A 72,089-nucleotide genomic window follows, 5' to 3' on the forward strand; every position below is an offset into this window, starting at 1 on the left:
GTTCTTTAGGGGGGGCTCCTGACCTCAACAACAACTTTGAAAATAAAATGTCATTTTGTTCTTTAGGGGGGGCTCCTGACCGCTACAAAATAGACAAAACAAAGGAAATTTTCTGCCCCAGTTTCCACTAGGAAGATTTGTGAATCGTTAGCAATATTGTAAACCACTTATATTATATGCAATGGTGAGAGTAAACTAACGACTAGGCTAGGATGTGCGTCTCCTATGAGTAAAACCAAAAACTCTGACTAGCAGACGCGTCTGCTATCCTATAACCTGAATGAACCAAACTTAAGAGGTGCGTCTCCTAAAGATGAATTTAAATGGTCAAAACTAGGAAGTCTGTTTCCTATGGGTGAAACTTCAATGACTCAATCTGGAAGTGCGTCTCCTATGACTGAACTATTGATTTAGGAAATGCGTCTCCTATGGTGAAAAAAAACTTAGGAAGTGCGTCTCCTATGGGTAAAATAAACTTAGGAGGAAGTGCGTCTCCTATGGGTAAAAATAAACTTAAGAGGAAATGCGTCTCCTATGGGTAAAATAAACTTAGGAGGAAGTGCGTCTCCTATGGGTAAAATAAACTTAGGAGGAAGTGCGTCTCCTATTGGTAAAAATAAACTTAGGAGGAAGTGCGTCTTCTATGGGTAAAATAAACTTAGGAGGAAGTGCGTCTCCTATGGGTAAAATAAACTTAGGAGGAAGTGCGTCTCCTATGGGTAAAAATAAACTTAGAAGGAAGTGCGTCTCCTATGGGTAAAAATAAACTTAGGAGGAAGTGCGTCTCCTATGGGTAAAAATAAACTTAGGAGGAAGTGCGTCTCCTATGGGTAAAAATAAACTTAGGAGGAAGTGCGTCTCCTATGGGTAAAAACAAACTTAGGAGGAAGTGCGTCTCCTATGGGTAAAATAAACTTAGGAGGAAGTGCGTCTCCTATGGGTAAAATAAACTTAGGAGGAAGTGCGTCTCCTATGAATGAACTTAAATGAACCAAATAGGAAGTGCGTATCCTAGTGGTAAAATCTCAATTTAGGAAGTGCATCTCCTAAATCAAAAATATAACCCGAAAGACCGAGACTAGGAAGTGCTTTTCCTAGTGGTGATGTGTGATCTTCTCAATAGCCTTTTGCGTAAGCAGAATTGGGGCATTACACCTGAAAATTTCAACCTTCCAAGCTTTGATATGATCATAGCTTCCATCCCTGTTTCAAACAAAGAAAACTTGTGAGTTTAAACATGGTGGTTGGTTGCGTTACTCCTGCTGGGGATGCTGTCAACCATTTTCCTTCTGTCTTGAATTATCTTTCTTCAAAACTACTTCCCTCAAAAACTTGTACTGTCTTCTATGCGAACTGCTAGGGATAACATTTTTCAAAAATATGTTATCTTACTCCTTCAAAGACTACTTCCCTTAAGACTGATGTTTCATTCCTCTGCAAACCGTTTTCTTTTGCAAAGCTGGTCTTCCTCTTTTTTTTCTTTTTCTCTTAAATTTTTTTTTCTTTATTTTTGTTTTTTTATTATTATTATTATTATTTTGTTATCTTCTTCCTTAGAAGACTACCTCCCTTAAAACTCGTGTTATCTTCCTCCTGACATGACTTTCCTTAAAAAAATTTTTTGCCTTCTCCCGAAGAAACTGCTGGGGATACCACTTTCCACCAAACTTGTGTTAGACTTCTCAAAAATTTTCGAAATGAACGAAAAAATTTTGCCCCAGTTTGACAATCTTTCTTGTAGCGCATTTTTCCGTCATCAGTAACATTCCCTGTCCCTGCTTCAAATCAAAGAAAATTTGGTCAGTTTAAAACGTGGTGGTTGGTTGTGATACTCCTGCTGGGGATGCCATCAACCATTCTCCATCTATGTGTTGTCTGACCATCTTGAAGCTTGGCTGATACCTTCCGACCTTCTTGACGAAAACCTTTTAACCATTTTCCCAGTCTCCTTATCTGACCTCATGTATTTTCATGACAGCCGATTTCACTTGAAGATCTTGCATGTTCGTTCATTGATTAACCACTCCTTCCATCGTCTGTGTTACTGAAATACCTTTTCCGGTGCATACCCAATATCTTCTTTTGCGGTACTGCCCGTGAACTGTCATTTCCCCAACTTTTGAGTCTCCTATGAATCTCCCAATTATGTCCATTGCTTTCCGCGTTGTTCTTGCTTGATTTTCCTTTGGCCTTGGCCTTATAACCCTCGATTTCCACGGGGGATATCCTTTTTGACACCGGTCCATCCTTTTGTCAATCTCGTCATCGAATATACCCTCGGTTCAATCCCTCTGACCCTCTTTTTGTTGCACTGTCCCTGAATTGATATGGACCAATCTTGGGTATTTTGCGCGAACCTCAAAGCACGTTGACTATTACCAGCTCATTGCGCTTGTTCTTTCCTGACTTATACCACTTTGATGTACTAGTCAGATCTCGTCTTGCATAATTGGATAGCTGATGGCAAATTTTGAAATCATTTCTCGCTTGTTCTAACCAAAGAGACTCAAGAAGAGGAAATGACAACGGTAAAAGGAACAGAGTAAAAGGCAAAAGAAAGAGATGACTACTAACAAGAAAATTACAAAGTAAAACCTATCAGATGTGGATATCAACTCTATTGTCCATGACATGCACACGTGGCCTATCCTCCGTCGTTAATCACCTTTCACAATCTTCGTCTGGTGCTTTCCTGTATGATTCTCAATCTTTATTCGACTTGTAGTGCCCGAAGTATTCTCAATATCAAGCCTCTCTCATTTTGTTTTTTCTCTCAACTTATAGCCGCCTCAAGGTGCCTGTGAAGGTTTTTACCGATAAAACTCTCCCATTTTATTACTTTTCTGTCGGGGATCAGAGTGTTATTCTCGACTTCCATTTGCATGACTTGGCATCTTTCGAAGACTAGTCAAAAGGTCTTTATTTGGACCGTAATGTGGGGTTTTGTATAGGGCTAGAAAGAAAGGGTACTAACGGCTCAAAATGAATCAATTTGTGTTCAAAATTTACAACCTTCGGAACCGGATTTCTTTACCTCAGACACAACTTTTGCCCCAGTTTCTGCTTGGGGATTTTTGATTTTTTGTTACACTATGTTACACCCACACTATGCACACTATGCACACTATGACCGAGCCGTGAAGCGCCTACGTATCCTCTTTGAGGAATCAGGTCAAACGTAGTTCCCAATTCCTTTTCTTTTTTTTCTTTTTTTCATTTACTTAATATTTCCTTTTATTTTCTTTCTTTTTTCTCATTTCTCCTTTCTCTTTTGTTGTTTTGTTGTTTCTGTTGTTTTCTCTTCCTTTTTTTCTTTCTCTTTTTCTTTTTCTTTTTGTTTATCTTCCATGCTTGTGTTTTCTAATCTTTGCTACTGATTCCGAACGAGGGGTACAAAAGAATACCAATAAGGCTCAAAAGGATTAACGAAGGATAAAGTGTTTAGATAGCAGAACAAAATTCCTTTGTCATTCTAATCTTCAAAATATGCCAAGCACAAACAACCCAATTAAATATTCGCCACATCTTCTGATTGTGCCGGACTTGATAACCATATCCACACGTTCGCCTTTTCATTTGTCATTTTTAAAAGCACCGTTGGGCAATACTCTCACTTGCTTTTATTGTTTTTCTTTATGTTTTGCTTGCCCCAGTTTCACGTGGCTCGGGCTTCAAAGAATCTCAAGTTGTTCTCCTATTTCCCTTAAGTGTCCCGATCATCCACTAATGGCTTTATAATTAACTTTTAAGGTTAGGCCCAAACTTTGCGTGCATGTCATGTCACTAGAATTGACATTTGAACAAGGACAAAAAGGATAAAAAGAACTAAACAAAGAAGATGACTGGAGGTAACAAAAGACCGGAATTTGCATTAGACAAGCGGTGAAACGGTTCGTATAACAAAACAAGCAAAACAACTGGGGTACAACCTTGGAACAAACCTAAAACAATCAGAGACAACCCTAAATAAACCACTATGACAAAATGGAAGGATAAGAGGGTTTGACACAAAACAATGTCCGGATTACAACCCTGCAAATAACCTGGTCAACAGAAATGATAACAAAATGAACCATCAAAACTCCTTCCTGTCCAACCAAGAAAGGAGCGTCTTTCCAATTGCCAAGCTCGGTATCTTAGCCACTGAATTCGACATCAACATTACTGGGACCTCCACCATCTTCCATCTCATTGTTCTTAACAAATTGCTTTTGGGTTTCCTTTGCGGGCTCGTTCTCAAGACCCACCTTTGATAGCACTGAGAATTCTGCAATGCGCGGACCTCCGAGGATCTCAGAAGTCTTCTCATATTCCTTTTCAAAGCAAGTCATATTCGAACACTGCATCTGGATCGAACAAAGCAAGTCATTACCCATAGGCGACGGACTTTGGCTAGTGTTTGTTGCATCTGGATTTTGCATGACAATGTCTCCTGCATCAATAAGCTTCTGAATTGCTTTCTTTAGCTTCCAACACTTCTCTGTGTCATGCCCCGGGGCATCTGAGCAATATGCGCACCTTCGAGAAAAATCAAGCTTCTTTGACAGAGGGTTTGGCATTTTTATCTGAATCGGCTTCAACATGTCCAATTGCTTCAACTTTTGGAACAAACCGGCATATGATCCTCCAAGAGGGGTGAAAGCCTTTTCTTTTTTCAGCAACCTCTCATTCTTAAATGCTTGATTGGGCCGAAAACCTGATCCAGAGGGCTTTCGGTAGGCTTGTGAGGGTGGATAGGCATTTTGCGGAGCTGGGTACTGGGAAAGTGAAGCATGTTTTTGGGAGTCCTGTGGAGAGAAGTAGCGTTGGGGAGGGGAGTAGTGTTGGGAGGATATAGTTGGACGACGAGTGCTGGAGCTACTCGGGTGGCTTGGAAAGTTGTTATAAGTGGTTTGATATGGAGAGTATGGGGGATCATCTGTTATTGTGTTAGGTGCTTGGGTAAGGACAGAGTTCAAGAAGCTAGGCGGTGGCGAGGGTGGTGATTTACCAGTCATCCATGCCTGATACATGTCTGCTACATGCTGTCTAAACATTTTTACCTCTTTTACCAACCCGTAGTCCTGTTCAACCAATCGCTTTCGGGCATTGGTACCAACCCACTCAGTTCTGTTGTTCTCTGCCATTGTTTCTTGCCTTTGTGTTGCAGAGAAGCATTACTTTCAGGACCACAACCAACCACCTTTCTAAAGATTGAAAAGGAACAAAATGGAAGCAACTTGTTAGCGTTAGGGTTTTTAACAGATAAGAAAACACACATTGAGGATGCAATGCAACTAGGCAGTTAACCCTTTCTATCATGCATTTGCTTCAGTTATGTGCGTCATTCCGGCTTCTTATAATTGTGCTCCCTTTTTCTTTTTTCTTTTTTTTTTCTTTTTCTCTCTTTTTTTTCCTTTTTAATGGTGGTCGAATCTTATGTGGATTGCCTACGTATCATGTCCCCGCATGAATCAGACCGGGCGTAGTTCTGCCACATAAAATGTAAACAACAATAAAACATTTTTGGAATCACTTAAAGACGAACAACATACTCGAAATTCAAATGGACCACATTCTCTAATACAAACCTGAGCAAAATAAAATGACAGATTTATTCCCCTATATGCCGACTTTTACCAAACGGCTGTTTTTGCAAACGTGGCCCCTTCCCAATTTCACATGAATTTTGAGGCCGGGAAGATTATTTTTTGACACTTCATAAACTTGTCCGTTCTTTTACGAAAATAGCCTTTTGACAACTGAAAGATACTCTAAGGCTATCTCGGCAAGAACGGTTTAAGACACCGCCGAAGCTGGCTCGGCTTATTTTGACCAAAAGTCTAAACGGTATTCTTGACCACTGACCCTTTTTTATTATTATTTTTCAAATTAAAATAAAAGACCGGGTTTTGCCAACGCGGCCTTTCAGCACCTCAGGGATGAAGATTTTAAGGCTGCATTAGCTAACCGACCAAAATCCTAAAAACATGATCAAAGGTGGCCGTTTATGCAAATTCAGCCTTCCGGCGTCCTTTTTGGGAACATTCGGCTATTTCTGACAAAAACAACATCACCCAACTATGAAAAATTAAAATTTTTGACACATTTTTTTGGGCTATTTTTGCAAAAGGGGAGGCTGGACCCGATGAGGGCTGACTACGTATCTCACATCCTATGAGAATCAAACCGGAGTAGTTCGGGCAGATAAAACAAACTTCTTTTGAAAACAAGACTCTTTTTTATTGGCAAATAAACATATTTTTCATAAACAAAAACTTTTTTTTTCTTCTCGTTTCTCAAAAATTCGACAGAGTTTCGACGCTATTCGGACATTGATGATTTTTTCCAAACAGGCGATTAACTCTCTTTAACCCTTACACTGCTATTTCTCTTTCCTCAAAATCCGGTCAGCATGCAAGTCCGAAACAAATAAATGCACAAGTAGAGGCAAGTTAGATACATCAGGATGGTCTTTTGTCATTTTGGTACTCTTGTCCTAGACAAACCAAACCCCTGTGTTGAGCCTCCAAAGTCACATGCACATGATGCAAACAAACTCTCCTACTAGGGATCCGGCATGAAGCTGAGTTATTCTAGGTTCATAACCTGGGTATTTGTTCTAGACTGTGTACCCGAGCGGACAACTCGAGTCGAGGAGGGGGCTACGTACCGGGGACCTGCGGGATCGTCCGGCTTTGTAACTTGTCCGGCCTCTTTCTTATTTCAAGGTATGACACTAACAGAATAGGGAGTCTTGACCAGCAAGCTCCTCCCCGGAGGTAAGAAGAGAAGGGTTTCGGCACAGTTTATATACAGTTCAGATAATATCAAAGCGATAAAAGCATCATTTGGCACATTAGGCTCAAACATGTAAAAATCAGATAAAGCCAAATATAACAATTTATCTAAGCTCGAATTCTGAACCCTGAACCAGAGGTTCTAGGTTTCGTCCCCAGCAGAGTCGCCAGAGCTGTCACACCTCCTTTTTCGCCCGCGCCCCGCAAGAAGGGGCGCAAAAGGGAGTTTTTTCCAATTAAAGGACAATCGAAACGGGATTTATTTATTTATTTTAGAATCACCACTCGGGATATTTATGGTGTCCCAAGTCACCGGTTTTAAATCCCGAATCGAGGAAAATAATGACTCTGTTTAACAGTCTACGCACCAGAAATCCGGATAAGGAATTTTGTTAACCCGGGAGAAGGTGTTAGGCATTCCCGAGTTTCGTGGTTCTAGCACGGTCGCTCAACTGTCATATTCGGCTTGATTATCTGATTTTATACAATTATGAACCTATGTGCAAATTTGAACTGTCTACCGCTTTGTTATTACTTATTCAAGGAATTGCAACGTCATGAGAATGCATCTCGAATTGCACCACATAAATGTACCCGCAATTTTTGATACGTTCCAAGTTCGTTGAGATTTGGATTTGGGTCACATAAATGTGCACTCGAGTTTAGGAAAATAACATTATTAAATACGCGCCTAAAGACTAACGCGTTGTTATTTTGAGAAAAGTCGTAAAGTTCGCTATGCGTCCTGTCTCGAAATATAAGCATTCGAAATAACTATCCATTGATGGCCCCGCAATTTGTGTATTCTTGTTTGTCGAGGCTTGTCTCATTCATTATTTTTTAAAGGAATTTGCAACATCATGGACATGCATCTCGAACCACGTCACAATCAATGTACCCGTGATTAGCGACACATTTCGACTCCGTTGAGATTTGGATTTGGGTCACATAAATGTGCACCCGAGTTTAGGAAAATAACATTATTAAAGCACGCGCCTAAAGAGACTAACGCGCGGTTGTTTTGGGGAAAAGACCGCGAAGTTCGCTAAGCGGCCGATCCCGAGTTCTAAGTAATTAATACGTATATTTGTGAGGGCCCTGCAGTCTGTGCGTTTTGCTAGGCGAGGCTCATCTCATTTTATTTTAAAAGGGACAGTCCTAAAGTGACTATATTTTTTTATTAAGTTTGTCTCTAAAAGAAAATCTCCAAATTAATTACATGCTTAAAAAGGGGGATGTGACTTATTAGTTATTAGTCTAAGACAAATGCAAATGGAAAATTGTAATCGAGTTTGTACAAAGGGAGATTATTTCATTCCTTATTCTATTAGTTAATAACACTAAAGTTGAGATTATGAATAGAACACGAGATTGACACCCGCTAATATCAAAACAAACCAACCACTCTTTGATTAATTTAAACCAACATTATTAGATGACTTGAACTATTGGAATTGACTATGTGTAATGCAAAGCCATTTTTTTTACTCTTTTTACGACTTGTCGAAGAAATGCGTCAATGCTTAAAAAACCGACATTAGGCTAACATCAATCACTAACATTCGAGAATATTAGTTTACTAACATTATTCACATTTTTGTAGAAATAGATTCAACAGTCCAGTTTACGAATTCCGCAGGCATTTGCATGATATTAATGAATGAGATATCCTAATATACAAATCAGTAGAAAAGCTAGATCCAACTTAAAGCTTCAAATCTTCATGTATATTCATGCTTATGTTTTCGGCTTACAAATGACCAAGGTTACAGCTGTATACCTGGAAATGGCAATACAAGAAGATGAAAGAGCAGTCAGCAACAGTAATAACACGGCAAGACAACAGCAACCCAACAGCAGCAATTCAAACCAGATTCGAGGCCAGGGAAATTTGAAGAAAACCAAACCAGCTCGATAGAGCAAACTCCAAAAGCTTATAAAAGACTAAACCGCAACAAACAACATCACCTCAAACAGACCCAACCACGCGTGTATTAAACCCCAAAGCTAAACTCGTAGACTACTTTGTTTTTGTTTTCTCTTTTTAAACTCTCCAGAACTCTCTTAAGATTTTCAGAAAAATGTTCAACCCCTCTCTAGATTTCCAGAATCCTCCTCTTTTTTTTCTAAGTGACTCTATTTATAACCCAAAACAGGTATGGGCAACATATTTTAATCAATCCCTTTTTCATCTTTTCATACCATTATGTTTTGTTCTCCACACTTGTATGCCTTATTTATCACTATATTAAACAATGCATTATTGCCCATTACCACATGTCTTATCCCACACCATGTGTTAAATAATGTATTATTTTAATATATTAGCGCTTAGTGGACCGAGCACTCAAATTAATCATTTTTTTAAAACTTAAAAATCCCGAAAATGTCCCTGAAAATACTGAAATTACAATTCTACCCCATCAGCTATACCCAATTCATCTAATCAATTTCCAACTAATAATCAAATTCTGCATAATAAACTTGCCAAACAAACTCCTAATCGACAACGTTGATGAATTAACAACAACGTCAGATTCATATCCGAACAAACTTAACGGAACAAACGAGTAGACTTCAATCACTAACTTGAGCATCAATCGACCTCAAAACAGTAGGCAAGTCATCCAAAACGCACACACACATAATTTCAAGGAATATGCAGTAGGAATATCATGCGAAAATGTTCAAAAATGAAACCACATATTTAAACGAAACCTAAGAAAATACAGCAAAAATCCGTGAACGAACTATGGCTGACCTTTATGTTAACGATCCGACGTCAAACAATGTTGAACTTCCGATGAAACACAATTTCGTTCGCAACACTGTTTCGACGCTTGACTAACAGACCCGGACTCCAATGGAACCTCGACGTACTGCCTCGACGTATGACTGAGCACGACCTCGAACCAACCTCAGCTTAAAATTGTCTTGTGTGTGTGTGCAAGTGGTTTCTGGTGGACTGGTTGGTGTTGCGACTGACTAGGGAAGGAGTTGGGGTGAGCAGCTGTGGCTGGGAGATGGAGGGGTCGTTTAGGACGATGGGTGAGGCAGCAGAGTGGAAGCACGCTCACATTCTGTCGATGGGTCGCTTGACACCAAGAGTGAAAGCAAGAAATGCGTGCTCACGGGTCTGACCATCCTTGGAAATACCAGCTTCAAAGCCACCAGTGGTGGAGTCAATAATAAGAACATCACGATCAGCCTGGGAAGTACCAGTGATCATGTTCTTGATAAAGTCCCTATGTCCGGGAGCATCAATCACGGTGCAGTAGTATTTGGTGGTCTCAAACTTCCACAAGGCAATATCAATGGTGATACCACGCTCACGTTCAGCCTTAAGCTTGTCAAGCACCCAGGCATACTTGAATGACCTCTTGTTCATCTCAGCAGCTTCCTTCTCGCACCTCTCAATAACACGCTTGTTAATACCACCAAGCTTGTAGATCAAGTGACCAGTGGTGGTCGACTTTCCAGAGTCAACGTGGCCAATGACCACAATGACTAAAAGACTTTGAGAAAGGGAAATTAAGCTTCGATAGGTCCCTCACGGCGCAGTAGAAGAAAATCACAGGCAAAGTGATGAGGAGGAGGGCAGCCATAGGCATGGGAGCTGGAGATGTTGATGACACTAACGAAGAAGAAGAAGAAGCGGCCATGGCGTTCGTCGCTTGGTTGTTCCGACGAAGATGAAGGAAGCATCCATGGGAGTTTGAGGTGGAAGGGTCATTTGGAGAAGGAGAGGAGAGGGGGCGGGCAGCTCTTTTTTTAGGGTTTGAGGGTTGGGAAATGAAAAAATGAAAATGAAAGAAGGGGAGTGCTTGTTTGGGTTATGGGGTGGACCGGTTCGGGTTGACCCGGTAGGGGTTTGGTTAAGGGGTTATTTGGTTTGGGCCTGGGGTTTAAAATTGAAGAAAAGGCCCAATCCGATTTTCTTCTTCTTTTCTTGCTTCTTTTTTCTTCTTTTATTTTTTCTTAAACTAAAAACTAAACTCTAAAAATCCTAAATTATCCTATAGAACTAAATTGATTTATAAAAGTGCTAATTAACTCTTAATAACAATTAACACACATTTAAGTAGCAATTACGATAAAATCACACAATTGGGACATTAAATGCTAAAAATGCAACGTACATTATTTTTATGATTTTTTGGTCTTGTAAAACAAACTTAATTGCTCTTAATTGTAGAATTAAATCCTAAATGCAAATGCGATATATTTTTGTATTTTTTATTAATTTAACAAATAAACATGCATGGGCAAATACAAATAATTATCCAAAAATACCACGAAAATTTTCAAAATTCGACACAAAGGAAAATTATTTTATTTTGAATTTTTGGGAGTAATTCTCACATAGGGCAAAAATCACGTGCTTATAGGTGTGTAGGTAAAAAGGAGGTGTGACAGCTCTGGCGACTCTGCTGGGGACCGAACCCAGAATCTCTGGTTCAGGGTTCAAGAATTCAAGCTTTTTAATGATTTTTACTTGGCTTCATTTATTGTTAATATTACTGTATTCTGTGAATCTTTTGTTCCAAATGTTATTTGTTTACTGCTTTATTATTGTTCGAATTGTATATAACTGTCTTCTTACGCCACCCATCTGAGTCTTCTGAAAATGGCGCACACGTTCGAGTGGCCCACTTTTTTTGTAGAAGTTATGCCAAATAGAACGAGGCTATGCAAGCGACAAGGCTGGGTAGACTTCAGTGCTCCCGGTACGTCGCCCCCTCTTCGGCCCCAGTTGAATGTCTGCTCGGGTACCCCAAGTCTAGACCAAAACCTCAGGAGTTAAACCTAGAAAAACACAGTTTCATGTCGGATCCATAATAGGAATGTTTGTTTGCATCATGTGCTTTTGACTTAGGGGACTCAACACAGGGGTTGGGTCTGTCTAGGACAGGTGTGCCCGAAATAACAGACCATCCTGATGCATTCTATGTGCTATGTGAACATTTATTTGTTTTGGCTTGCATGCTGACCGGTTAGGGAAAATAAAGCGAAAAAAGGGGAAAACTAAGAGTGATATAGGAAAGGAAATGAAATCTGGTTCTAAACATCCCGGTATTTGAAAAACGTCCTGAAACTCTGCCCAAAATTTTTCAAAAAAAAAGAGTTATTTTAAAAAGAGTCAACACTGTGTTCTTTCAATTGTGTCAAAACTAACCGAACTACGCAGGTCTGGTTCTCACCGGATGTGGGATACGTAGGCAACCTACATAAGGTTCGGCATTATTTTTGAAAAAAAAAAGAAAAGAAAAACAAGAAAAGATGGTCGGTGGTCGAGTGAATGCACTCTTGACTTTTGGTCAAAATAAGCCGATCTAGCTTCGTGTCTTAAACCGTTCTTGCCAAGATAGCCTCAGAGTATTGTTTCAGTTGTCGAAAGGCTATTTCCGTAAAAGAATGGACAAGTTTGTGAGGGGTCATAAAATAATTCCCACCGGCCTCAAAATTCGCATGAAATTGGAAAGGGGCCGCATTTGCAAATACAACCATTTGGCTAAAGTTGGCATATAAGGGAAGAGATTATGGTTCTTTTCTTCTTTTATTTTCTCTTTTTTTCTTTTCTTCTTCAAAATACTGTTTACAAAAGGGTCAACTCGAGTCAACCCTAACCTTAATCTTCCACAGGAACAAATGAATACCATCCAGGAACCGCCAGAAGTGGTCAGGGAATAGGCTTGACTACACTTGCATATGTGGTGGAATGATCTCGACGAAGATGGTTAGAAATGGGTGAAAAAGCACTTGGGTGCTCTTATAGACATCTTTTAAATCAAACCACGGCAAGATCTGGTCAAAGCTTTGGTAACTTTCTGGGATCCTGTCCACAATGTCTTCCGTTTCTCGGATTTTGAGATCACTCCTACTTTGGAGGAGATAGCCGGGTACATTGAATTCGGACGGGACTTGAGGAAGCAACAACTTATATTTCCAAGGGCTCCATCGGTGCACAAGTTCTTTGACATCTTGAATATTAGTAAACAGACAAATAAGGAACGTGTGAGCAACGAGTGTTGTGCTTTCCATTTCTTATACTTCAGTTTCGAGCATTCTGCTGGTTTTGAAACGCATGAAAAGGGTCTAAGCAATAAAAAAACTACAGCCTTTGGCAAGTTCATCGTCGGTTCGCATTTATTGTGGCATTCTTGGGGATCATGGTTTTTCCAAATGAGAAAGGGACGGTGGATATTTGTATGGCTAGAATTTCACAAATCCTTACTACCAAGGGAAATCATACACTTGCCCCGTTGGTGCTGGCAGATATCTATCGAGCATTGACTTTGTGCAAAGCAGGGGCTCAATTTTTTGAAGGTTGCAGTATCATTCTGCAAATATGGTTGATCGAACATCTTCGCCATCATCCCAGATTCATGAGTTACGGTTCGAGCCCAAACAACTTCATCATTAGTTATGAGAAGAGGATAAAAGATTACAACACGCCAGAAGGATTTGAAGCATGGGTTTCTCATTTGAAAGTTCTTGACGCAGGTCAGGTCGAGTGGACTATTGGATGGTTCCCGAGGACAGAAGCCATCTATATGACTGCTACCAAAGGATACCTGAGGATAATGGGCGTAAGGAGTATTTAGCCATTTGCACCGCAGAGGGTCTTGAGGTAATTGGGAAGGTATCAGATTGTGCCTGAAGATGAAGATCTAAGCACCCAAGTCATAGAGTTTCATCCAGTAGCTGCATTGCCTGAGGCTATAGTTTAGCAGGATTGGAATAACTGTCGGTATCTAAAAAATGGCACCCAGGTACCAGATATCGCCAAGGGGGGAAATAGATCCAAATTATGTTGCTTGGTTTGAGAAAATATCTTATGTAAACAACGAGCCAGAGCCCGAGACGCCCGCCAAAAGGCCTCATGTTCAAGCCTTTGATGATAAAATTCAAGAGAGGTTAGCTTGGGGGAGAAGGAAAAGGAATATAAGGCCATCATCCATGGTCTACGAGAAGAATTGAGAAATGTCACCTTCAACAATGATTTGTAGGCACAAGAGGCCGAAGGTGGAAGGAGAAGATTGGTGCGAGAAAATGAGGCCCTCAGAGCTCAGGTTCGACAGTTGAAAATTGAAGCCGAGAACCCAGGCCAAAGTAGGAAAGACGAGAGGCTCATTTACAACCTCACTCAAAAGGTACGTGACTATGAAGATGACCTTCAGAAAGCTGAGTCTGAACTAGCAAAAGCACGGGCAAGGTTGGCTGAAAGCGTCGAAGGGCGTGAAGCTTTCGTTCAACAGATGAAATGAAGATATGAAAGAGGGGTCATAGGTTGGTAAAAGGCAATTGGCAACCTCGAGGGTGAAATGGCTAAACAAGCCAAGAATTTTAAGGCTGAAAGAGAGCATTACGCCTTAATGGCACGGCTAGAAAGGGACTTGCAACAACTCCAAGAGCATAACCAGGCAGCCGAACAAACTTTGGAAGCCAGAACCGAACAAATTGGGCGTTTGTTGTAAGAGAAGGGCGTCATAAGAGAGTGAGTCAGGAGGGTCGCCAACTATATCGCAATGAAGTGCAGTAGCTATAAGGATATGACGAGATCTATGTTCTTCGCTACTGTGATGACTTTTGTTCGCCGGGTAATGGAAAATCTCCACCACTTTCAGGGGGATTTAGCGAGTCGGCCCGCAACAAGGCCGAATGATGCCCCACAGGTCCCGGGGACAATTGAGGCATTGATGTATTCGTGATTCCTTGAGTCTGTATTTTCTTTCCGTTAAAGTCTTCCAGTTGTTTTGGAGTCTGTATTTCTATTATCGGAGTATGTGGGTGGTTGTTGTTTTAGTCTGTATCTCGAGTTTGTTAGTTTCTTTCGAGTCTGTTAGTTTCAGTCTTTGTAATAGCATTTTTATATATGAAAACTGAAAATCCCAAAATGTTTTACTTCACACTTATCCCCAAGAACTATACTTGGTCTGATTCATGCGAGGTCATGATACGTAGGCAATCTCCATAGGATTCGACCGTAACCAAATAAAAGAGAGAAAGAAAGAGAGGAAAAACAAGAGAGAGTAAAAACAAAGAGAGAATGAAAGGAAGGAAAAGAAAAGAAAGAAAATGGGATGTTTGCAATCGAAAGAAAGAAAAGGGATGATGCATGCAACCAATCAAATACATAATAGAGTCAGTTAACTTTTTAGGTGCATTCATGCCCAATGTGCGGTTACCAATATGTTAAAGCCTAATTGCTAACAAGGTTGTTGTTGATGTATTGAGCTCAGGCAGGTGGTTAGTTGACTGGCATTCTGGCAACTCACTCCTACAATATCCGATCGAAAGACAGGCTGAATATTGTCAACTAGGAACCGGAAACAAGTATTGTCGACCCATCAAAAGAGGTGGAAGAAATGGACGTTAATGCAATGAGGGAAGAAATGTATAAGCTAAAACAGTAGATGGCTGAAATGTACCAAGCCTGGGAGAAGGGGCACTCACCACCAGTTTATCCCGCCAACCCTGCTTATATCCCACCATCAGCCCAACCTCCGGAGCCTCCCACTGTGAACTCATCCCAGCCTTTCCCCTCTACCAACAATGCCATGGCGCCACTTCCCAAACTTCTCAAGCTCCACCACCCAAACAAGTCTCATACCCTCCTCCGCCAATTACACATGTTTTGGTGGCACCTCCACCTACTACATTACACCGATCTTCCAGTGAACCCCTGTTCCAAACTCACGAAAACCAATACTATCCCCTTGAACCCACCTTCAAAGTTCCATAACCATATCCTTACACCCCTCATCTTGATATCCCGGCCTAGACCGAGAAGCCGCCCAAAAATCTCGTGCATGAAGAGATGATCAAAAAGGTCAAAAGCTTAGAACAATCTTTCCGAGATATGAGGGGGCTGGGAGGTCAAGTGAGTGTGGCCTATAAGGATTTATGTCTGTTCCCAGATGTTCAGTTGCCAGCAGGGTTCAAAATTCCTAAGTTTGATTTGTACGAAGGGCATGGTGACCCAGTAGCGCAATTAAGAGGATTTAGTAGCATAATGAGAGAAACAGGTGGAAGAAATGAATTGCTGATGGCATATTTCAGCCAAAGTTTCAGTGGATCAGCCTTGGAATGGTACACCAGACAAGATCACAATAGGTGGTACACATGGGACGACTTGGCCCAAGCCTTCGCCTGCCATTTTCAGTACAACCTCGAAATCATCCCAGATCGTCTGTCATTGACAAAGCTTGAGAAGAAGCCTGGTGAGAGCTTCAGGAAATATGGATTCCGTTGGCGAGAGCAGGCAGCGAGGGTTGACCCTCCGATGAAAGAAAGTGAGATGCTTGATTATTTCTTGCAGGCCTTGGAACCTACTTATTTCGGTCACTTGGTGTCAACAGTCGGTAAGTCCTTTAATAAAGTCGTGAAAATGGGAGGCATGGTTGAAGAGGGACTCAAGTCCAACAAGATCATGAGTTATTCAGCGATCAAAGCAACCACTAAGGCCATTCAAAACGGTACTGGGGGTGTGCTCGGGAAGAAAAAGAAAGAGGATGTCGCGACAATCGAGTCGGGAGCTTGGGTCGGATCCAGGAACCTTTCACGTTACCACAACCAGCCTCGACCCTATCCCCTAACTTAACCCCACACTTCGTATAGCCCACCACAACACTACTACCCACCGCCAGGTCCCCATTTTTCCGTCCATCACGCACAAACCTATACCCGACCTCCCGCTCACGCACAATGGCTTGCGCCAGCTCCACAAAACCCATACCAAGCTCCACAAAATAACTATCCACCCCCAAAAGACTACAAAACCCCTCCTGGATCAGGTTTTCGACCCAATCAAGCCTTTAAGAATGAGAGGTTGCAGAAGCAAAAGACTTTCACTCCATTGGGAGAATCGTATGGTAGCCTATTCCACAGAGACAGTTGGGTATGTTGAATTCGATCGAGGCTAAATTGATGAATCCCCCTCCCAGAAATCTTGACCACTCGGTGAGTTATGAGTATTGTTTAGGGGACCCAGGACATGACATAGAGAAATGGTGGAAATTGAAAACAGCCATTCAAGAACTCATTGACACCAATCGGATTGGGTCCAAGCTCCGGAGGCGCCCAATATCAATCAGATTCCCTTGCCGGCCCATCATGAAACAAATATGATTGAGATAGTGCATAAAGGAGGGGAGCCTAAAAAGCCTTCACAAACCGTCATGATGATTCGGGCTAGTGAAGCCAGACCATTTGAAAAGTCAACAAGTGAGAAGTTTGTGATCAAGTTGAACAGGGCAAATACTGAACCCTCTGTGGAGGCCAAGAAGGGGTCCTCAAGTGACATTGCAGGAAAACATGAAAGAGCAATAGTGGTTGTGCCAGGAGTGATGAACAAGCCCGTGGTAATTGTAAAGGGCACCCCCGCAGATCCTGTCATTATCAAACCGGTAACTCAATTACCAATGGGCAACAACAAGGTAGTCCCATGGAATTATGAATGAGTGATCATGACTTACAAAGGGAAAGAGGTTAAAGAGGAAGTGTGTGAGACCCATGGTTTGACTCGATCGGGGAGATGCTTTGCCCCTGAAGAGTTGAGAAAAGCTAAGACCCCAAAAGATAATCCAGTGTTGGTGAAGAAAGCGGTGACTGAGGAAGAAGCAGAGGAATTTCTGAGAAAGATGAAAGTGCAAAACTATTCCATTGTGGAGCAGTTAAGGAAGACACCAGCTCAGATATCGCTCTTGTCATTATTGATCCATTCAGACGATCACTGTCGTGCTTTGATGAAGATCTTGAACGAGGCCCACGTTCCTGACAAAATATCAGTAAACCACTTGGAAAAGATAGCTAACAAGATATTTGAGGTAAAACGAGTCACTTTTTCCGATGATGAGTTGCTCGTTGAGGGTACCGAGCACAATAGAGCCCTCTATCTAACGGTGAAATGCGAAGATTCTGTGGTTACTCGGGTACTGGTTGACAACAGGTCTAGCACGAACATCTGTCTTCTCTCCACATTGAACAAGCTGCAAGTGGAGGATGAAAGAATTCACAAGAACAGTATTTGCGTTCGGGGATTTGACGGTGGAGGGAAGGATTCAGTCAGGGACATAGTGCTTGAGCTCACAATAGGGCCAGTTGAATTTACTATGAAATTCCAGGTGCTCGATGTGGCTGTTTCATACAATCTATTGTTGGGATGACCCTGGATCCATGCGGCCAAAGCAGTCCCGTCTACTTTGTATCAAATGGTCAAGTTTGAATGGGATCGACAGGAAATTGTTGTACATGGAGAAGATAATTTGTGTGTGCCCAACGGTGCCATTGTTCCGCTTATAGAGGTTGACGATGACAAGGGACCATAGGTTTATCAGGTTTTCGACACAGTATCGGTAGAGAAAATTCCAGAAGGAAAGTGCGTTCCAATTCCAAAGATGGTTGTAGCATCAGTTATGGTAGCTGTTGAAATGTTGAAAAATGGTTTCGTACCGGGCAAGGGCTTAGGCGCATCTCTGAAAGGTATTGTGCAGCCACTTTCTCTTCCAAATAATCTGGATACTTTTGGTCTGGGGTTCAAGCCTACCGTTGCAGACGTGAGAAAAGCTAGAAAAATGAAACAAAAAATATGGGCATTGCCAAAGCCAATCCCGCGTCTGTCTAGGTCATTCGTCAGGCCGGGTATCAGAAAGCAATTGTTGTCAAAGGTCCCTGGACCATTGATTGGTGCCGATGGAGACTTGGAGAAGGGGTTCGAAAGGTTATTCGCCGAGGTCAACATGGTTCAGGCTGGGGAAGGGTCTAGTAGGGTAGATGTGCAATTCGTGGGACCACGTGCAAAAGTCAACAACTGGGAAGCTACTCCTCTTCCTACCCGGAGGGAGTCTTGGTAGTGGGTATTGATTTTCTTTTAGTTGTCTGGATTATTCCAGGGTCTGTAATTCAGATATTATGTTCCGTCTAGTTGGATGTGTTAAAACCCTGTTATCGTTAAATTCAATGAAATGCAATTGAACATTTTCCTTCATTTCTTCTAATTTTATTTTTGTTTTCTTCTTTTGTACAGTTATTTTTATGATGATATCAATGACATGACATACATGAGGAATCTTCGGCCCAGTTTTAAAGGCCAATCTAACTCTGAAGTAATAATACAAGAAATTGAGTGTGATGACGAGTTGGAATTTGATGATGATGAGGCCTATGAAGAAATTAGTAAGGAATTAAGTCATTTTGAGGAAAAGCCCAAACCTAACTTGAACGATACAGAAGCAGTTAATCTAGGTGACCAAGATAATGTCCATGAAACTAAAATAAGTGTCCATCTGGAACCTTAACTCAGGGAGGAGATAATTAAAGCAATGTTCGAATACAAAGATGTTTTTGCATGGTCATATGACGACATGTCGGGTCTAAGCACTGATTTAGTGGTTCATAAGTTGCCCACTGACCCGGCATTCCCTCCTCTCAAACAGAAGCTGAGAAAGTTCAAAACGGATACGAGTGTAAAGATTAAAGAAGAGGTCACCAAGCAGTTCGATGCCAAAGTCATTCGGGTCACCCGGTATCCCACCTGGTTAGCCAATGTTGTGCCTGTGTCGAAGAAGGATGGCAAGACCAGGGTGTGTGTTGACTATCGGGATCTCAACAAGGTGAGTCCAAAAGACAATTTCCCATTGCCGAACATCCATATCTTGATTGATAATTGTGCCAAACATGAGATTGGTTCTTTTGTGGATTGTTACGCGGGTTATCATTAGATATTGATAGACGAGGAAGATGTAGAAAAGACGGCATTCATCACGCCGTGGGGAACGTACTGCTATCGGGTCATGCTATTTGGTTTGAAAAATGTTGGGGCGACCTACATGAGGGCAATGACAACAATATTCCATGATATGATACACCGGGAAATCGAGGTATACGTGGATGATGTGATCGTGAAGTCTAGAAAGCAGTCTGACCACGTCAGGGATCTGAAGAAGTTCTTCCGAAGGCTTCGCAGGTACAATCTCAAGCTTAATCCTGCAAAGTGTGCTTTTGGGGTACGGTCTGGAAAGTTGTTGGGGTTCGTAGTCAGCCGCCAGGGCATTGAACTAGATCCATTGAAAGTCAAGGCCATCCGGGAATTACCACCTCCGAGGAACAAGACCGAGGTGATGAGTTTGTTGGGAAGATTGAATTATATCAGCAGGTTCATCGCTCAGCTCACGGCAACCTGTGAGCCAATCTTCAAACTGTTAAATAAAGACACTGCAGTCAAGTGGACAGATGAATGTCAGGAGGCGTTTGATAAGATAAAGGGGTATTTGTCAAATCCACTCGTATTGGTCCTGCCAGAACCAGGGCGACCTTTGATCCTATATCTGACAGTTTTGGACAATTCATTCGTCTGTGTATTGGGCCAACATGACATCACTGGCAGGAAGGAGCAGGCCATATATTATCTCAGCAAGAAATTCTCGCCGTACGAGGTCAAGTACACTCAGTTTGAGATGACGTGTTGTACCCTAACCTGGGTGGCGCAGAAGCTGAAACATTATTTGTCATCTTACACTACCTATCTCATATCTCGCTTGGATCCATTGAAGTATATCTTTCAGAAGCCTATGCCCACAGGGAGGCTTGCAAAGTGGCAGATCCTGCTCACAGAGTTTGACATTGTCTACGTGACTCGAACTGCAAAGAAACCACAGGCCTTGGCGGACCATTTGGCCAAGAACTCGGTTAATGAAGATTATGAAACTTTGAAAACTTATTTCCCTGATGAAGAGGTGATGCACATTGATGAGTTGGAACAAGTCGAGAAACCTGGATGGAAACTTTTCTTTGATGGGGCTGCAAACATGAAGGGCGTGGGGATAGGAGCAGTACTTATTTCTGAAATAGGGTAGCACTACCCTGTTACGGCTCAGCTTTGTTTTTACTGTGCCAACAACATGGCTGAGTACGAGGCATGTATTTTGAGTTTGAGGTTAGCTGTGGATATGGGTGTCCAGGAAGTCTTGGTCTTGGGCGACTCGAACCTCCTGGTGCACCAAATTCAGGGAGAATGGGAAATGTGGGATTTGAAACTCATACCGTACAGACAATGTTTACATGATATTTGTCAACGGTTTCAGTCGATAGAATTCAAGTATATCCCAAGGATCCATAATGAAGTCGTCGATGCTTTGGCTACTCTGGCATCAATGTTACATCATCCAGATAAGGCTTATGTGGACCCTTTGCAGATTCAGGTCCGTGATTAGCATGCTTGCTGTAATATGGTGGAAGAAGAACTGGATGGGGAGCCATGGTTCCATGATATCAAAGAATATATTAGGATGGGGGTATATCCGATACATGCCACTGGTGATTAGAAAAGAACAATTCGACGATTGGCGAGTGGATTTGTTTTTAGTAGAGGGGTATTGTACAAAAGAACTCCAGATCTGGGGTTGCTAAGATGCATAGATGCAAGATAGACCACAGCAATCATGACTGAGGTACACTCCGGAGTTTTTGGACCGCATATGAGTGGGTACGTTCTGGCAAAGAAGATTCTCCGAGAAGGTTATTACTGGCTCACTATGGAGTAGGATTGCATCAGTTTTGTGCGTAAATGTCATCAGTGCCAAGTCCATGGAGATTTGATTCATTCTCCACCATCTGAATTACATACAACGTTTGCACCATGACCTTTTATTGCTTGGGGCATGGATGTCATTGGGCCAATCGAGCCAGCAACATCGAATGGACACAGGATTATTCTGGTAGCCATTGATTATTTCACTAAGTGGGTTAAAGTGAAAATGTTCAAATATGTGACCAAGAAAGCAGTGGTCGACTTTGTGCATTCAAATATCATCTGTCGGTTTGGGATTCCGAAGGTAATCATCACGGACAATGGCGCTAATCTCAACAGTCATCTGATGACGGAGACATGTCAACAGTTTAAGATTATACATCGCAATTCCACCCCATATCGCCCTAAGGCAAATGGAGCAGTCGAGGCAGCCAACAAGAATATAAAGAAGATACTTCGAAAAATGGTGGAAGGTTCTAGACAGTGGAATGAAAAGTTGTCGTTTGCATTGCTGGGTTAACGCACTACTATCCGTACTTCAGTAGGGGCCACTCCTTATTTGTTGGTGTATGGCACGGAGGCGGAGATACCCGCATAAATTGAAATCCCATCCCTTCGGATCGTCACTGAGGCAAAAATTGATGACGTTGAATGGGTCAAAACCCGCTTGGAACAATTAAGTCTGATTGATGAAAAGAGATTGGCAGCAGTGTGTCACGGCCAATTGTACCAACAAAGAATAGCGAGGGCATATAACAAGAAGGTACATCCACGGAAGTTTGAAGTGGGTTAGTTAGTGTTGAGATGTATTTTTCCTCATTAGGTTGAAGCAAAAGAAAAATTTGCCCCAAACTGGCAGGGGCCGTTTGTTGTATCCAGAGTATTGTCCAATGGCGCGTTGTATTTGACAGATATAGAAAGGAAATGTGTAGAAATGACTATCAATTCCGATGCAGTCAAAAGATATTACGTATGATTTCTTCCTTTGATTGTACTTATTTTTAATTGGCAAATTTTGAAGATTAAAATGACGAAGACATTTTGTTCTACTATCTAAACACTTTATCCTTTGTTACCCCCTTTTGAGCCTTATTTATTTTCTTTCATACCTCTCTTTCGGGATCAACGACACAATTCAGAAACGCAAGTGTGAAGGATAAGTAAGTGAAAAGAAAAGAAAGAATGAACAAGAAAGGAAAAGGGAAAAGAAAAATGAAAAGAGAGAAGAAAGAGAAAGAAAATAAAAGAAAAGAAAAAAGAAAAAAGAAAAAAAGGAGAAATAGAAAAGAAAAAAAAAGAAGAACAACAGAAGAAAAAGAGAGAAAGAAAAGAAAGAAAGAAAATAAAATCACAACAACAAAGTAATTTCTACGACATGAACTACGTTCAACCTGATTCCTTTTAAGGATACGTAGGCAGCCTCACGGTTTGTCTCATCAAAACAAAAATTCAAAAATCCCCATGCAAGAAACTGGGGCAGAAGTTGTGGTTGTTGTGAGAAACGTGATTCCGAAAGTTGTAATTTTAACCCATTTGTATTGTTTTGAGACTTTTATACCCTTTCTTTCTAACCCTGTCCAGAAGCCTACATTACGGTCCAATGAAAGGCCTTCTAATCAGTCTTTGAGAAATGCCAAGTCGAGCAGGTAAATGTAATTCATGTCAGGGGAAACACTCTAGTTCAAGTAGGAAAAATAAAAATGAGAGAGTCTTATTGGTGAAAACCTTCACAGGCACCGTAAGGCGACGGGAGTTGAGAGAAATAAAAATGAGAGAGCTTTATTGGTAAAAACCTTTACAGGCATCGTAAGGCGATGGGAGTTGGGAGAAATTAAAATGAGAGAGTCTTATTGGTGAAAACCCTCACGGGCACCGTAAAGCAAAAGTGAGTTGAGAGATGAACGAATGAAAGAGGTCTGCTGGTGAAAACCTTTCAAGGCACCGTAGGATGAACAAGGTCAAGGTTTAGGTAAAGTAATCAGGTCATGGAAATTTTGGGGCAACAAAGTACGGCAACTGAAAGTTGATTGGTTGGACAGATTGAGCCGATTAATCCGAAACGCATGTCATGATAATTGGTACTAGCTGTTCCACTCAGATAAGTTTCCTTTTCTTTTTCCTTTGTAGCAGTCATCTGGTTTTGAATTCTTCTTATCCTTAACCCGCAAAGTCATTGCATTTCATTTTTTTTGGGGATTTATCTAAAGATGTTTCAATGTCAGTCTTGTCCAAATCAAGTGAAAAGGATTTCAAAGCTCACTACCAACTTCCAAAATTGCAAAGCATGGAGTGGTCAAAGCATACTACGGATAACATGATGTAAGATAGGGGTACAAGGAATCACCGGAAGTTTCATCGGTGAAATGGATTGGTAATGTCATGGGAGATGCAAAGGTTCAGATAAAAAGGTCAGAGGTAAAACAACAGCATGAGTATAGAACACTCGGTTCATCAAAGGTCATGGGGTGTGAGAGTCAGTCAGAAAGTCAAAGCGGTTCAGAGCCAGTTCGGAGAAGCCAGTCAGAACAAAACATTGCAGCAGAAAGATCTTTAGCAAGAATGTCATCAGCTAACCACTACTTTAAACTGACAAAATTTTCTTTGATTGAAACAGGGGCAGAAAATTCGTTTGATTCGGAGAAACTCTCCGTAGGGGAAAAGAGTAAGCACCAAAACAGGTTTGACTGTAAACTTTCAGGACCCTCATAGAAAATGGGACATAGATTAAAGTTCAGAAATAACATAGTATAGCATAAATGTATCCCAAAAGAATATAAGTTAGCTTAGAAGTTTGCATGTTTGAGATAGGATTCAATTAGGAGTTTTCAGGACCCTCCTGAATAATGGGACTTAGCTTTAAGATTTCGATTAGATAACAACATTTAGCGTAAACTCTATTGTAGGGTAGTATAATTCAGACATGAAAGTTGTCACCCTTAATAAAAATTTGACAATTTTCAAGACCCTCCTGGATAATTGGATTCTCTTAGATAACAAGATTTAGCAGAAGTCACACCTGTAGAAGATATAACTTAGATTTAAAATTATCGTTTAGTTAAGAGTTATCAGGACCCCCCTGCATAATGGGATATAGCTTTCAAATTTTTAGTAATACTTGGTAATATGATTTAGTTTTACACTCACAGTTGTGCCCAGCCACCAAATTGGGGCAGAAAATTTTTCTTTGTTTTGTCTATTTTGAAGTCAGGAGCCCGCCTGGAGAGCAGGGAATACATTTCAAGTTGAAGTCAAGAGCCCGCCTGGAGAGCAGGAAATACTTTCAAGCGTAGCAGTCAGGAGCCCGCCTGGAGAACAAGGGAGTACAATTTAAGTTTTAGCTTTCAAATTCTTTGTTTTGTCTATGTTGAAGTAAGGAGCCCTCCTGGAGAGCAGGGAATACATTTCATGTTGAAGTCAGGAGCCAGCCTGGAGAGCAGGGAATACATTTCAAGTGGAAGTCAGGAGACCGCCTGGAGAGCAGAGAATACTTTCAAGTTAGGAGTCAGGAGCCCTCCTGGAGAACGAGGGAGTACAATTTAAGTTTTAACTTTCAAATTCTTTGTTTTGTCTATGTTGAAGTTAGGAGCCTGCCTGGAAAGCAGGGAATACATTTCAAGTCAGCAGTCAGGATGCCCATCTGGAGAGTAGGGAATACTTTCAAGCGCAGCAGTCATGAGCCCGCCTTGAGAACAAGGGAGTACAATTTAAATTTTAGCTTTCAAATTCTTTGTGTTGTCTATCTTGAAGTCAGGAGCCCGCCTGGAGAGCAGGGAGAATTTTCGAGTTGAAGTCAGGAGCCCGTCTGGAAAGCAGGGAATACTTTCAAGTCAGCAATCAGGAGCCCGCCTGGAAAGCAAGGAACACATTTCCAGTCAGCAATCAGGAGCCCACCTAGAGAACAAGGGAGTACAATTCAAGTTTTAGCTTTCAAGTTCGTGTTGATATTCGGTAACGTGATTCGTTTTACACTTACACATGGGCCCACATACCCAAACTAGGGTATAAAATTTCTTTGTTTTTGTCTATTTTTGTTGAAGTCAGGAGCCCGCCTGGATAGCATGGGAATACATTCACATTTTGAAGTCAGGAGCCCGCCTGGATAGCATGGGAATACGTATCAAGTTCAGCGGTCAGGCACCCACCTGAAGAAGGGGAAGACATCTCAGATTACAATTCAAGGCGACAACAAGGGGATTCCACCAGGAGAATACCAGGCAACAAGGCAACAAGAACCACAATAGCAAGTTTGAAGATATAGATAGGATTTTGTAATGCATTGATCATAGTCTAGTCTAGCTTCTTTTCATTTTGTCATAGTGTAATAAGGGGGTTCAGTAAGCAGTAGCAGCAGCAACAACAACAGTGAAATCACAGCTCCATGGTAGTCCCAGCTACCAGACATTACTGAACTACACTGACCTGATTTCTTTTTAGCCAAGGATATGTAGGCAACCTCGGAAGCAGGGTGCGGTCAAATCTTTCAAAAATGCTTCCCACGGAGTATTCGAACGGGCAAAAATCGCTCGTATCCGCTCACTTTATCTTTGCATGAAAACTCTCCGTGTTTCCGCGCAAAGAGGGGCAGCTGTGAGCACGTGATTTTTGCCCTATATGAATTACTCCAACAAATTCAAAACAAAATAATTTCTTTCAGTGTTTGCAATTTTGTTGTATTTCGTGGCATTTTCTGTTAATTATTTGCATTTGTCTATACACATTTATTTAATTCATGCAAAATACAAAAAATATGTTGCATCTGCACTTAGGATTTAATTTTATATTTTATATTTTTAGATTAATTAGCAAATGAGTTTGTTTTATAAAAAATGAAAATCACAAAAAATAATTCATTTTGCATTTTACTTTTTAATTTTGAATTGTATAATTTTTCTTTAAATTTAGGATTTAATTAATTATTGTAAATATCATGACGAGTGATTAATCTAATTGGGTAGGTTAATTTACCTTAAAAATAATTATTAATTAATTTAGGATTTATTTTAATTTTGGAAAAAGAAAAGAATTGTGAAATTGAAAAAGGAAAAAGAAAGAAATGAGAAAACCTAAATCTGGGCCAAAATTCCCCAGCCCAAATGAAAATCACCCAATACCCGGCCCAACCCACACGTGACCCGGTCCGGATCCCCCCAAACGAAATGACGTCGTTTCAATAAGTATTGATCTGAGCCGTTGATCTCCCCTTAATCGAACGACTCAGAACTGAAGCCCTGGGAGTATTTAAATGTCCGAAACCTGTTCCCCCCCCTTAAAACCCCTTCTGCTCAACACCCCACCAGAAACACCCGAAACCCTAGATGAGTCGCCCCCAAATCCCCGGACTCCGGTGGCGGCGCCACCTACAAACGCCACCAAAATCACACTACCGAACCACCTTGACCCCCTCATTCTGAATCCTCGCTCCGTTTCCCTCCAATGTTGCCCCAGCTCCTTGAATCTTAGATCAAAAGATGAACCATAGAACCCCAGGTCTCAAATCAAGGTTTCGCCGAAGATTTTAAGGCTCAGTTCGACTTTAATCGCATGTTTTTGACAAAGAACATACGATTAATCTCGGTTTGGGCCGAAAATTGGAGATATCGAAGTGTAAATGTTATTTCTTGTTTGTCCGAGATCTTTAGGTATTCTTCTTTCCCATTTGGTATTCTTGTTTCCTCATCCTCACCTTCTTCTACTCTTTCTCATTTTCTGATTTTTATTATGTTTCTTTATATTTATCATTCTTCTTTATCTTCCATACCTGCATGTTAGATTTAGGATGTGTGTGATTGTGAGTTAGGTCTTGTGTTCAAGTGCGGATAGTCTGAAGTTGCATTGTCCTTTTGGGCCTAACTTCGAGTCTTTAGGATCTCAATTTGAACGTTTGGGTTTTGGGATTTTTCTTAAGTATTGATTGGGTTCACAAGATTAAAAAGCCCAATGAGAGTTGAGCTAGGTTTTCAGTAGACCCATCGAATTGGGTCAGCTTGACCCAATTAGCTTGACCAGTTGACCCGGGTGGTTCTGGGTAGTTTCAAAATCTTTTAAGGGTAGACTAGGGAATTGGACTAAGGGAATCTTGCTATAACAGACTAGCAAGCTTCTAGGAAGCTGGGGAAGGGGTTGGTTCTGATTTTCTGTTTCTTTTATAAGGGTATCTAAGCTATAATAAAAATGAAAAAGGGGGCAAAGTGCAAAACTAAGTCTGCCCTAAGAGCTTGCCTATAAAGGTAGCTTTTCTTGCCTTTCAAGGCAAGACTGAAGAGCTGAAAAGAAGAAAAACTCAGGAAAAAAAATACAAAAAAAAATGCCAGAAATTTTACTGTTTCATTGAATTTCAGTGAGTGTGGATTCCTTTTCAACTTCTGAAACTGCTTTTACTCATCCGAGTGTGAAAGAGATTGAACTGGGTTGCCAAAGTTGGGTCTAAAGTTTTGTTGGGCTGCCGAGTGTTTGAGTTTTTTTGTATTGAGTTGATGTACATCATTTCTGGGGTTGGGACTGGTTCTACTGGCTGTTTCAGTGCTGATTCTTGTTGCTGCTCCTGTTGATTTTTCATTTTGTCTTTGTTTATTCCCAGGTACACATCTATGCACTCTATTCGAATGTAAAGCTTGATGTGGGAAATCAAAAATGGAATCTGGAGCTTTGAGTTGTATTCATGTTTGTCTACTTTGTTTTGCTGGAAATTTCCCTTGTTGCCTCTCAACTGTGAACGATGGGATCAACCTTTAATCTCCGAATGTCATACGACATGGTAGCCTAGTCTAAATGTTTACCTTAGCATAAGTTCTTTATATGCTGTCATTTTACTATTCAGATGTCTCGAGATGGACTGGTTTAGATACTGTTGACTCAAGATTGTTTATTTCACGGACTATTAGATCTGATTGAAATTTTGTATTTACATTTAACTTGCCTGAGTTTTGTAGCGCAGTTTCTGGTACAGTTTTAGAACTCGAGCAAGTTGTTTGCTCCCGAAGAACTGTGATTCAGACTATGAGTTTACAGTTCGACGAGTACCAAATCTGGTAAACTGTGGTAGAATTTATAGTTTGGGACTTAAATTTTCACTATGCCATTTGGTCCAATATGGTTACTGCATTTTGTGGCAGAAATGGGTTTAGCAAAGCACATCATTACTAGAAGTTGAATTCTGGATTAAAAATTGTGGATGCAGATTTAGCATGTAACAAAGGGTAAATGTGGGTTTGTATTGGCTTGTAAATAGACGCAAATTTGAGCCAGCAGTTTGGACGTGTGTTCGTTCATGTATGACTATCCTTATGGAATTATTTAAAGGAATTGGGCCGGTTGGACCGCATGGGACAACTTACTAGGAAAGGGCCTTCATATTTGTATTGCTTCCCCCCTCTTAAAGGTCAAAAGGTTATGAGTAAGGTCATTGTTAGATGTTGGCTTCAGGGATTCGATCCTAAAGCCCTTGTCTGCAGCTAGTGTTGCCAAACTATTTGGGCCTTTGGGCCTGAATATTATTGGAATTTCTTCAGTCAGAAGAGTTTCCTCACGTTGAGACGGGTTTGTTTTCCCATAAGTCTGGGCCTGTTTAATTCGGGCTCTTCCATCAATAAAATGGCTCAATGAAGCCTTGTTGATTGGAAGGGATTTCTCAAGTACTTTAGTTTAAATAATTAGGGTCTTGAAATAGAAATTTGAGGCAAGCCATAGTTAGACACTTCGTAACAAATGGCTCTTGTGTTAATTTCATCATGTAGAGGTAAAATAATAAATATTCGTAGAGAAACCTTTAAGGCCGTTTAAAATATTATCGTGATTGTGGACACGTCCGCGTGACATGGTTACGATTTCTTTAAAATAAAATCGGAGTATACGTTCGCGTAACTTCGGCTAAACTTGCTTAATAAACAAAGCGTTATTAATTATGGACACGTTCGCGTGACATGATTTTTGACGTGCCAAAGGAAAAGAGTATACGTACGCATAACTCAATTCTTTAACTATGAATAATCAAGTAATTTAAAAGAGGTTAATAGATAAAAGCACATAGGATCTAAACTCAGTAATTAAACAATTGTAATAGGCCAAGTATGATCAAAGCGACCGTGCTAGAACCACGAAACTCAGGAATGCCTAACACCTTCTCCCGGGTTAATAGAATTCCTTACTCGAATTTCTGGTTCGCGGACTGTAGTACAGGGTCAATCTTCTCCTCGATTCGGGATTTAAACCGGTGACTTGGGACACCCTAAATTATCCCATGTGGAAACTCTGAATCTTTAAATAAACTAATCCCGTTTCGATTGTCCTTTAATTGGAAAAACTCCCTTGTATTTATACCCTTCACGGGTGTAGGTAAAAAGGAGGTGTGACACCTGGTGCCGAAACCATGGCATGAGAACCCTGATGTTGAGAACTGCTCGAGGCTCCAGGGCAAGATCTAGCAATATGCCTCGGATCGCCACAAGTATAGCAAGACTTCGGCTGCTGAGACTGTTGACCCTAAAATTGACCCTGACGGCCTGAATAATCACCCTAAAAACTCTGGAGTGGAGGTGCACTGATAGGAGCTGGTGGTGCACTATAGGGTAGCTGATCAGAATACTGCATTTGAGAACCACGACCACTTGAGGCACCGTGAGAAGCCTGAAGTGCTGAATAAAACGGCCTGGGAGGATGTCCCCTACCAAAAGAAGCCCTGCCTCTAGACGAGGCACCACTGAATCTGCCAGAATGACGAGGCCTCTTGTCAGACCCTTGACCACTTCCCTGAGCTAGAACCATCTTAACCCACCTGACCACATTTGCCGCATCTTGAAAAGAAATCTCGCTCCTTGTCTCCTTAGCCATCTGCAATCTAATAGGCTGAGCGAGTCCATCAATAAACCTCCTCACCCTCTTTCTCTCTTGGTGGGGAGTATAAGAAGAGCATGACAGGACAAATCAATAAACCTCATCTCGTATTGTGTGACAGTCATAGAACCCTGTTGAAGACGCTCGAACCGCATGCGGTACTCCTCTCTCTGAGTGACAGGAAGGAACTTCTCGAGAAATAGCTGCGAAAATTGGTCCCAAGTGAGAGCTGATGACCCAGCTAGTCTGGCCGAATAATAATCTCTCTACCATTTCTTGGCGGAACCTGGCAGACGGAAAGCAGCAAAGTCGAACCCATTGGTCTCCATTATCCCTATGTTCTATAGAACCTGACAGCTGTCCAAATAGTCATGGGGATCATCTAAAGATGCACCACCAAAGGTAGTACTGAAAGCTTGGTAAACCTGTCCATATCTTCACAAAGCATCAGATGACATAGTTGATCCATCACTGGCCTGATCTACAACACCCGGTGGAACTTTCCCAACTGGCTGAGCTGCTAAAGTATAAAATTGGGGAGCCATCTGCTCTGGAGTGCGAGTAGCGGGAGTCTATGCTCATCCTCCAGCTTGAGAGACGGCTGGTGCTACAGGAAGTATGTCTGCATGAGTGACACTCTCCATAAGGCCCACTAGATGGACCAGAGCATCCTGGAGTACCGGGGTAGCGATGAACCCCTCTGGAACCTGAGTTGTCCCCGCTGGAACGGTCTGGGCCGGAACCTTATCATCAAACTCTACCTAAGTCTCCGCCGCTGGTTCTGCTGCTCTGGGCTGATCTCTACCCCTGCCTCGGCCTCTAGCACAACCTCGTCCTCTTCCCCTCATAGGAGCTGCTGCTAGGGGCTCGGGCTGCTGATCAACTGATGAAGCGGTACATATTCTCGCCATCTGTGAAAGGACAGAGTAGAAGTTCAATTAGCATTGAGAATTTAAATCGCACGACAGAGAAGAATAGATGTAAAGTTATTCTTAAACTCTGTAGCCTCTGGGGGGATAAGCACAGACATCTCTGTACCGATCCCTCAGACTTTACTAAGCTTGTCCGTGAATTGTGAGACCTAAGCAACCTAGAGCTCTGATACCAACTTGTCATGACCCGAATTTTTCCACCGGCGGGACCGTGATGGAGCTTAACATTGTACTCGCTAGGCAAGCTAACGTTACATAATATTTTACCTTTTTCCTTTATCTTTTAACAATTTAAAAGTTAATAGAAGTAAATCAGCGGAATAAATTCAGAAGAACAAAATTTAATAGATTATCTTAATACAAATAACGAAACCGTAATAAAACTCCACCCAGAACTGGTGTCACGACTCACGGACAGTCTACGAATATTACAAACAATGGTCTGAACAAAGAAATATACATCTGTCTCGAAAATAGATAAAACATAAAAGAAATAGGATAGAAGGGAACGCCGGAGCCTGTGGACGCCTACATGACTACCTTAGGTCTCCAATAGACTGAAGGCAGCCACCCAAACTCCACTCACAAGGTCCGGCACCGAGACTGTTTGATATTGGATACCCAAGACTGTCGGTGCCGGACCTTGTGAGTAGAGTTTGGGTGGTTGTCTTTAGTCCATTGGAGACCCAAGGTAGTCCTGTAGGCGTCCGCAGGCCCTAGCGTCCCCTTCTATCCTATTTCTTTTCTGTTTTATCTACTTTCGAGATAGATGTATATTTCTTTGTTCAGACCATTGTTTGCAGTATTTAAAGACTGTCCGTGAGTCGTGACACCAGTTCTGGGTGGATTTTTATTACGGTTTCGTTATTTGTATTAAGATAATCTGTTAAATTTTGTTCTTCCGCATTTATTCCGCTGATTTACTTCTGTTAACTTGTAAATTGTTAAAAGATAAAGAAAAAAGGTAAAATATTCTGTAACGTTAGCTTGCCTAGCGAGTACAATGTTAGGTGTCATCACGATCCCGAAGGTGGAAAAATTCGGGTCGTGACAAAAATAGAGACAGTAATTAACTGTAAATCTGACTTGAATGAGAGAATATATACAGTGAGACAGAGGAGGAACTCCTTAGTTGCTAATATAGGAAACATTTCCTTGTCATATCCTTATCTCGTATATGTTGCAGATGATCTGAAGAATTTTTCAAATATATCGCAAAACAATATCAGAAGTCGAATAGTAATATAGCATAGTAGTACTTGTAAATTTAATTAAATACAAGTGCACTAAAAATAAACTAAGTTGTAACGAATACAAAAAGAAAGGTTTGAGGAAGAAGATAAAAGAAAGAGCAAAAAATAGCATAACGTTCAAGAGAAAAAAAAGAAGTTGAATCGTACGTAAACTCAACCTTCAAACTTGTATTATTAAAATACTGGAGTAGCAATCTTTCTATCATAAGCCCACTTTCGGTTGTCCCAAAATAAAATTTTAGAAAAAAGTACTTCAGTCAATATATACTACCTAAGAGTTGACATTGAACTCGAATTTAAAACAAAAACTCAAATAAACTAGTATATGTATAAAAAATAAAATGTTATCAAATGTGAACTGAAATATTAAAAGGAAAAACTGTTGAACGGAGTACGAAGTTGGAAAACGTAGTAACTAATGCATCATGATCTGAAGTCAAGACGACCAATGACGGTGATCCAATTTCCACAATTACCTTGACATTAAATTTAGACCTGTCAAATGGGCGGGGTCGACCCATGAACCGGTCCACATAACCCATTAAAATTGACCCTTTAATCGGCGAGGACCCACAAAACTCTAATCGGATCAATCCATTAATTTAAGGGGTCTGGGCCGGACTATAATATTTTGACCCACTGAACCGGATCAGATCTGAATCGATAGTTGATCCACAGGTCAATCGGCCCGGACCAGCTCATATATATATATATATATTCAGACAAGTGGTAAAAAATTAAATCCAAATATTTAAAAAAAGAATATAGTTCAAGACACTATGAGGCATCTTGTCGAAATAGTCGAACTCAATATGTTTTGGACTATTAGTTATAGAAATAGTTGAATTCCATATGTTTCTTAAGTTTTAATGTTAATAAGTATGGTTTTTCTTTTACGGACCCGGGTTAAGGGATTACGGGTTACGGACCGAGATTGGATCAACATATTTTGATTAATGGATCAAATCCGGACCGGCCCCTATAGGAAAGTGAACCGAACCAGCCCAGTTAAAGACACATGGGCCAAGAGTCAACGGATTTGGGTCGAGGTCGGGTCAACCCATTTAACAGGTCTAACACTAATCCAAAAGCTTTTGATAATCTTTCGATTTATTTAATTTAACTAATAACTAAAGAGAAGAAAGGTACAATTAAAAAGTTAAAGTTAACCAACTCTAGACGAAGACTTTAAAGTTTAAAGTACTTTAACCATGGACCGAGACCTCCCATGACCAATCAGAACCTTAAATTTAGCCCACTAATATCAGTTGGTTTGGGTTCATTGAACCTCGACTATAATCAGGTCTTTTACGTACATTACGTATGGAACTTTTATTTTCTACATGTGTTAATAATTTTCGAGATTCATTAATTGTTTCTATTGTAGATTCTATAATATGTTCACATCAACTTTAACTATTTTTTGAACGGTAAAATCTTGTAGTAGAAATACTGCGGAGGAGACTCAAAACAGCAGCACCAATTGTAGTACAAGATGAAAAATAGTCTTAAAATAGTACTTTATTGCTTTAAAGAATATTCTGCTTAATATTAATTTAATAAACTGCGTTTAATTGTGTTGAATTTCTCATCTAAAAACTACTGCTATACTTCTAGTTTGTTTGTATTATTACTATGTTGTTTCATAATGTATCGTATTGTATTATATTGTTTGATGAATACAATATTTGGATAGATTGTATCGTTCGTCGTTGTTTCATGATGTCACACACTAACAATACAAAGAATAAACTTAAAAGATTATTAAGATTGGATACGAAGTATAATTATTATATTAAAAAATAAGGTAAAAGATAAAATATAATTATTTAATGAGTAATAAGAAAGGTCAAGATGAGAGAAAAAAGGCAAGAAAACAACGTCACTACACCAAATCTGTCGTTCCATAAAGTGATACTTTTCGTTGTTACGTAACAATGAATTTAACAATACGATACAATAAAAATTAAGTAACAATCAAAACTAATATTATATTTAAAGTAATAATAGGATAAAAAAAACCATCATCCAAACAAGTTGTTCACCGGCAACGGGCAAAGCATAGCAGAATAAATATAGTCAATGCAGCGGCCATAGTCCACAGAGTTTGAAAACCCGTGCACCGAAAACACAATTTTGACACGCTTCCTTTGTTTATACTTCTGATTTATTTTTAGCACAAAATATAAAACTGATCATCGATTGAAATTAATTGCATATGTGAAAGAAAAATTATATAAAATATGTAAAAAAAATATACATTTTACTAATATATATTTTTTTGAATCGGGTAAAAACATACATTTCTCTTTTATCTATCTTCTTCTTTATGGACTATGGTACTCTCATAGTGGGGCAGCACTATATGTTGTTTGTTGACATCTTTCAACTTAAAATATATATATAATCACAAAAAGAAATTAAAAAAAAAAACATAACTTTATATTAAATTCATACTCATCATTATCATTAAATAAAATACACTTATGATATAACACTTATATCTCCTTATTTAATTCCGAGTTAATACATCTCTGTTGAGGAAAAGGAGTTGCAAATTAAAGTCTTTTAAATTTGCTTCTGCGCTTATATCCAAACATCTAACGTTCTTTCTTTTCTTGATTTCTTCTTTTGCATGTTTTTCATTAATTACTATTGTATTTTACCAACACGTCAAGTCGTCAATCAATGTATGTAGAATTAATCCTATTTAGATTCTGCGACTTTTCTACTTATTTATCGAGTCTATATCCACCAGTACAAAAAAAAAAAAAAAAAAAAGAGTCTATATCCACTACCTATATCTAATCATCACTGCATTTTATCAAAAATAGTAATTTTCGTATATAGTTCCATTTTGTTTTCTAAACTTTTTTATAAGTATAAATTTACTTTCCATACCAAACACGGGTCAGCAAGTTTCAATGTCAAAACTATTGAGCATCATGCATACAAGAAAAAATGTTAAAGTTCCAATATAATTACAAATAAATAAGCTACTCTTTGATTTATTCAATATATATATGCCAAGAAATTGTCTTGCAGTGCAATTGTATAATAATAAATATCATGTGGAGCACTGTCTAAATTAGAATTTGTCAAAAAGGATCCAATACTAATTACTGATGAACAAAAAAATGAACCCTACATTATATTTCTGAAATGTGGCCATAAACTACTGATAAAAGGATTAGATTCTAGAACTAGACTGAGAGCCTCTCGTTCACTAATTTCCTAAGTAAACATCCAACTGTCTTTTCTAGAACCTTCAATTTTCCGTTTTAATCCCACAGTCGGATTTGCATTTGCCACCACACGGAGGTAACCGAATAATAAGCACTAGCTTGTAGTACTCAGTTGCTTTTGTCCATCTTGCGACCTACGGGTTCACATGAACTTAGTTGTTTTTGTCCAAATACTGTAAATATATTTGAAAAGATCACTAAATATTTGTAAATATTTAAATGTAAATCTAGTTACTATTAAAAGTTTACTCGAAATCATTACAGGAACTCATAGACATTAAATCTTGAATCCGCCTCTCGATAAGGTCTACATACGTCGGACCTCACTTGGGAGATTACACTTGGTTTGGTTTGTGTTATTGTTGTTGAAAGCTATATATATATATACATGGGCAAAGCCATATGTCTGAAAGGGTGGTCATTCGTCAGAAAATAACATTGAGTATATATGTAAAATATTAGATTTTATAGGTATATAACATATATTAAATACTCTTTGTTGGATTTGTTTTTACTTCTTTCAAGTTTGAACACCCTTGAAAAATTTTCTGAGTTCGCTGCTATATATATATATATATATATAAAATATTAGGTTTTATAGGTATATAACATATATTGAATACTCTTTGTTGGATTTTTTTTACTTCTTTCAAGTTTGAACACCCTTGAAAAAATTTCTGAGTTCGCTGCTATATATATATATATATATATATATATATATATATATATATATATATAATATTAGGTTTTATAGGTATATAACATATATTGAATACTCTTTGTTGGATTTTTTTTACTTCTTTCAAGTTTGAACACCCTTGAAAAAATTTCTGAGTTCGCTGCTATATATATATATATATATATAAGCTAATTAATTCATTTAAGTTTCTGCAACTTTCTAATTTAGTTCACTCTTGGTACCTGGAAAATGCTAGTACTTGTCAAAGAAATTTGGCCATGAAGCCATGATATCATGATTCCCTCTTTTGTTAGACCGCTTCTTTTCGTTCTTCCAAATGGGTTTGACTTTACTTCTTTAGAAAGAAATAAGTGCGAGGGAGTCAAGATTTCAAATTTATGATTTCGCAATTTTAATTGTTTTAAGTTATTGAGTTCTAAATAAATAATTTATACATATTTAATGAACTTTTTAAGATAAATATAGAATTCGAATCAAAGCTATTGAATTCGATCGAATCCGCTCTCGATACGCTAGCTCCGCCCCTGAGTGTGACCTAGCAATTAACCTCGTAACGTGGTTGCTATTTGGACCATGGTATTTTTGAATTTGTATTTGAGCAACTTGGCACAACCGCTAGAAAATCTCAATCCCATTAATTGATAGAAGCTTCGGGATATCGGGAGTAGAAGGAGAATTTGAAGACAATAACATATTAAAGAATGGGTGAATATTTGTTATTAAGATGTTGATCTTTTCATGACTGATTTTGTCTTCCAATTTACTATGTCAATGTGGTCTTAGATGTCAGCACAATAATATTGTTTTTTGGGATTTTTTTCGTTCCTATATAATATTTAAAATTTTATTACGAAAAATGTTTAAGTTTTTGTATTTACAAGACCTAAACACGTCTTAACTACAAAATATATATAATCCACCTTAAAAGACTCTCAATCCATTATTAGTGTCTTCAATCAAGGGATTTAGTTATACTTTTTTTCTTTTTTATCTCCTCTCTCCCCTCTTCTCTATGGATCGAACTTATATTTTTTCTCTCCTCTTTAGCTAAGTAGTCTGCAATCTTATTCCCTTCTCTAAGTACATGAACAAACTTGAAATTTTCAATCTTGGTAATATCCCAAATCTGCTCCCAAACATGTGTAAATTTTTTATTTGACAATTTTTAAAGTCAACATTTAGGTCACTAGAATATCGAGATAAAGGTTTTAAATTGCGTCATACGATTATACGAGGCAAATAAGACGAATTTTTACAAATCACTATAATTTAGTGGCTATTAACTTCCTATAGCTATCATATACATATTTACTTCCTACAACTAATATTTCGTCGATATCCAGTTGTATTCGTCGTATTTGTGCGATTGTATCTATGAATGCAATTGGAGAGGAGTCCAACCGCAGAAAGAGGAATCAATTAGACGAATTAATCCAAACATGCCTCATTATTTTTTACGGTGTAGATCGTTTTTTTAATTACTCGATTATATTCGATATATTCACGCTTCTATATTCATAAATAGAGTTGTACAATTCACCTAATCAATAGGGAGTACAGCTGTATAATAATGGACATAGCAATCAATTAGCATGTATCACTCCTAAATAATCTTAATCCAATCAATTCAAACACGTCTTATTATAATGCCATAATTAGAAGACTTTTTCAGACGTAAGAAAATAGAGCATTGCATTCAGCGTCAAAGCTCTAATTTTGGGTCCTCCATTCCATATTTATTTAATTTATTTAAAATTTTGTATTTCAATACTTGAACAGATCTATACATTGATTGTATGTATATGTATATATATATGTATTTCCATTGGTAACATACTACTATGCTTAACTACAATATCATAAAGTGGATACAGGACATGCATAAATACAATAAGTATTTAAAGTGACAATTTTGAAATAGAGATTATTTTGTTTATAGAGTCGCCACTTGGAATTGATTTTTGGATGTTCCAAGTCACCTTTTATTTGAATCTCTATTCAAAGGAAGATTTGACTCTTTATATCGGCCCGCGAAAACAAAGTTCGGTTAAGGAATTATGTTGACCGTGGAGAAGGTGTAAGGCATTCCCCGAGTCCCGTGGTTCTAACACGGTCGCTTTATCGACTTAAAACTTGGCTTGAATTAATTTTGGACAAACCGTGATTATATGATTTTCATATTTTACCTATCCGCTTCTATTTCTTGATTATTTAGAATTATTACAAAAAATGATTTGGATAAATTATGTTGCCATAACCACGCTACGCAAGCGAATGCGTGATCGAATAACAACATTGATTAACTATTATAATTGCGCCTCGCAAGCGAATCCGAAATTATGACAATTAAATTATTTGTAGTACTTTTGAGAAATTTGAAAATAAAAATTAATTCTTGAAAATTATTAGTCAACTCTCTTGCTACGCAAGCAAATCCGCGATTTCAGCAAAGGATTAGCTAAATTAAAAATTAACTAAAACTAATAGGTATGGTATGAGATTATTAAATTAATTTATTGAGTATTAAACATCACGCTACGCATGTGATTCTGTGAATGAAAAAGTTAAAGCTCGCCTAACATTTGCCTACCAATGATTATTTTATTAGACTATTGAATTAAGCAAGCATTGCTAGTGAGAAAAGAAAGCGCTGATTTTAATTATTGCAAAAAAAAATATGGCCAGTACTTGAAATTACTTGGCAGATGACCGTCTTGAAAGGATATGGGCCAACTTAGTCAAATTATTGGGCCTCGCAAGGTTTCAGGTTGTTGGCCTAGAAATTAATTATTTTTGAATTAATCCTTGTGGCCCAAATATGTTCGGATGGATTAATCACTGGCCCATATCCTTTATTCATTTTCTTTAAAATTATTTGGCTCCTAATTAGTTCACAGATTTAGGCCTACATATCACAATGACTGGAAAGTACAATAATAACATAAACACTTAATCATAAAAAAGGAAAAATAAAAGGAACTACACATGAGATGGACTTTCTTTGCGGTATTATCACATTATCGCATCTTAAGCTACTTTAGCGTGGAGTACCCCATTTTAATTATATAACCTAGCAACATAAGTGAATCTTCCATGTTCCAGTTTTATGGTCTCAACTATTAAAAAAAAAGAGTTAAAAGTGGCTAGACTTTTAAAGAGAATCCACCATAACAGAAAACATATTTATTAAAATGGTAGAGTAGTAAGAAATAGACTTTTTAAGAGAAACTATTTTCTTGCTAACTTCAGATCTTAAATTTTGGAAACAAAGATGGATTCTTTTCAAAATTCTACATCTACAACCTACCTGTTAAACACAAAGACCAATAAGAGTTTGCTAATAAATAATTTTGCACTTAAAAATCCATCATTAGAGTATGATAAAGCTCATTGGAATCAAATAACATTCCCCTACTGTATTCCTCCATTTTTACTTTTGAGATACAATAGAAATAAGGTTTTCCAGGAACATTTGCAAAGCTTCTATACCTTCGTTATTTAGGCCTATAAGAAGGAAAGTTCATACAAATGAATTTCAGCATTTAAACATACACTTTATCGGTCACTTAAGGCATGTTTCAAACAGTCCAACAAGATTTTCAAACAGTCCAACAAGATTTAGAAAGCTAAAACAAACGCATGTTTCATAAATTCATTCAAGATTTATACTCTCAAAGGTAAAGGGGAATACCTAATGCGGAAAATGAGAAGAAACAGCGAGAAAACTTTGATACCAAAGCTACTTGAAACCAACAAATAGAACCAGCAACAACAGCAGCAGAAACAATAGCAAAGCAGTGCTAAAACCCAGAGGAACAACAGATTTTTGAAAGAGAAGGGACCCAACAAAGCTCTAAGTGTTCTCCTATTTCTCTTAAACGATTTTACACTCAAGATACTACTCCCAAATCTCACAATTTCAACTTACTATATGGATGTTCAGTTGTTAATTTTGCTCTCAAGTTTTGGTTCTTTTTTACAGTGTGTAAAAGATGTATCTTTTTTTTTAAAGTCCAGCTCCTCCTTAAATGAGAAAAGAGCTCCTCTTTTTATAGGGGGGGGGGGGAAAGGCCTTGGGACAGATTTTGTTTGGCCAAAAATCTGTCCAAAACTAGAATTTTGGTCAATAAACAGTTTTTCTTACCAATTGTGGACAGAATTTTGGAGTATTGTACTCCAAAACAGTCCGCAACAGTAAAAGCAAACAAACCAAGAACCCTACACTCAAGTATTCTCGTTTCTTTCCCTTTTCTCTTAATTTCTAAAACCAAATTCAAAGTTAACTAGTCCACAAAGAGAAACCAGATTCAATCTAGTTGAAACAGGTAGTAATTCGAATAAGATTAGTTAAGAGCCAACTAATAGGGATTAATCAAGATTGAACCATATAATTACCTATACTAAACAACTACTTCAATCTTAATCTAGTTAATTAGAACTAAAACCGGATCTTTGAACACACAAACTACTAACTCAAACTAAAACATGACAATATAGGAAAGACAAACTCAAAAACTGTAATCCAATAGGTGACTCAAGCTTGACGGCTGAACGAAATCAATACAACTCAACCATACTAACTAAACGATTGTTCCAGATTATTAGAAAGAGCAATTATTCAGCTAATCACAAAGTTAAATTACATGTCGAGCTACTGAAATAACAAACAAGAAACTAAACAAATATTCTTTGTGAAATTGAACTACTACTTCAAACTAGTAAGATACAGAAATCAAATAATCGAAGCTAAACTTTTAACTACCACTACTAATCAAACCTGGACGACTACAATCAAGCAACAAAAAAAATCAAAAAAAGATATTATACGAAGTAGTCGATCGATTATTAGAACTTAAACCCAAACAAAACAATCAAATCAAATAAGAAAAACTGAAAATCTAAGAAAAGAGAAAAGGATTAGGAATTTTACCAAGCTCGAGCACTCGGGCAATGGTGGGACAGTGGCAGTGGTGGACTCGAGCGAGTGTCTAATGTCGATTATTATTGAAACCATGACTCCGGAGAATTGGATGCTAGTTTCGATGAAAATCGACAATAGAAACTCGTTTGAGGCCGATGTGAAGAGAGAAATGGGAGGCAGTGGCGGTTGAGGGGTGGCAGTGACGGCGACGGATCGACGGTGGGGGTCGCCGGAATTTCGGGTTAATACTAATGCCAAATGGTATCCCTTGCTGAGCTCTATCTATGTATGTAAAAATTAATTGGAGAAAAGGGCTCAATATTCTCGAATTTATGGAAAAAGTTGCGGCTAGGGTTTCGGATTTTCTTAGATTTATGGAGATTGGTGGAGTTTTGGAGGATACGAGGCTTGCATTTGTGTAAAGAAAGAAGAGGAGAAGAGGATGATGTTGGATGGAGGGCGTTTGGCCGTCGGAGGACGCCGCCGCCGCCGTGGGGGATTGCCAGTGGCGGCGGAGAAGAAGAAGAGTGAAGAGGGAGAAACTAGGGTCTTAAGGTTTTGGGGTTATAGGAGAAATGGCCAATTTTTCTGATTTTAGAGAGCTTATATACCTCTTGGTGGGACAAATGAGGGCCAATAGATCAAAGATCATGGATGGATGAGATTGATCTCTGAGTTACTAAGTGAAACGACGTAGTTTCAAGACAAAACTACGTCGTTTTGGAGCTCTTTCTTGGCCAACCACCTAATGGACCGGGTATGGCCGAAATGGACTCAAATTTTGGCTCAATTTTAATTAAAATACACTAGTCCAACCTTACCCCATTTATCAAACTATTAATCAACTCTTAAAACCTATACATACACAAATAAGAACACACACACACACACACACACACATATATATATATATATATATATATATATATATATATATATATATATATATATATATATATATATATATAATGTAGAAGAAAAAGATGGGGCAAAACTTAGGCATTTACAGATGTTGTTAAATACAACTAGGTGATTACAATACATTCATTGTATTCAAAACAAGTTGTTACGGGACTTCAAAATACAGATAAATACAACTACATATGAATACATTATTTTCTGAGTATTTAAAATACAGTAAAGATAAAATATAGGCTTGAATCATGAGAAAATTGATACAATATTGTTAGTGTATGTGTGTGTTACATATAGCCTGAACACACTGGCTGTATACAAAACATTTCAAAAGTTCAATATAATCAATATATAGAATAAAATAAGAAAGTGAAATGAATATAGATGTAGATTTTGGAATCAACTTTTCTGAAATCCAACAAAATACATTCATGTATTCAGAACAAAAGTTGCGAAAAATAATAAAAAATTCAGTCATAAGTTGAAATACAATCTAGAAAACATAAAACTATTGAATCACTATTTTTACATATGTATCTGATTATGTGATTTCCGTAACAATCTTTGACGGTGCTTGAAATACAGATAAATATAACTGGGAGGTTACAGTACTTTCAGTGTATTGAAAATATGTGATTTCTGCCTTCAAATACAGATAAATACAAATATATTTCAATACATTATTTGTATAGTATTTAAAATACACTAGGAACAAGATACAAAGCTTGAATTATGAGTTTAGTTGATATAGAACTGTTAGTGTATTCAAAATAGTTATTTTCTGAATTCAATAAATACAACTATATACACAACCCAAAAAAATCTTGTACGAACTAAATTCATTGTATGGGGGCTAACACCCAGATATCTCCAAATGTATAATGTATAAAAAAAATAAAAAATTATGTGTGTATATATATGTGTATATATATATATATATATATATATATATATAAATACATGTAAAAGACAGATTACGAAATACACAATGTACATGTATGCAAATACACAACGACATAGGTTTCAGGGTGTTGATACATATTATGAAATACACAATATACATGAATGCAAGCTTGAATCAATATTGATATAGTATTGTTAGTGTATTTAAAATTGTTGTTTTTCAAATTCAAAAACATATAAATACAGCTAAATACAAAAAGGCAAATTATGTGCGAACTAAATTAAGTGTACGAGGACCAGTGGCGGACCCAGGATTTTTATCAAGCGGGTTCAAAAAAAAACATTAGAGGTCATATGTGAATAGCTGGTTTTGAACTCAGGACCAACAGGCTAGGCATTTTACTTGTTTCAAGTGGGTTCAAAATTATATTTATACCTTTACTTGTCTGAAAACAGCAAAAATATACCTATATATACAGTGTTATTTTTCGATGAAGCGGGTTCATATGAACCCACTTGACTCCACGTGGGTCCGCCCCTGATGAGGACCAACAAACATAAATACATGTATATTAAACAACAGACATGTTATAATAGGAATATACAAAAGTATTCGAGCTACTTCCTTTGACGACCTGTTTTTCCTTGCTCCCCGAATCAACATCGCTAATTTTTCTTATCTTTTTAGCATTTATATTGTGTACCAAAACCGTAGAAACATCAACAATTGTGGCTCTTTTCGAGAATTTCGCATCTTCAACTTGTTTCATAGGGTCATTACATAGTTTGGTTCGTCTCTCGACTTCAGTGGTTGCTGCAGAACCGGCAAATACAACTTCCTCTTGAGTGAATTGCAAATCGAAAAATGGCCCACCAAAATTGAGGGCTTTAGTGGGTATACCTCGTGTAACCCGCTTAGGAGTTCTTGAATCAACCATTAAAGACAGAAAATTAAAGTTTCTTCCTAAAAACGTAACAATGGCGAAAACTGAAAAGGATAGTAGAGAGAAAAAGAAGAATTGCGAAGTAGAAAGAAATAACCGGCGAAAAGCTTTACCAATTAGCAATGAACCACAATTTTTAGGAGCAAAATCATGGTGTATTCATTCTGAGAAATTTACTCCTAAAATCTTGCTGTGAGAGAGAAAGACCGCGGTTCAATTGAAAGAGAGAAAAAAAAAAGTAGGATATAAAATAAATATTATTTTGCTATAAAATATAAAAGATATCTATACGCAATAATATTTTGAAATTATTTTAGGGTGTAATAATTTGCTATAGGAAGTTTTAGCAGAATAATAATACCATTTGTCTTGAGTCTCTTGACACCCGTAATCCCAGTCAAGCGGGATTTGCACTGAACCCAAAAGGATTTATGGGCTAGTATGCGGGTGGCCAAGCCCGCGACCCGTTGGGGTTATGAAGCCCATTGACAGTCACGGAGATGATCTACAGACTACAATACAGTTTATTACTCTCTATTTTTGTACAATAATATTGAGTCAAAAATCAATATTAATCAAAACTGTAAAATGTAGAGTTGACTAATGTATCATAACTAATTCAAATAATTAAAACTTTCATAGATTTCTCATAATAAAGGTTCCTATTCCTATTTTATTTCCTTAATTCCTAAGCAAAAAATTAGTCTATTCTTGTATTTTCAGTTTCGAAAGGCGCTTTCAGCTAGTATAATTTTATAATAATCCAATTAGTTGAGATTTAGTTTCCAAGGGACTTTGAACATAACTAGGATTTAGATGTTGCGGTGCTACATTCATATTGAATAAAATTATCATCAACTTTTTTTAAAAATATCTTGAACTTTAAGATTAACTAAAAGTATGGTTATTATTATTTATTTATTTTTGAATAGAAAGTTAGGACTTTAAGTTCCAACAAGCTTATATAAACTATTTTCTTATTTAGAGTTTGTTTGGATTAGCTGATTGTAGATCGCTGATAAGCTTGAAGTGCTGAAAAGCATTTTAAGTTTTGAAACTAATTTTTTAAATAAGTATTTACGTGTTTGGATAGACGTGCTGAAACTGATAATAAGCAGTTGATGTGTTTGGTAGAAAAGTGCCGATAAGTTGTTCTTTTATTAAAATGACTAAAATATCCTTAGAAACTTTAAAAAAGATTATAAATTAAAAAGTTTCTTTGTAAAGAAAAAGATGAACAATGAATATGGAATGAAAAGAAAGTTAGAAAATTATTTTGGAAAAAATATTTTGTGAATTAGAAAAATTTATTAAGGAAAAATTAGTAAAAAGCCTTGGTCAAACTAAAAGTGCTTATAAGCTAAAAATTCATAAGTTGGGGGTGACCAACTTATGACTTATGGATGATTTTAGCTTATAAGCACTTGACTTATAAATACTTTGGGTATTTAGCAAACGTGTAGATAAGTCAAAAGGTGGTCATAAGCCAGTTTAACTAGCTTATAAGTTTAACCAAACACCCTCTTAAATTATATAACACAATTTCTAATATATATATTAATTCGAAAAGAATATTATGAATTGATAATAACGAAGAATCATGAACTACCTGATACAATGATGCTCCTACTAATAAATATGAAGGAGTCCTTGATTAACTGAAATTAAAATTAAACAAAGAAAAAGAAAGAAAGCAGTGAAGTGTAGTTTAGCGTACTTTCATAAGTGTAATCAAATTGTTGTCTATTTGATGCAGCAAGCTAAAACACTATAAAATTATTGTACATATATACATAAAAATTTTACCGAAGCTTGCGGGTGGCGTGTCACCCCCGTTGAACCTCAATATATCCGCCCCTAAGTTTGAAATCTCTTAAAATGCATTCCTGTTAAACACAAATTTTGGTTTGTGTACATGATTTGCAGTTCTTATTAACATTAATTGTTATTGCGGCTATTTCGGATAGATTTTAAATTATCATAGAATTAAAATCAATCAATACAAATGGGCACTAATTTTTTTTTTTTTAACTGTGCTGTCCGGTGCCCGCATGCGGGCCCGACTATTTCACAGGGCCCTGGGTGCACGACCATTTTTCAATGCCTTCAGTGGCCCTGGGGGAAGCTCAAACCTGGGACCTTGAGGGTGGTTTTATCATCTCGCTACACCCCTCAGGGTTTGGGCACTAGTTAAAACTAAGACTAGGACCGTTAATCAATACAATGGGTACAAATTAAAGACACGGAGTGTACTACATATGAATTATGAAGTTTAAAATTTGTCTCATTTAATTATTGGAACGGCTAAAAATTAAAGTATAACATTGATTTCTTAATGGTTGAACGACCGTATAATTGGGTAGAAACTATTGAAAATTTTGTACTATATGTTCTTAAAAAACATATTATATTATATTATATTATATTATATTAACTTGCGTTACCAGACACATCTAGAGGGTTCTTAGGTTTGATTTATATATTAAATTATCTAAGATAAATTTGGTTTGACTTGCGTTACCACACACATTTTCTTTTCTTTTCTTAATAATACAAAGGATAATACTATGAAAGCTTCTTGATAATTGAATGATAATAATTGAATGATAATAATTGAATGGTCTGGATATTTTTCTTAATTTGTCGAACAAAAAAAAAAGGGATAATAGTACGATAAGGAAGCTTCTTTAATAATTACCTCCTCCCGTTCATATTAATTATCGTAGTTACTAAATAATCTGATCTAAAATAGTTATCATTTTAAAAAATTAGGGTATAATTAATTACTTTTTTTTTTAATTTGGCCCGTAGTATTAAATATTCTTGAAAGTAAAAAATGACTATATAGCCCAAAAAAACTTACATGTGAAGAGTATTAAATAAGGGTATTAATAAAAAGAGAAACACGATAATTAAAATGGAAGAGGGAGTAAACGATATACTCCTTCCGTTCACTTTTACTTGTCCATTATGGACTTTGCACACATCTTAAGAAATAATAAAAGAATTGCATAATTTACCATAATACTCATATTAATTGATGCATATTTTTAATGAATTTGAAAAAATAATTTAAAATAAATAATTAATATTGTGGGTACAATAGGAAAATAAAAATTATGACAATTAAAAGTAAAAATCTATATTTAGATTATTGGACAAGCAAAAGTGAACGGAGAGAATATAATTGAATTGAATGGTTCGATTTATTTTCTTAATTTGTCGCGAGTTATGATTGCAATTATTTTCAAAATAACATTATACTATAATTAATCATAGATATTTCTATGGGCTTTTGCCGCTCCTTCCATTCTTGCCCAAACCATGTCCTCCAATAACTATCGAACAGCCCACTGCTTCCCTATTGTCCCCACCCCCACTTAACCCCTCCCCCACCTAACCCCCCCCCCCTATCAGTCTCTTCTTCCTCCACAACATTATTGCAATCCTAAGCTAAATCCCAAAATTCCTAAATCCCGTCGACATCTCCACCATCTCACCCATGTCTCCTTTACACCTTGCGTTTTCTTTACCCTGTTTAGAATTGACTATACGAATATTCTGTATAGTACCCTTTTAAAATAAATATCCCATAATTATAAACCTCAGTTCTTGCATCTGCTTTTCACTACAAAATCATTTCTCTCTAACCTTCTTCTACTTTATGAAAGACCCAATGAATCAATCAAACCAAGAAACCGACCATATGATGGACGGTACGAGAAACATCATATTCGGAAAATACGAGATGGGTAGGCTTTTAGGTCAAGGAACATTTGCAAAGGTTTATTATGGCAGAAATATCAAAACCTCAGAGAGTGTTGCTATTAAAGTAATCAACAAAGACCATGTTAAAAGAGAAGGTTTAATGGAGCAAATCATTCGAGAAATTTCAATCATGAGATTAGTTCGACATCCTAACATAGTTGAACTCAAAGAAGTTATGGCTACAAAGCAAAAAATCTTTGTTGTTATGGAATATGTTAAAGGTGGTGAGCTTTTCGCTAAGGTTGCTATAGGGAAACTTAAGGAAGATGTAGCAAGAAAATATTTTCAGCAATTAATAAGTGCTGTTGATTTTTGCCATAGCCGTGGTGTATTTCATCGTGATTTGAAGCCTGAAAATTTGCTTCTCGACGAAAATGAGAATTTAAAGGTTTCAGATTTTGGGCTTTCAGCTTTATCGGAGCAATTAAGGAATGATGGTTTGTTACATACACAGTGTGGAACTCCAGCTTATGTTGCACCTGAAGTTCTAAGGAAAAAAGGATATGATGGAGCAAAATCAGATATTTGGTCTTGTGGGGTAATTTTATATGTTCTTTTAGCTGGTTTTTTACCATTTCAACATGAAAATATGATGAAAATGTATAGGAAAGTTTTTAAAGCTGAGTATGAGTTTCCACCTTGGTTTTCTCCTGAAGCAAAGAAGCTAATTTCAAAGCTTTTAGTGGCTGATCCAGAAAAAAGAATTTCAATTTCTGCTATAATGAGAGTTCCTTGGATATTAAAAGATTTTAGTAGATCAAATTCTTTTTCAAGTGAAGAAAATGGTGATAAGAAAAATGGTAGCACAGAGCAGATAGACTTGGGAAATAGGTCAAAATCAGGTCCACCTTTTTATAATGCATTTGAATTTATATCAGCAATGTCTTCAGGATTTGATTTGTCAAGTCTTTTTGAAAGTAAGAGGAAATCTGGTTCAATGTTCACATCTAAATCCTCAGCTTCAACAATCATGTCAAAGTTAGAATCTTTAGCCAAGAAAATGAATTTTAAGATTGAATCTGCTAAGGAATTCAAGGTGAAAATGCAAGGAACATCCGAGGGGCGAAAAGGTAAATTATCAGTAATGGCAGAAGTGTTTGAAGTTGCACCAGAAGTGGCTGTTGTTGAATTCTCTAAATCTGCTGGAGACACTTTTGAGTATAAGAAATTGTGTGAGGAAGATATACGGCCTTCTCTCAAAGACATTGTTTGGACATGGCAAGGTGAGAATGATGGCAGAGACTAAACTGCAATGCTACTTTACTCCATTGTAAATTATAGGTTTTTGTTGGAGTTATATGTACCAAACACAACCATAACTATAGCATTTTACTTTATCCAAGTTCAGCCAATTTTGTTTAATACTATAATGGTGAATTGCACTTTCTTTCATCAGTGATGTGTAAATACTTTGTAAGTTCTATAGTAGTTAGTATTTTAATCTAATTGGAGGATGTGAAAACTATTTCAGTTAGCGCTGAGGCGAATCCAAATTCTAAAGTTAGTGGATTCAATACAAGTATGATTTCATTATATGTATAAGATCATACATACATATAAATTATACATTCTATTTGTTTCATATGTGCGCAGTGGCAGACCTATGGGGGCTCTTGAACCGTTAGACTCGATAAAAATACTATATATATATAGTGAGGACCCATTAAATATTTTACGAGGCCCCCTAAAATCCTAAAGCCTGGATTTGCATTGGTTTGTAGAAGTGCTCAAGTGCCTTCTTCACTTATGACCTAGGTTTGAATCCTGGATCCTATGCATATTTTATTTTATTTTTACTTTGGTGCCCCATCATACTCAAATAGTTACTATTGAATCCACAAAATCCGTCCTAAATCAGTCTGTAATTCGATGGTATTTTTTAATGATACTATTTTCGTTTTTTTCTTTTCAATATGTGTATGAATGAGTTAGATTCTTTGATATACCGGAGAAGTCTGCTCATAGTTTAGAAGTATTTTGGCGGAGGAAATTTTGTGGGGTTTATGTGATCTTGATTCTGAATAATGGAAACGGCCATGGGCTGCAGCTGACACCTGCTTGTACTTTGTGATAGTTTGTAGAGTACATATTATCTAGACGAGCATATGTGGTGGTGAACTAGTTGTCGTGGAGTCGAATCAAAGGGCAGTTGGTTAATGGCTGTTACTGTACCAAAATATGGTCCACTGTGTCTGTGGGTCAATGTGAATTGAGTTGTTGTGCACGCTTGTGTAGTGTAGTCCTCTGCATAGGATCAAGAAAATTCTTGTTGGGTTACGTACAGGGAACATTTAACTGACCAACTGATTTACTATTGCTGGAGGGAGGAAATTTCTTCAGTTCATGGTACTCAACTCCTTGCAATCATTTCCTGTTTTCTGTGCAGATTTACCTCAATGCCTTGGCACAAGAGATAGCTAAAAATCTGCGTATTTTGAGAATTACTTTTCTCAAAATTATTTCGGTGAGAAGCAGTTTATGTTTTGAGCATTAATTAGTGTTTGATCAAACTTTTAACTGTTTCTAAGTGTATTTTTTTCTAAAGTGTTTTTCAAAGAAGTGTTTTGGAGAGAAGCTATTTTTTTCTATTTCTGCTCAAAAGTATTTTTTTTTTTCTTCCAAAAGTTTTGCCAAACACTTCAACTTTGGAAAAAAAATATTTTTTTTGGAACAAAAAGTGCTTCTAGGGTTGGAGAAGCTTGGCCTAAGTCTAACACTTTACTATTCCCCCGTTTCAATTTATGTGAATTTATTTGATTATGCACTGAGTTAAAGAAATTATTGAGTTCAAAAGAGAAGACTTTTAAACTTATGGTGTAAAATAAGACACATATATTTTGTGTGGCTATGAATTATTGCATAAAGGTAAATTATTTGAAAAGTAATCATTTTTTTTGACACGCATTAAAAAGAGAATAGTTTCATCTAAATTAAAATGGAGGGAGTATATTTTTTATAAAATTTAATATTAAATGTTCAATAAACTATTCATGTATAAAAGTTAAAAAGATACTCTAGATATCTGCCGAAAGGAAAAGTCAAATTGTCGAACTCTGATAAGATAGAGATTTGTGTAGTGTGTCTCATCCTACTTATATTTTGCATGAGGCTCATTTTTGTCTTACAAATTTGTGAACCTCAATCTTACACTTCTGGCTCCACAGAAATTTGGGTCTACAAAATTGTGAAACGAAAAAGTTGGGTCATACAACTAGTGTTAGTTGTACGAGACACAAAATTAAATTTTCGGAGATTTGTGTAATAACTCTACCTGTACGACTGTAGCTCTTACCATTACATCCGCTAGAGTTCAGTTTTAAAAGTGCAATTCAAATAATTACGTGGTCATGAAATTGAAAATTCGAAGTCATTTCTGTCTAAATTGAGTTTTCATATCGTCAAATATTAAAACAAATCTAAAAAGGTGACCTTTATTCAGATAATTCCAAAGAGGAATGTAACAAAGCCTATGCAACCATGATGTTGCTCGACTGATTGCTATAGAAAGAGAAAAAAACAAAATAAACGCCACAATTACATCCAAATAAAGGCTAACATATGGCAATGCATAAGTAGAGATAATATGTTTTCTGTAACATCAGTTTGTATATATGATTGTACCTAATGCAATGCATATATATATATATATATATATATATATATATATATATTGCTTGTTTCTTTTGTTGTTGCTTTTATGCTTAGGCAGCAGTTGGTTGGACAATGTCTCTTCCATACATAAGCCACTTTATCATCAACTAGTTGTCTCACTATGATTGGTTGAGCTAAGAATTTTAATAAATGGAATTCAAAAATCATACAGTCCCACTACTTCGATCTAAGCCTACAATCTAAAACAATTTTTTGAGTAATCTTTACCACTATGCTTTAAGTTTTCTTTTATTAAGAGAATTTAATAATTTACATGATATTATAATCTTTTTTTTACCTACATGCACATCACTTGTCTTTTGCTCTCAAGTGGCCAGATAAACTTATTCCTTTTGACAATCAAGTAAATCACAAGGAGGTTCACATTATTCTGCGTTCAAGAAATACGATACTTCAGTTCTCTCAATTGAACCTTTTCATATCATGTAAAGCTCTTTATCCCTGCTCGTAGTGAGGATGTGGAGACTGGAGATAAAACTTGAAAGGGTCTCGATAGATGACCCAAAAGGCAAGAATATAACTTGTGTCAACCATTAGTCAAGTGAATTGCCTGCTGGTTGATTGCTTATCATCGGCCCATCTTTTGAATATGACAGACTAATTTTGAAGTGCAAACAATAATAATATTCTTATGTTGATTAAGAAACGAAACACAGACATGACAGTGAGGAAGAAATTAGCACTTACTTATGCTCCCAAACGCACACGCAAATATATGTGGTTGACAAGTAATATAGGATTATAAGTCCAAATATCGTATTCACAGGGATTTATGATTAACTATCTACTAAATTAAACTAAGACAATTAATTTATTCAAGCAAATCCTAAAGTATGAATATTTAGCTAAAACTAATCTAAAGTAACAAACTAAGAAATTAAAGAAAATAAGATGGCGAATTATAGAGACGAATTCAATGTGAGTGAATATTCTAGAGCTATGGGTTAGTTAACAATCCCGTTGAGTTTTCCACTTAAATCGTCTAATTAATTTATCCGATTTATTAGTTGACAGGGTTAATATTGCTCGTAGCCTTCTCCCGAAGTACAACTCGCCTATTCAAGCTAATCTAACGCATATATTCCTATGGAATTAGAATTAACAAGAACACATTAATAATTCATGTATAGTAACCAAGCAAGATGATTAGGTATATTCCTATCCTAACTGCAAATCCGCTCCCCCCCCCCCAGGGTTTAGATCATGCTCTCTTCAATTCTTCTCTAATCTAAACACGGCTTTCTCAAGCATAGCATAGATAGTAAATAGAACATAACTGCTGGCCAGACAACTAAGCAATTAATCACAGAATTGAAGAAACAACCATATATTAGTGAATTATAATCAAGGTTAAATCAACGTTAAACAACAATATTCATTGCTAAATCACAACACCAGAACAATGGGTGTTTAGCCACTCATGATGTAATCAAACAATTGCATAAGTGTTGAATCAAATGGAAATACTAGAAAAAGATGAAGAAAACTGAGAATTCTCCGCTTCCTAACGATCCAGTGTGTGTTTTTCCTCCAAAGTGGTGTCTTCCTCCTCAAAAATATGTTTAGTCTTGCTTTTATACGTGTTGGGTAGGTCTTGGGCCGAAATAACCGTGTCCCGGGCGAAACTGGAGAAACTTCACGTTACTGGCGCCCTGGCTAGCGCCAGGCACCCTCTACGGCGCCCTCCACGGCGCCGTAAAATTTTACATTATGTTTCTAGCGCCACAGGTAGGTCTAGGCGCCACCTGTGGCACTGAAATATTCAGCTTTCCTGTTTTTGTCCGTTTTGGCTCTAATTTTGCATATTCCGCTCCCGATTGCTCCCGGATCATTCCTACACATAAAAACATATCAAATTAACATAAATCAACATATTTCACATCCTAAATCCACGAAACAAAAGTAAGATATGAGGCAATATACATACAAATATATATACTTTAAGCAAAACATCATTTACATTAATTATTAATTGAGAAAATTACTACTACAGTCAGACCTCTCTATAACAACATCTTTATATAACAACACTTTACTATATATAAAATTCAAGTTTTTTCGAAATCAAATTTTATGTTCTGTTATAATATATGTTTTCTGTAACAACAATTCGCCATAACATCCAAAAATATCTGGAACAAACAAAGTTGTTATAGAGAGGTTTGACTGTACTATTAAAGCCTGATTTGATTAAGATTTAAGACTAAGCTCGGCATACTAACTTCATAATGTTGACTTAAGTAGAGTATCACCTCGTTGACATGATGTGTATTGGCATTATGCACTGTGAAACAAAAAAGAATGCTTAGAACCAAAAAGAATTATGGTTATTTAGCCATTCTAACCATAATTCTTTTTGTTGGTCCATACTCAATAACAGAGAAGAAATGAGATTTAGGAGCTTTTTAGTAAGTGAAGGGTCCAGGATTATTAAATCATGAGTGTTCCACTATTTTTAATCAAGTGGTTTATGAATTTACTGATTTTCTTATATAAATAATAGTGTTTGACTCCAAAAGTAACCGAAGCTTTTGCCCATAACATTTAACGTTGATCAACAGAAAATGTTGTTCTTTGTGTAATCTTGATTTTACGTGTCACGATCCGAAATTCCCATCCTCGAGAGTCATGATGGCGCCTACTCGTAGAAGCTAGGCAAGTCACGAACTTAGAAATCTTTAACTCTTTTGTTTTAATCCTTTTTACAGCTTACATTAACAAGTGATAAACATCTAAATGACAACGGAATATGAGATTTAAGCGGAAGTCTTAAATAAATATAAAACCAAAATGTTTCGAAAGTCAACACATGCCTCTACCCAGAAACTGATGTCACAATATCCACGGACTACTAAGATCACGACACACAACTGTTTGAAAGAAAGAAGCACTGTCTGTTTCGGATACAAGAGATACAGAACATAATAAAAGATAGAGGAGACACCGGGCCTGCGGACGCCTGCAAGGCTACCTCGGTATCTCGGTGGACTGAAGGCTAGCTCCACTAATGCTGCTGACCAAGCGCTGCTCCTGTGTCTGCACATAAGTGCAGAGTGTAGCATCAGCATAACCGACCCCATGTGCTGGTAAGTGTCTGGCCTAACCCCGACGAGGTAGTGACGAGGCTAGGAACAGATTCCAGATAAACCTGTGCAGTTATATAATATACAGCGGAAATATAAACATGTAATAACAGTTTAACAAGGGAGGGGGAAAACATGCTTCGGGAAAACATATAAATTCTATCAGAAACTTAATAAAATATGAAAGAACACTCGATGTCTACAATCAATACAATAACAATACTGATGTGGCGCGCAACCCGATCCCTTATCATTTGACATTCTTGCGGCATGCAACCCGAGCTACAGATATATAACTGTTGCAGCGCGCAACCCGATCCACATATATAACTGTTGCGGCGTGCAACCCGATCCAATATAATATCTGTTGCGACATGCAACCCGATCCATATATATACAGTCAACAATAATCATAATTAACCGTCCCGGCAAGGGATCAACAATAGACTACACTATTCCGGCAAGGGAACTCAACAATACAAGTATATACGTCCCGGCAAGGGAGAAACAACCATAACCAAACTTGTTACAACATCTAACTATTTCAACTATAACTCAACTAGTTTCAACACCTAACACGAAGAATCATCAACCTAAGCGTCCGTAATATCAATTAAGAACACAATGCAAGGGAACCTCAACTCAACAATAGCCCGGCAAGGGGGAAATATAATGATCTCTTCTCTTTCTCACTTTTACTTCACAATTCACTTCACAACTCGAGCCAATGCTCTAGAGTTTCGATTATCACTTATACTTTCACAATTCATTATACAACTGGAGCCAATGCTCCTCAATGTTTATAGGTCACAATTCTTTCCACAACTTTACACAACAAATAGAAATCTTCACCAAGGCATGAATAATACAACGAGATCATGAAAATCACAAGATAAGACTCACGGTCATGCTTGACACCAACGCATAGATACTCGTCACCATGCCTATACGTCGTACTCGACAAAAAACAAATAGCAAATAGGACACAACTCCTAATCCCTCAAGCTAAGGTTAGACCAAACACTTACCTCGATGCCACGAACACAATCAAGGTTCAATTATAGCTTTACCCCTTGATTCCACCGCCAATTCGCTCGTATCTAGTCATAAATTACTTAATTACATCAATAAACGCTAAATGAATCAACCCCTATGCATGAAAATGAGTTTTCCAAAGTTTTACCCAAAAAGTCAAAAATCGCCCCCGGGCCCACATGGTCAAAACCCGAGGTTCGAACCAAAACCCGATTATCCATTCTCCCACGAACCCAAATATATGATTTGTTTTTAAATCGGACCCCAAATCGAGGTCCAAATTCCCATTTTTTTTTAAAAAAAACTAGGTTCTACCCAAAACACCCAATTTCTCCCATTAAAATTATTGATTTGAAGTTGAAATCATGTTAAAAGATGTTAATGATTGAAGAAAACTAGTTAAAAATGACTTACAATTGATTTGGAGAAGAAAGGTTGTTTGAAAAATCGCCTCTAATGTTTTTGGGGTTTTGAAAAATGAAAAATGACTGAAAATCCCGTCTATTTATACCCCTCTCAGACCCCCAGTGCGGACCGCACAAAGTCGACTGCGGCCGCACAGCAGCGCCCTGTGCGGATTGCACAAAGTCAACCGCGGCCGCACAGCCTTCACCGCGCACCGCACAAGGTCGACCGCGGACCGCACTGGAGGGTTCAGAGACCTGTAACTTCTGGTTTTAAGCCTAAAACATCCTGAAACTCACCCGAGCCCTCGGAACTCCAAACCAAGTGTGCATACTACTCAAAAAACATCATATGAACCTATTCGTGTAATCAAATCATCAAAATAATATCATGAATATCAAATTAAATCTCGAGATAAATGAATTTTCTCAAAACTTCTTTAAACATAAACTTTGCAATTTAAGTCCGAATCACGTCATATGACATTCGTTTTTTACCAAATTCCACAGAAATATCTTAAATCATATATAAGACCTGTACTGGGTGCCAAAACCAAAATACGGGCCCGATACCATCATGTTCTAATCAAAATTCATTTTAAATTTCTTTAAACAATTCTAGAAAACAATTTCCTTTGAAAATTCATTCCTCGGGCTTGGACCTCGGAATTCGATTCTGGGAATACGCTCAAGTCCCATATTTTCCTACGGACCCTCCGGGACCGTCAAATCACGGGTCCGAGTCCGTTTACCCAAAAATGTTGAACGAAGTCAAATTAGCTCATTTTATAATCAAAACTTATTATTTTTCACAGAATTTCATATTTAAGTTTTCCGGCTACGCGCCCGGACTGCGTACACAAATAGAAGTGACTCTAATTGAGGTTTTCAAGGCCTCAGAACACGAAAATTTTGTTTAAAAAAAGTGATGACCTTTTGGGTCATCACATTCTCCACCTCTAAAACAACCGTTCGTCCTCGAACGGACAAAAGAAGGAAGTACCTGAGTCGGGGAAAAGATGAGGATAACGGCTCCGCATATCGGACTCGGACTCCCAGGTCGATGCCTCAGGAGGCTGACCTCTCCACTGAACACGAACAGAAAGGGAAACTTTTCGAAACTGACGAACCTGCCGGTCTAGAATAGCTACCGGCTCCTCCTCATAAGACAAGTCCTTGTCCTACTGGACAGTGCTGAAATCTAACACGTGGGATAGATCGCTGTGATATTTCTGGAGCATGGAAACATGAAACACTGGATGCACGGCTGATAAGCTCGGTGACAATGCAAGTCTATAAGCCACCTCTCCCACTCGATCAAGAATCTCAAACGGGCCAATAAATCTAGGGCTAAGCTTGCCCTTCTTCCCAAATCTCATCATGCCCTTCATAGGCGACACTTGGAGCAATATCCGCTCACCGACCATAAAAGCCACATCTCGAACCTTACGGTCTGCATAACTCTTTTGCCTGGACTGAGCTGTACGAAGCCTATCCTGAATAATCCTGACCTTATCCAAGGCCTCCTGAACCAGATCCGTACCCAACAACCGAGCCTCTCCCGGCTCAAACCATCCAACCGGAGATCGACATCGCCTACCATATAAAGCCTCATAAGGAGCCATCTGGATACTCGACCGATAGCTGTTGTTGTAGGCAAACTCTGCTAAAGGCAAGAATTGATCCCACGAACCTCCGAAATCGATGACGCAGGCTCGGAGCATATCCTCCAAAATCTGAATAGTCCGCTCGGACTGCCCGTCCGTCTGAGGATGAAATGCTATACTCAACTCAACCTGAGTGCCCAACTCTCGCTTAACTGCTCTCCAGAAATGCAAGGTAAACTGCGTACCTCGGTCCGAAATGATAGACATAGGTACACCATAAAGGCGAACAATCTCTCGGATATAGATCTCAGCTAACCTCTCAAACGAATAGGAGACTGCCACCGGAATGAAATGTGCTAACTTGGTCAACCGATCAACAATGACCCATACTGCGTCGAACTTCCTCCGAGTCTGTGGGAGTCCAAAAACAAAGTCCATAGTGATCCGCTCCCACTTCCACTCGGGAAGATCAATTCTCTGAAATAAACCACCAGGCCTCTTATGCTCGTACTTAACCTGCTGACAATTTAAACATCGAGCCACATATCCAACAATATCCTTCTTCATTCTCCGCCATCAATAATGCTGCCGCAAATCCTAATACATCTTTGCGGCGCCTAGAAGAATAGAGTACCGGGAGCTATGGGCATCCTCTAAAATCAATTCCCGAAGCTCATTCACATTTGGCACACACACTCGACCCTGCAATCTCAAAACTCTATCATCATCTAGGGTAACCTGCTTGGCTCCTCCGCGCTGCACCGTGTCTCTAAGGACACACAAATGGGGATCATCATACTGCCGATCACGGATACGCTCCAATAAAGAAGAACGAACAACCGTGCAAGCTAACACCCGACTAGGATCAGAAATATCCAACCTCACGAACCAATTGGCGAAGGCCTAAACATCCAAAGCAAGCGGCCTCTCACCGACCGAAATATAAGCAAGGCTGCCTATACTGGCTGACTTCCTACTCAAGGCATCGGCCACCACATTGGCCTTTCCCGGATGATATAAGATAGTGATATCATAATCCTTCAACAACTCCAATCACCTCCTCTGCCTCAAATTCAGCTCTTTTTGCTTGAACAAATACTGAACACTCTTGTGATCCATGAACACCTCATATGCCACGCCATACAGGTAATGCCTCCAAATCTTCAATGCGTGAACTATGGCTGCCAACTTTAAATCATGAACTAGATAGTTCTTCTCATGAATCTTTAATTGCCGCGAAGCATAGGCAATGACCTTGCCATCCTGCATCAACACTGCACCAAGCCCAATACGAGAAGCATCACAATAAACTGTATAAGGCCCTGAACCTGTGGGCAAAACCAACACTGGTACCGTAGTCAGAGCTGTCTTGAGCTTCTGAAAGCTCGCCTCACACTCGTCCGACCATCTGAACTGGGCACCCTTCTAGGTCAACCTGGTCATCGGGGCTGCGATATATGAAAACCCCTCCACAAACCGGCGATAGTAACCTGCCAATCCCAAGAAACTCCGAATCTCTGTAGCTGATGCTAGTCTAGGCCAGTTATTGACTGCCTCAATCTTCTTCGGATCAACCTGAATACCCTTTGTTGATACAACATGACCTAGAAATGCAACTAAACTCAACCCAAACTCACACTTCGAGAACTTAGCATATAACTGACTATCCCTCAAGGTGTGAAGAACCACTCTAAGATGCTGCTCGTGCTCCTCCCAGCTGCGGGAATATATCAAAATATCCTCAATGAAGACTATCACAAACGAATCCAAAAAAGGTCTGAACACCTGGTTCATCAAATCCATAAAAGTTGCTGGGGCATTTGTCAACCCGAACGACATAACCAAGAACTCATAATGACCGTACCGAGTGCGAAAAGCTGTCTTAGGGACATCGGATGCCCTAATCTTCAACTGATAGTAGCCAGATCTCAAGTCAATCCTTGAAAATACCTTGGCACCCTGAAGCTGATCAAACAAATCATTAATCCTAGGCAAAGGATACTTATTCTTGATCGTAACATTGTTCAACTGCCGGTAATCAATACACATCCTCATCGATTCGTCTTTTTTCTTGACAAACAACACTGGCGCACCCCATGGGTCTAGTGAAACCCTTCTCAAGCAAGTCTTGCAACTATTCCTTCAACTCTTTCAACTCCGGCAGGGCCATACGATACGGCGGGATAGAAATGGGCTGAGTACCCGAAGACAAATCAATGCAAAAGACAATATCCCTGTCGGGTGGCATACCCGGCAGGTCTGAAGGGAAAACATCAGGAAATTGTCACGACCCCAAACCGGCCCGGTCGTGATGGCGCCTCTCGTGAAGACAAGGCCAGCCGACACAACACTCACCTTAACCCTTTGAGTATTAAGAGTCATTTTTAAGTCTTTAAATTAAACAATATTTCATAATAAAATCCTGGAATAACAGTGCGGAATAAAATACTAGCCCGACATCGGGGTGTCACTAGTCATGAGCAACTATCAAGGTCTGAATACAACAAAAGTCTAAAAATGTACTAAATACATTAACAATAATGAGGGGAAGGAAGCAATGCTGCGAATGTCATATAGCCACCTTGCTAACTCTGATGACTCCGCGGCTGAGCTATAACACCCGCTACCGGGTTCTGATATACCTGAATCTGCACACGAGGTGCAGGGAGTAATGTGAGTACTCCAACCCAGTAAGTAATAAGAGTAAATAAAGGCTGAGTAGTAGGAAACAATGAATCCACATTCACGTTAGGCTCAATAAACACAACAGGCCTTCAAATCATAATACGAGTCAATCTTCCCTTTTAAAATCCAGCTTTTAGTAAAAATCATTTTGAAATATTTTCCAGCAGTTTCGGTAGGGGTTCAATACCATTTAAGATAATAATAGAGATTAAAGCCATAATCGGCCCCTCGGGAAAAATATAGTTTGTAAAACAGCCCCTCGGGCAAAACAGTAATCATAAACACTTCATAACTTAAAAATCTCAGTGGAAATAACCAATGCCAAATCAGTGATTAATTTCTAAACATCTCATAAACCCCAGTTTAAATAAAAGTTGTTTTAAAACATTTGTTCAACTTTCCGACAGAGGCTCAATATAAAGATGAGTGAAAACAGTCGATAAATCAACATATTCGATAGAAATTTACTTTAAAGAGGAGTGAAATCAATAAGTCCATAAACAGGCCTCTCAGGCAAAAACATCACTCATATGCATGTATATATCTATCGCCCCTCGGGCTAGCCTCTTTGTCACTCGTGACTCAACTCTTACCAATCAGTACTCGCACTCAGCATTCACGCTCAATTGGTACCATATAGTAACTGTTGCGGCGTGCAGCCCGATCCGTATATCTCTTACAATAACTGGAATCAAAGTAATCGTTGCGACGTGCAGCCCGATCCATGCATCGCTGTGGCGCACAGCCCGATCCATATAAATAGTCGACTGCGCTCACTAGGGGTGTGCAGACTTCGAAGGGGCTCTTACAGCCCAAGCGCTATATTTGCGGCGCGCAACCCAATCCATATAAGTATCGCTGCAGCGTGCAGCCCGATCCATAAATATATAATCCTCACAACTAGGCCCTCGGCCTCTCTCAGTCATTAACCTCACCATCAGACTCTCAGTCTATCTCAGTCATCAATCTCACAATCAGACCCTCGGTCTATCTCAGTAAAACAGGGAACTCAGCCCAAAACAATTTTCACATTTTAAGAACATAGTGATAAAACCAGATTTGAGCAGTAAACAGGTAAAACATGATTAAGAATATGCTTTCAAATAAATTGAGTGAGGAAAGATAGTAAAAATGCCTCTAAGGGTCTCAACAAGTCGTCACAAGGCCCCAACATGGCATACAACCCAAAAATATAACAATGTCAAACAATTAACTATCAAATACGCATTAAAATATTCGTTCGGGATGGACTAGGTCACAATCCCCAGCAGTTCTCTACCCCACGCTTGTCATCTAGCATGCAAGTCACCTCAAAGTAACACAACGACGTATAATCCGAGGTTTCAAACCCTCAGGACAGTATTTACAATCATTACTTACCTCGAACCGGCTAATCCTCTAGCTCGCGATGCCTTTGTCTCTCAAATCGACCTCCGAATGCCTCGAATCTAGCCACAATAATTCGATTCAGTTAATAAAAATTATAGGAATTAATTCCATATGAAATTCCACATTTTCCATTAAAATCCGAAATTGTACTCAAAATTCACCCATGGGGCCCACGTCTCGGAACCCGACCAAAATTACGGAATATGAAACTTCATCCAACCACGAGTCCAACAATACCAATTTTACTAAAATCCAACATCAACTCGACCCTCAAATCTTCAAATTAAACCAAGAGGGTTTTCAAGATTTTCCTAACTAAAATCACCAATTAAATGCCAAAACTAGTAATAGATTCGGGTAATCTAACTAAAATTAAATTAAGAACACTTACCCCATTGTTTTCTCTGAAAATCTCCCAAAACTCGCCTCTCCCCGAGCTCCAATTTGATAAAAATGGAAAATAGGGCGAGTCCCATTTTCAGAACTTAATAATCTACCCAGAAAATGTCGGGGGGAACTGTTCACGCGTTTGGGTACTGTTCATGCGGTACTGTTCACTACACTATTCACGGGGTACTGTTCATATGTACGGTACACGGGTACTGTTCATGTTTATTGTACATGGAACTGTACACGGATACTGTTCACGCAGGTTCGGTTACTGTTCACACGTGCGAAAAATGCAGAAACTGCCCAGAAAATGGCAACAACTTTTTTTTTTCACTAAAAAGGCTCTAACTCTATCATACAAACTCGGAATTCGATGATTCTTGTTCCTATGAGTCACAAATAATAATACGAACATAGCCCTTCAGTCGAAACTCAATTCAGAGCTCATTTGCTCAGTTCAACACTCATTTCGCTCGTTAAACAATTAACTCATGTTTCGTGTCAAAAACCCAATCGCAACTTGATGAAATTAGACCAAACTTTCCAGATCAGTCCTATAATTCATTATCAAAATTCCTGAAGTCTCAAAATTAAATTTCGATCTCTAGAACTAAAAATGGACCTTTGGATCATTACATGCTTATGCTCAAAACGACAAAAATCTTCCAAAAACTCTTCCAAAACTTATCCTAGCCTCATGGGACCCCGACCAAACATGCCAGCATAATTCATAACATCATTCAAACCTGTTCCAATCATCAAAACACCTCAAACAACATCAAATTACCCAAAACTCATCGAATTCAAGCCTAAATTTCCAAAAACTTCCGAAATATACTTTCGATAAAAAACCCGACCAAACGATGTCCAAATAACCTGAAATTTTGCACACACATCACAAATGACATAACGAAGCTACAAAAACTATCGTAATTCCATTCCGACCCTCGGATCAAAATCTCATCTATCAACCGGAATTCGTCAAAATACTAACTTTGCCAATTCAAGCCAAATCCTTCCACGGACTTCCAAAATGCATTCCGATCGCACTTCTAAGTCATAAATCACCCAACGAAACTATCCAAATCATAAAATTTCTGATCCGAGCTCATATACAAGTAAGTCAACTCTTAGTCAACCTTTCAAATTCAAAGCTTTCAACTAAGACTGTTCCTTCAAATTCATTCTGATTTTTCCTGAAAACCAAAACCAACGATCTACATCAGTCATAATACATTACACGGGGGAAGTCATGCCCCGGAACTTGCGATCAAAGTGCAAAAGTTCAAAACGACTGGTCGGGTCGTTACATCCTCCCCCACTTAAACACACGTTCATCCTCGAACGTACCCAGAGCTATTCTAAAAGCCCACCAATCGCTGAATAACCTTACCATGCATATAGCCGGGGGTGATCCCACGTCACCCTATCTCATATAGGTCCAATAACACCGTTTAACTAAACTTACACAATCCAATCTAGCCCATAAACCACAGAACCACATTTTCACTTCTGAAACCATCAATACGATCAAAACCTCACACATATACATTGAATAGACCCGAACTAGCTGTAGTAACCCATGCCTACAACCTCGGGAGCAATCCCATGATATACCATATAACTCTAACGCTCGCAGCAATAACTTCTATTCACAACAGCTGCCCATAACTACCAAATACCGATAGAAAATCTCTTATCAGCTAAAGTCTCATTCCAACACTTTCATATACTGCTAACGATAAATGAAACACGCAATAAACCATAACCATTTCTCAGATCAACCATTCATGAAGCCATTTCTCCTCTGGCAATTACCATAGCAATTTTTTTTGAACCGAACCTCGATGTTTACCCATCAAACATGCTGAAATCGAATCCGTTTATTTTCATTAATGATCCTAACGATCTCCTCTGACCCAACACACTACTCTGGTGACATGTCACACCAATAGAGGCCTAAGCCACATCTAGCATAATACGCGCACCAATAAGCAACGGTTCGAACATACTCAAATCATGAAAATGACTCAAATGAAAGGTTTATACCTCAAGCTCACCAGTACCACCACAACGCAGGGTTGAGAACTCGTCACATCATAGAATAGGACACACGAATCTAACCCGCAAGGTCATATCTCCACATAGCTTCACTACAATGCGCAATCCTATCCAAACACAGCTCCACATGGGACACCTCAAGTTACTATGCTCGAAATTGACAACCATGCACATTTTGACATCTGGAACCAAAGCAAATCATTACACCAATGGTGAAAAAATTAACATATACCACGCAAACCCGATAGGACGTAACTGATACACCATTCACCGAGCAATACCTAATTACTCTTCCCGCTCGACTTCCACTATGAACCCCATTAGAACCGCACCATATGTGCCCTTAACTAATAAATCATAATGTCTCGCAACACAGAAAGGCAACTCATAGATCTCCCCAGATCACTAATAAGCTCAATAACGGTCGAGTTAACCTATCCCTCAACAATACAATTCGGGGCCAACCAAGCCGAGTTGAGCTAGAACACGCATCCACATAGGTCTACCAATGGACCATACATCAAGTCTAGTCACACACAATAGATAAATAATCCTCCGAAGATTCACAACGACTGAAGCATAGCACATACTACCCTCTTACCAACCTTAGCTATTTTCTCACAGTCCACAACCGCAATACCTATGATGTATTATTAACTCAACCACATTTTCCTTTTTCTGAAGTGCATACCGTTATCAAGGCACACCATTTAGTAATATCATTTACCTAGTCATCTGAAACTGCCTGTGTTGTCTAAGAATTTATGACCTTCCTTTCAAAACTGAATTGCGACCTTACATATGCCAATCCCTGCCCTACACAACATACCACATATAACATGCCATCCTATGATAAATATGAGAACTTTAAAATCCCTTTTCGAGCCACAATCAACTACATATTCACTAGTCGCGAACCTTCCATTGGTCCTATCTAGAAGGAAAATCACTATACATCCCATGTCCACAGAAAATATACATTCCCAAACCGCGGTAAAACCATCAAGAACTCTCCGAGTTCCCTTTGCACAAATCAGACATGTCAGAACTGAATACTTCTAACTCAATCAAGCTAAGCAAGTCATCAAAACCTAAGAGCATCACCGCAAAATACCTGAAAGAACTCATTACCTCGAACACACGCACAGAATTAATCATATTCTTACCATACCGATTCGGTCTACTATCAAACTATTCCATCTATCTAAATTTCCTTCTGATTCATTTTCAACTTGATATTCTCTCTTGTTGTAGCACAACAATTTCTCAACCCAAGATTACCACACGAGACCCAAGCATAAAACCACATTGTCTAAGACTCATAAGCCGCTGAATACTCTCTTAAATATTCCCAAAAGCACCACATTCGAAATACTCCGCTCTGAAGAACTTCCTGCAGATCTAAATCCGTTAGCTCCTAATACTAATACATAGAATCCCACAATTAATATAGAAAACACCACAAGTCTTGACGCCTTCCAAGGAAAACTCAGTTTCTATCCATAAGTATAACTTGAAAGCCTCCAATTATTGCACGTAAAATTTGGAACACAATAGGACCATTCTCTAGAGGCATCCACTCTATTCAAACCGCAGTTAGATTGATTAAATGAACCGAACAACCTGTGCTTCATTTGCACTCTGACACTGCAGAATGTGACCTCATTTCAATATAACCAAGCAACTTCCTGCCCTATGCACCGAGCATTCGTTACCAACCACAACTCAAGTCATTCCCCGATTCTCGTACACCCATAAAGCATAGCATAACCTTTATTGAAATTTCCTTTACTTGAGCCATAACTGATTCACAAATACGCCTCAAACTGGAACCATTAGAGCACATAACCGTGCAATCAACTATTCAATAGCGGACTCCCCACTTGGCTCGAAGCCATAGATCAACACACGCTCAATAACTCATAACGATTATACTCTATTGATGCCATGATACCATAATGAGATTAAACTCAAATCTTTTATAAGCTTGTGAAAACACAGATCATCTAGAATTTTAACTCTTCTGCAAGTCTCGCATTCCACTCTCGCAACAGTTACACTCACTCACTAAGCGACCCAATTTAAGTTGCAACACATATCCTTCACTCGCAAATCTAACAGACACATAAGGATCGTACAACCTCAAAACACTTCGCGTGAGATAGCCCACCTTATTCGCCTTAAACTAACATTTATGTATACCTTCCATCGTCATAACCATTATGCAGTCACTTAGTTTTCCTGAGTCTGAACTCATTCCGCAACATGAAATTTACTTCACTCCCAACTAGGACACATGAAAAGACTCTTTGCACACCCATAACTCGGGGTTATACCTCAAATCAAGATGGATATATCTCATAGTACTAACATACTCATCACATAGTTATCCAGCCATCACTCTCATTAATATGGACACTACCGAACATATAAGTTCAAAAATACTTGCTCACACAATCAGCACCTCGGTACTCAAGCCATAGACAATATTCGGCCTCAAGTCCTCCAGACTGGCCCAACATCAAACTCACAGAGATAACATCTCTCCCCTCGATCGGGGAATCACAAGCCATAAGGCACATCTTATACTGAGCGCTCATGCGCGCATACGAACGCGTGGAAGGAATTCAAAGAGTTACATTTCAAGATGAATCAAAGGACGAACGATAAGAATTCAAGAATGTGAAGTTTTCCTAAAGGTTCTGCAGCCTCTCGAGGATAAATACAGACGTCTCTGTACCGATCCGCGAGATTTACTAAACCTGCTCATGACTTGTAAGACCTATGTAACCTAGGCTCTGATACCAACTTGTCACGACCCCAAACCGGCCCGGTCGTGATGGCGCCTCTTGTGAAGACAAGGCCAGCTGACACAACACTCATCTTAACCCTTTGAGTATTAAGAGTCATTTTTAAGTCTTTAAATTAAACAATGTTTCATAATAAAATCCTGGAATAATAGTGCGGAATAAAATACCAGCCCGACATCGGGGTGTCACTAGTCATGAGCAACTATCAAGGTCTGAATACAACAAAAGTCTAAAAATGCACTAAATACAGTAACAACAATAAGAGGAAGGAAGCGGTGCTGCGAACGTCATGTGGCCACCTTGCTAACTCTGATGACTCCGCGGTTGAGCTATCAACACCCGCTACCGGGTTCTGATATACCTAAATCTGCACACGAGGTGCAGAGAGTAATGTGAGTACTCCAACCCAATAAGTAATAAGAGTAAATAAAGGCTGAGCAGTAGGAAACAATGAATCCATATTCACGTTAGGCTCAATAAACACAACAGGCCTTCAAATCATAATACGAGTCAATCTTCCCTTTTAAAATCCAGCTTTTAGTAAAAATCATTTTGAAATACTTTCCAGCAGTTTCGGTAGGGGATCAATACCATTTAAGATAATAATAGAGATTAAAGTCATAATCGGCCCCTCGGGAAAAACATAGTTTGTAAAATAGCCCCTCGGGCAAAACAGTAATCATAAACACTTCATAACTTAAAAATCTCAGTGGAAACGACCAATGCCAAATCAGTGATTAATTTCTGAACATCTCATAAACCCCAGTTTAAATAAAAGTTGTTTTAAAACATTTGTTCAACTTTCCGACAGAGGCTCAATATAAAGATGAGTGAAAACAGTCGATAAATCAACATATTCGATAGAAAGTCACTTTAAAGAGGAGTGAAATCAATAAGTCCATAAACACGCCTCTCAGTCAAAAACATCACTCATATGCATGTATATATCTATCGCGCCTCGGGCTAGCCTCTCTGTCACTCGTGACCCAACTCTTACCAATCAGTACTCGCACTCAACATTCACGCTCAATTGGTACCATATAGTAACCGCTGCCGCGTGCATCCCGATCCGTATATCTCTCACAATAACTGAAATCAAAGTAACCGCTGCGGCGTGCAGCCCGATCCATGCATCGCTGTGGCGCACAACCTGATCCATATAAATAGTCGATTGCGCTCACTGGGGGTGTGCAGACTCTGGAGGGGCTCCTACAGCCCAAGCTCTATATTGCTGCGGTGCGCAGCCCGATCCATATATGTATCGTTGCGGCGTGCAGCCCGATCTATAGACACATATATATACATTGTTGCGTCGTGCAGCCCGATCTATAGATATATAATCCTCACAACTAGTCACTTGGCCTCTCTCAGTCATTAACCTCACCATCAGACTCTCAGTCTATCTCAGTCATCAATCTCACAATCAGACCCTCCGTCTATCTCAGTAAAACAGGGAACTCAGCCCAAAACAATTTCCACATTTTAAGAACATAGTGATAAAGCCAGATTTGAGCAGTAAACAGGTAAAACATGACTGAGAATATGCTTTCAAACAAATAGAGTGAGGAAAGATAGTAAAAATTCCCCTAAGGGTCTCAACAAGTTGGCACAAGGCCCCAACATGGCATACAACCCAAAAATATAATAATGTCAAACAATTAACTATCAAATACGCATTAAAATATTCGTTCGGGATGGACTAGGTCACAATCCCCAGTGGTGCTCTACCCCACGCTCGTCATCCAGCGTGTAAGTCACCTCAAAGTAACACAACGACGTATAATCCGGGGTTTCAAACCCTCAGGACAGTATTTACAATCATTACTTACCTCGAACCGGCTAATTCTCTAGCTCGCGATGCTTTTGTCTCTCAAATCGACCTCCGAATGCCTCGAATCTAGCCTCAATAATTCGATTCAGTTAATAAAAATTATAGGAATTAATTCCATATGAAATTCTACATTTTCCATTAAAAATCCGAAATTGCACTCAAAATTTACCCGTGGGGCCCACGTCTCGGAACCCGACAAAAATTACGGAATATGAAATTTCATCCAACCACGAGTCCAACCATACTAATTTTACTAAATCCGACATCAACTGGACCCTCAAATCTTCAAATTAAACCAAGAGGGTTTTCAAGATTTTCCCAACTAAAATCACCAATGCCAAAACTAGTAATAGATTCGGGTAATCTAACCAAAATTAAATTAAGAACACTTACCCCGTTGTTTTATCTGAAAATCTTGCAAAAATCGTCTCTCCTCTAGCTCCAATTTGATAAAAATGGAAAATGGGACGAGTCCCATTTTCAGAACTTAAGAATCTGCCCAGAAAATGTCGGGGGCACTGTTCACGCGTTTGGGTAATGTTCACGCGGTACTGTTCACTACGCTATTCACGGGGTACTGTTTATATGTATTGTACACGGGTACTGTTCATGTTTACTATACACATATACTGTTCACGCAGGTTCGGTTACTGTTCACACGTGCGAAAAATGCAGAAACTGCCCAGAAAATTGCAGCAGCTTTTCTTTTTACTAAAAAGGCTCTAACTCCATCATACGAACTCGGAATTCAATGATTCATCTTCCTATGAGTCACAAATAATAATACGAACATAGCCCTTCAGTCGAAACTCAATTCGGAGCTCATTTGCTCAGTTCAATACCCATTTCGCTCGTTAAACAATTAACTCATGTTTCGTGTCAAAAACCAATCGCGACTTGATGAAATTAGACCAAACTTTCCAGATCAGTCCTATAATTCATTATCAAAATTTCGGAAGTCTCAAAATCAAATTTCGATCTCTAGAACTAAAAATGGACCTTTGGATCATTACATGCTTATGCTCAAAACGGCAAAAATCTTCCAAAAATCTTCCAAAACTTATCCTAGCCTCATGGGACCCCGACCAAACATGCCAACATAATTCATAACATCATTCAAACCTGTTCCAATCATCAAAATACCTCAAACAACATCAAATTACCCAAAACTCATCGAATTCAAGCCTAAGTTTCCAAAAACTTCCGAAATATACTTTCGATCAAAAACTCGACCAAACGATGTCCGAATAACCTGAAATTTTGCACACATATCACAAATGATATAACGAAGCTACAACAACTATCAGAATTCCATTCCGATCCTCGGATCAAAATCTCATCTATCAACCGGAATTTGTCAAAATACTAACTTTGCCAATTCAAGCCAAATCCTTCCACGGACTTCCAAAATGCATTCCGATCGCACTTCTAAGTCATAAATCACCCAACGAAACTATCCAAATTATAAAATTTCCGATCTGAGCTCATATACAAATAAGTCAACTCTTAATCAACCTTTCAAATTCAAAGCTTTCAACTGAGACTGTTCCTTCAAATTCATTCTGATTTTTCCTGAAAATCAAAACCAACGATCTACATCAGTCATAATACGTTACACGGGGCAAGTCATGCCCGGAAATTGGCGATCAAAGTGCAAAAGTTCAAAACGACCGGTCGGGTTGTTATAAAAACTCTCAAACAACGGGCACAGAATCAATAGACGGAACCTCGGCACTAGAATCACGAACATATGCCAAATAGGCCAAACACCCCTTCTCGACCATACGCCGAGCCTTCACATAAGAGATAACACTACAGGTAGAATGACCAGGAGTCCCTCTTCACTCTAAACGAGGCATACCCAGTAAAGCTAAGGTCATAGCCTTGGCATGACAGTCCAAAATAGCGTGGTAAGGTGATAACCAGTCCATCCCCAATATAACATCGAAATCGACCATGTCTAAACACAACAAATCTAAACGAGTTTCAAGACCCCCAATCACCACAATACAAGAACGATGGACTCAATCAATTACAATAGAATCACCCACCAGTGTAGACACATAAACAGGAACACTTAATGAATTACTAGGCATAACCAGATACGGTACAAAATAAGATGACACATATGAGTAGGTGGATCCTAGATCAAATAACACTGAAGCATCTCTATCACAAACCAGAATAGTACCTGTGATAACCGCATCTGAAGCCTCAGCTTCGGGCCTGGCTGTAAGAGTATAATATCGGGTCTGGGCCCCACCACCTTGGGATCCATCTCTGGGATGGCCTGCAGCTGGCTGGCCTCCACCTCTAGCAGCCTGAGATCCTCCTCTAAATCCTCTACCTCCACCTCTAACACCTCTACCCCCACCTCTAGCTGGTTGGGCGGTCTGTGAAACACCTGGTACCTGGACCATAGCACGGGGACCCTGCTGCTGCGACTGAGTACCCACCAACCTCGGACAAGTCCTCCTGATATGACCATACTCACCACACTCAAAACATCCACCTGAGTGTTGTGGCTAAGGAAACTGAGACTGACCCTGGCGACCCGAATGACCACCTCGAAAACTCTGGAGCAGCGGTGCACTGATAGGAGCTGGTGGTGCACTATAGGACTGCTGATCGGAATACTGCATCTGTGGACCACGGCTACCTGAAGCGCCGTGAGAGACCTGAAGAGCTAACTGAAAGGGCCTAGGAGGATGGCCTCTACCATATGAATCTCTGCCTCCAGACGAGGCACCACTGAATCTACCTGAATGACGGGGCCTCTTATACGACCAATGACCACCTCCCTATGACAGGACCATCTCCACTCTACGGGCCACATTGGCCGCCTCCTGAAAAGTGATCTCACTCCCAACCTCCCTAGCCATCTGAAGGCGAATTGGTTGAATGAGACCATCAATAAATTCCTCACCCTCTCTCTCTTGGTAGGAAGTATGACAAGAGCATGGCGAGCTAAGTCGATGAACCTGGTCTCATACTGGGTAACCGTCATGAAACCCTACTAGAGGCGCTCAAACTGCCTCCGATAAGCCTCTCGTTGAGTAATGGGGAGAAACTTCTCCAGAAATAGCTGTGTGAACTGCTCCCAAGTCAAGGTTGGCGATCCGGCTGGTCTAGCTAAGCAATAATCCCTCCACCAAGTCTTGGCAGATCTAGACAAGCAAAATGTAGCAATATTGACCCCATTGGTCTCAACAATACCCATGTTCCTTAGAACCTCATGGCAGCTGTCTAGATAATCATGGGGATCCTCAGTAGATGCACCGCTGAAAGTAGAAGTGAAGAGCTTGGTGAACCTATTCAGCCTCCGCAAAGCATCGGCAAACATAGTTGCTCGATTGTCGGTCTGAGCTACCACACCCGGCTGAACTACTCCAACTGGCTGAAC

The 72,089-nt window shown here is 38.7% G+C and overlaps 3 protein-coding genes across 3 annotated transcripts; 2 read left to right on the forward strand and 1 right to left on the reverse strand.

Annotated features, from left to right (window-relative positions):
- Positions 1 to 9,852: 9,852 nt before the first annotated feature.
- Positions 9,853 to 10,441, reverse strand: LOC104240709 (elongation factor 1-alpha-like). The gene is made up of 2 exons (XM_070149865.1): positions 10,355 to 10,441; positions 9,853 to 10,251 (listed from the first exon to the last, which is right to left on the reverse strand). The coding sequence occupies exons 1-2, from the start codon at positions 10,439 to 10,441 to the stop codon at positions 9,853 to 9,855; spliced, it is 486 nt and encodes a 161-aa protein (XP_070005966.1).
- Positions 10,442 to 14,104: 3,663 nt separating this feature from the next.
- Positions 14,105 to 16,383, forward strand: LOC138871940 (uncharacterized). Its single transcript, XM_070149866.1, has 2 exons — positions 14,105 to 14,246; positions 15,701 to 16,383. Exons 1-2 carry the CDS (start codon positions 14,105 to 14,107, stop codon positions 16,381 to 16,383), a joined length of 825 nt encoding a protein of 274 aa, XP_070005967.1.
- A 31,014-nt stretch (positions 16,384 to 47,397) lies between these two features.
- On the forward strand, positions 47,398 to 49,111 carry LOC104240708 (CBL-interacting serine/threonine-protein kinase 25-like). Its single transcript, XM_009795583.2, has one exon. The coding sequence runs from the start codon at positions 47,616 to 47,618 to the stop codon at positions 48,963 to 48,965; it is 1,350 nt and encodes a 449-aa protein (XP_009793885.1). The 5' UTR covers positions 47,398 to 47,615; the 3' UTR covers positions 48,966 to 49,111.
- Positions 49,112 to 72,089: the final 22,978 nt, after the last annotated feature.

The sequence above is a fragment of the Nicotiana sylvestris genome, chromosome 6, assembly GCF_000393655.2.
Source record: "Nicotiana sylvestris chromosome 6, ASM39365v2, whole genome shotgun sequence".
NCBI lineage: Eukaryota > Viridiplantae > Streptophyta > Magnoliopsida > Solanales > Solanaceae > Nicotiana > Nicotiana sylvestris.

Bases quoted from the DNA above. Each gene is read 5' to 3' on its own strand.
- LOC138871940 (XM_070149866.1), top strand. From the start codon at position 14,105: ATGGCTAAACAAGCCAAGAATTTTAAGGCTGAAAGAGAGCATTACGCC. The intron at 14,247-15,700 runs GTTTGTTGTAAG...GTCTGTTCCCAG, and splicing joins CAGAACCGAACAAATTGGGC to ATGTTCAGTTGCCAGCAGGG.
- LOC104240708 (XM_009795583.2), top strand. From the start codon at position 47,616: ATGAAAGACCCAATGAATCAATCAAACCAAGAAACCGACCATATGATG.
- LOC104240709 (XM_070149865.1), bottom strand. From the start codon at position 10,441: ATGGCCGCTTCTTCTTCTTCTTCGTTAGTGTCATCAACATCTCCAGCT. The intron at 10,252-10,354 runs GTGATTTTCTTC...GACTCTGGAAAG, and splicing joins TCCTCCTCATCACTTTGCCT to TCGACCACCACTGGTCACTT.